At 38.1% G+C, this 72,089-nt stretch overlaps 1 protein-coding gene and 1 non-coding gene across 2 annotated transcripts; both read left to right on the forward strand.

Annotated features, from left to right (window-relative positions):
• Positions 1-13,001: 13,001 nt before the first annotated feature.
• Positions 13,002-40,930, forward strand: LOC148574719 (uncharacterized). Its single transcript, XM_088505942.1, has 2 exons — positions 13,002-14,855; positions 40,706-40,930. Exons 1-2 carry the CDS (start codon positions 13,002-13,004, stop codon positions 40,928-40,930), a joined length of 2,079 nt encoding a protein of 692 aa, XP_088362068.1.
• On the forward strand, positions 33,632-33,735 carry LOC148574720 (small nucleolar RNA R71). Its single transcript, XR_015905968.1, has one exon. It is a non-coding gene; the product is annotated as a small nucleolar RNA R71 (small nucleolar RNA).
• Positions 40,931-72,089: the final 31,159 nt, after the last annotated feature.

Genomic DNA, 72,089 nt, shown 5'->3' on the forward strand with positions numbered 1-72,089 from the left:
GTTTCATGCATTTTCTTAGTAAATAAGCAAGTTTTGGGTAAATATACACTTACATCTTAATTCAAGCAAACATTATGAACTTTATGTGATTTCATGAGAATTTTGTATGAATTGAATGATAATATGGATGATGCATGATCTCATTACTTGAAACAAAGCTTTGATGCACCTTGTTTGTTTGATTTCAGGACAAAGGAAGCAAAGAAGAGCCACGTTAGGAGCCACGTTAGTCTCACTAACGTGACCACTAACGTGAAAAGGGAGCAAGCTTGCAACGTTAGTGGTAAAGTTACCACTAATAATGCCCTCAAATGCCATCATAGCCCACACTAGTTGCCACGTTAGTTACACTAACGTGGGAACTAACGTGGAAGAAAGGGGAGCTCCAACGTTAGTGGTGAAAGTGAGCACCACTAATGCCACACTAAGCCACGTTAAGAGCCACTTTAATCCAATTAATGTGGAGTCTAACGTGAGGTAAAGAAGAGGTCGCAAGCGTTAGTGACACTCACCTTTGTCACTAACGCTAGGCCAAGCTTATATTGCTTACGTTAGTGGTCACGTTAAGACCACTAGCGTGAAGGGTAACGTGGAGCAATGAATTATAGGCCAACGTTAGTGACACTCACCTTTGTCACTAACGTTGGAGATGGCAAGCATACCCACATTAGTTACACTAACGTGGAGAACTAACGTGGGAAAGAGGGGCACTTTGAAACGTTAGTGACAAAGGTGATTGTCACTAACGCTCTCGAAGCTTGAGTATGCCCATGTTAAGGGCCATGTTAGTTACACTAACGTGGACCATTAACGTGGAAGAAAGGGACAAAGAGCAACGTTATTGGTAAAGGTGAGTACCAATAACGTTTGCGAAGGGTTACGAGGCCACGTTAGTGGTCACGTTAGTACCACTAACGTTGAAGTTAACGTGGATCAACCAGTTTAGAACGTTAGTGACAAAGTTATCATCACTAACGCTTTCTAACCCAATTTTACACTTAACGTTAATGCCACTAACGTCCTAACTAACTTCCCATCATGCCTAACTCACACTTTCTTTGCAGGCAAAGCTGAGCCCACTAGAGACTGTAACTGCTTCAATTGAAGATCAAATGCCCATATCCAAGACTTGAAGAGCTAACTAGAAGATCTGAAGAGTAGTATATATAGGGATAGTTTTGAATTGAAAAAGAGATCGGGAATTTGAGAACTATACTCTGTATATTTTACTTTCTCTGCAACTTCTAGTTTAATTTTCAGAATGCACTTTACATTTTTGCTTTCTATTTCCAGAGCTATGAACAACTAAACCCCTTTTCATTGGGTTAGGGAGCTCTGTTGTAATTTGATGGATCAATAATAGTTTTCATTATTCGTCCTCTTTCTTTTCTCTTGATTTTACTAGAAAGCTTTCGTTCTTCATCCAATTGGTTAGCTATCTTGGAAGAGAAGCTCTCCATAATTGGATCTCCTCAGAACCTTGAAAGAGGAATGAGAAGATCATGCTAGAATTGCTTTCTCATGCTGGACCAAATTGGGGTTTGGATGGATATAGTGACATATAATCCTACCAATACTTTGATTTGGGAATGCATGTGGTATAATCAATGACCAAACTTCATCTCTTCCCATGAGCAATTAAATCAAGGAATTTGGCAATTGTTCAAGCTTAGAGAGATTGGATTTCCAAGGAATTGGAATCCAATCACTTAAGATTGCCAAGGAGATCAATGAATGCATTGATTAAGGAAGAGATGAAAATGAACTTGATCCGAAGAATGCAACATCTCCTAAGCCTAATGAATCCCCCATTTCTGATCTTACCCATTCTCTTTATTTTCTGCCATTTACTTTCCTGCTCATCTTCCCAAATCCCCATTTAAGATTCTGCAATTTACGTTATGCCATTTACATTCCGCCATTTATTTCCAGTATTTACATTTTCTGTTATTTACTTTCCCACCATTTAATTTTCTGTAATTCCTCAACTCAATTTCTGCTTTGCTCAACTAGAACATTCCTCTAACTAAAGTTGCTTGACCAATCAATCCCTGTGGGATTCAACCTCACTCTATTGTGAGTTTTTACTTGACGACAATTCGGTATACTTGCCGAGAGAAATTTGTTGAGAGACAAGTTTCCGTGCATCAATAGTTTGCATTTAGATAGTTTAGTTGCATTGAATAAATGTCATACCCTTTGCTTCATTCTTGGTTTAGCATGAGGACATGCTAAGGTTTAAGTGTGGGGAGGTTGATAAACCCCTTTTTAGGATTTATCTTGTGTTGAATTTAGAGCATTTTGATAACCTTTCCTCACATTTATTCAATGAAATAGCATTATTTTGTGATTGTCTCCTTATTTATGCTTAGATGTAAAACCATGATTTTTAGACCTTTAATTTGATGAGTTTTATCTTCCTTTGATTCCACTAGATGCCTTGATATGTTTGCTAGTGATTTCAAATTGAAAAGGGCTAGGAAAGGATCAAAGGAGTGAAAGAAAAGCATACAAAGTGGAGAAATCATGAAAAGCCAAAGATTTGGGGAAAGCCCATAGAAACACGCGCACACGGTGCACTTCCGTGCGGATTGCGAAAAACTCCAGGGTGCGTACGCGCGCTGTGCGCGTACGCGCCAAAGGCCACACGTGATTCCTTTAGTCAAACACGTGCCTGGCGATTTTGGAGGGTTTCTGGCCCCGATTTGGAGCTGAGTTTTTGGCGAAAAAAGGCTAAATAGACCAAGGAATGAAGGGGAAGGCATCATTCACTAATCACACAACACACTTTAGGCTTAGTTTTAGTTAGCTTTAGAGAGAGAAGCTCTCACTTCTCTCTAGGATTAGGAGTAGGATTAGGTTTAGGTCAATAATCTTAGATCTAGGTTTTAATTCATGCTCTCTTCTTCTTCTACTCTTGAATTCTTTGTTGTTACATTCATCATTCTTCTATTGTTTGTTATAATTTCTTCTACTTTGCTTGTAGATCTACTTTTATTCATTCTATTTTCTTTCAATTCAAATTGAGGTAATTCATGATAGTTGTGTTTCTTTTGATTGTTGTTATTAATTCCTTGCAATAATTGTTGTTAGATTCCATTGTTGTTGCCAATTTACTTTGCTTTCCTTTTATGCCTTCCAAGTGTTTGATAAAATGCTTGGTTGGATTTTAGTATAGATTTTATTCCTCTTAGCCTAGGTGGAGTAATTAGTGACGCTTGAGTTATCTAATTCCTTTGTTGATTGATAATTAGAAGTTGCTAATTGATTTGGGTACCACTAAAGCTAGTCTCTCCCTTGGGAGTTTGCTAGGACTTGTGGAATTAAGTTGATTCATCCACTTAACTTTTCTCCATGGTTAGAGGTTAACTAAGTGGTAGCAATGGAGAATTTGTGGTCACAATTGAGGAGGATAACTAGGATAGGACTTCTAGTTCTAATATCTTGCCAAGAGCTTTGTTAGTTGTTAGTTTATTTTCTTTGCCATTTATATTTCTTGTCTAAAAACTCAAAAACCCCAAACATACCTCATAATCAATAACAAGACACTTTATCGCAATTCCTAGGGAGAACGACCCGAGGTTCCAATACTTCGGTTTATAGATTTTAGGGGTTTGTTTTAGTGACAAACAATCTTTTGTATGAAAGGATTATCGTTTGGTTTAGAAATTATACTTTACAATGAGAATTCATTTGTGAAATTCTAGACCGTCGAAAATCTATTTCATCAGGCCCCGGAAGATTAGGCGAGACAACATAGAGGAGATTAAGCGAATTTGAAGTTGAGATTCTAACTACGCATAGCCAACTGAAGAGTTGTGTATATAAAAGAAGAAGAGACCTGGATAGATTGAATGAGAAAGTTACATACTTTCAACAAGTTACTTCAACGGACTAGAGCCGGTGAGCAATCAAAACTAAAGAATTAAAACCAAGAAGTGTGAAACCGTTTGAAGTATTAAGACAGACTAAGGGTCGGTGCTATATCAGACACCTTTTATGCTGTACCTCTTGAACCCGCACGACATACCCACATTCCACAACGCCCGGAATATACCTCTAAGGTAAACCATGTTTTATGGTCTGAGTTAATCTAAAAATCAAGACGGGGATTTGACGTATTAAGTAACTTTGGTCGAGGTTGGCAATACCAGTGTCAAGCAACTAGGCAGAAAAACAGTGTTATTAATAAAGGCTGCTTGGAATCAGGCTGAGATTGTTGAACGCACTTGTGACCTTGAACCCGAAGTGAAAAGAGACTACCCACACATCTTTTCAAGTAACTAGATCTGAATTTTGAGGGCAAATTTCTTAATTAGGTGGGTAGGATGTAAAACCCGCAAAATTAATAAGTAATTAGCCATTAAATTAATAATTAATTAAAGAAATTAGAAAATAGAATTTTATAGTTTAATGAGGCAGAGCTAATTAAAATAAGAATTTTGACACTAATTTTAAAGAATTTGGCTCAAGGTTGGGTCGAACGGGCCAAACCGGTTGAACCGGGCCCATATTGGGCCCAAGCCCAACCTATGTATCATCAGCCTCACCCTTTGTTTCAGCAACAAAGATTCTAAAAGAGAGAGAGAGTGCAGAAACGGTGTGAATGAGGGGGGAAGAGAACCCTCATGTAACATTATTCACTCCCCACTTGTTTGGTTCATAACTTTTGATCTGGAGCTCCAATTGACGAGCCGTTTGTGGCCACACGTTGGGCTCGTCGAGCTCTTCAATTATATCCAAATAAAGTGGTATGTATTTCTCTAATTCGTGCCCAGTTTTTCATTCAATTCTGTTTTCACGTTTTGGTTATGAGTGTGGAGTGATTTTGATGATTTTGGTAGTTTAGGTACAATCTAACATGGGATGATTATTGTATTTTATCCCAATCATCAATGGGTAAGGTAAGGAAACTCTAAACCCTTCTGATTTGCCCAATTTTGTGTGCCCTTGTGCCAAATCGTTAAATTGTATGAACTAGTTAAATTTATGTTGAATTAGAGTTGAATTTGTCAATTTGGAGCTCTTGGAACAAACTTTTGGTAGCTAGAATCATTGGGTGTGGATTGGAGTCTTTGAAGCTTGAATTGTGGTGATTTTGAGCTTAGGGAGGAATCGGCCAAGGTATGGTTTCGATTTCTCGTAATAATATATAATGTCTCGTGAAAACATATGCTAGATGACCATAAGATAGGTTGAAGCATGTATGTATGTTAAAAAGGTAGTAATCCTAATAAAAAGATTGATGATTGATGAGTTTGATTATGAATGTGAATTGTTGAAATGTTTGATGAATTATAGAGGGTGATTGTGTTGAGTAATGAGGTTGATGGAAATGTGTGATATGTTGATGAATGATGATTAAGTTGAATGATGATTTTGCTTGTGTTTGATGATGATAATGTATTATGTTGAATATATGTTGTTGATGTGTGTTGTGGTGAGAGTTTGATTACGATGATGAGTTGTTGAAGTTGGTTGGAAATTGGTGTTAGAATTGACTAAAATGATGGATGGATCTTATGTTGAATTGATTGAATTGGTAGAGTAACTATAATATGAAAGTGGATATGTGTATGGTGGAGAATTGATGTAGTTTTGGTAAGAGTTTGGAAGCTTTGGAATGGAAAGTTTTGAAAGCTTTGAGGTTTGGCACTTTTATGAAAATTTGATTTTTAATAAACTTTGGATCCATAACTTATGCCTCGGATTTTGAATTTGAATGAAACATATTTCAAAATAAAGATAATTTCAAGAGCTTTAAAATAGTATTAAGTTTGGAAAAATCTGAATTTTGTAGAGGAAGTTATGGACGTCGAAAATTAGGTGCAAAAATCTGTTTTCTGCATACTTAACATTTTTCTGGAAATGGGATTGGATGCGTACGCGGCGCATAGCTGCGTACGCGGCATGGTTCAATTTTATTTGCGTGCGTACGCATGAGGACGTGTGCGTACGCACTCACTGAGAAGTTTGCAAGCGAGCGTACGCACACATATGTATGCATACACACTCTCCCCTGTTTTGCACCAAAACTATGTTTTTCACGATTTGACCTTTTCGGCAAGCTTGTAAACCTCCGAAACTATTATTTTGATGAAAATTTACTATTTTTGAACTGTTGAGCAATCCTCTGATTCTAAAAACTCTGATTAAAATTTATTAGTAAGGTTTTGAGTCACGAAGTAAGTGTTAGCGAGTGGAAGAAGATAGAAATGGGCATCGGAGGAGTTAAGAAGGGGGGATGCCTAATTTGATGAGGTGAAAAAAGTAATGAATAAGATATAATGAGAATTATGGTGATATTATGAGTTGATAATGAAGGAGTTTGATTGAGAGGATGATGAATGATTATGTTTGAAATATATGTGACTCCAAGTAAGATGCAGTGGTGTTATCCACTTGCTCTGGGTAAGAGTCAGTAAACCGGGTAAGATGCAGTGGTATTATCCACTTTTTCCGGGAGAGTTCGAGGCTTCGGGTAAGACGCAAGGGTTGTGTTCTGTCGCCGCTTGCTCCGGATCGAGAACTGTAACATCACCTCAGTAAGAGGCAGTGGTAAGGTTGTCCCCTGCTCTAGGTACGCGGGTAAGGTGCAAGGGTTGCGACGTTATCCTACTTGCTCCGTGTTTGGTGTTCTGTCCAAGGTTAGCTACCGGACATGTCGGGTTTGGCTTTATAACCCACAGATGAGACTCATCAGCCGTAGGACAGGCATGCATCATGTGCATAGGTTTGATTTGCTTGTTTGTGCATTAATTGGGAGTGCCTATGTGAATTAGTATGCCTAATTGTTATACTTGCTACTTGCATTACTTGTACTCTAATTGTGTTTGCCTTTGCTTATATTGTTTGTCTGTGCATTGGTGAATTTTGGAGGGTTGGAGGAGGTAGAAGGTGAATTGTAGAGTTAGAGTTTTATGAGACAGCAAGTAGATTGTAAATTAAGTTAGGATTGGCTTAGAACCTTAAGGACCTTAGATATCTATCCTTGTCTATGGATTTCCGTCTTAAGTCTTTAAGTTTTATAATATGAGTGTCGGAGTTCTAGGATTGCCTCTGGCGTTCCCGGGACCTTATATCTTATTTATGTGGGTACCATTACCATGCTGAGAACCTTTGGATCTCATACCATATATATGTTGTTGTTTCAGATGCAGGTCGAGAGACACCTCGGAAAGCGTCTGAAGATCTGTCTACAAGCGAAGTGTTATATTTGGGACTCTGTATTTTGGGCTTCTGCTTTATATTTTGTAGTATATTCTCCTCTGTATGTATAACTTTATTTTATTCCTCATAGAGGTCGATGTGGAGAAGCAGGTTGTTGTTTTATCTATTTTGGGATATTTTGGGATATGTATATCTATGTATTTATACTTCGGCCAGCCTTAGCTTCACAGGTTGAGTTGGAGATTCGGTATTTTTGTAACTATTTACATTTTACTCTTTATATTTATGTATTATCCTTTCCTATTTTACTCGGTTTACGTTCACACAAGCGCTGTGCTTTTATTTTTGCGACTTATTGTTTAAGCTTTCTTTCAAGGCTCCTCGAATATATATTCATTTCACCTATATTATATATATATGATTTTATTTTAGAGGTCATAATACCTCGCCACCTCAGTTTTATGACTATAGCATAAAATTCTGTGTGGTAGGGTGTTACAACCTAGGTATGAAGAGGTTAGGATTGAGAACTTGTATGCTAGGCTTGTGGACATAGACGCTGGGCTCCAGTTTTCTCCCTTTTGGGCATGGTTTGCTACTTTGGGCACGGTGTTTGCTATCCTTAAATCATACTTGTGTTTTCCTTGTAAAAAGCTTTATTTTTTGCTTGTTTTTGAGCCAAAAACTCTTGAAGCACAAAAATACTATCCCAACTCCAAATATTTAATTATTTTTGAAATTCCATTAAGAAAACATAAGAAATTTGATTAAAACCTAAGAAAATAAATGAAAAAGAAACCTAAAAATCGCTTAAGATGATGTGTCATCAACCATTCTTCACCTCTTCTCTTAATTAATTGACTAAGGAATTGACGATTAATCAGGTTAAGAGAAATTAAATTACCAAGGAATTGGATTTAGTTATCAATGATTTACTGTGAAAAGAATTTTGCATCAGTTAAAATAAGAAAGGATGAGCATTGTTCTTCCAAGAATAAAACATCTCCGAGGTCTTCAACATCTTCATTCATTGATTTTCTTCCAACTTCACAAAGCATTCTCTTTTTCTCTTCACGTTCTTGCTTCTACTTCAAGATCTAAAATCCTCTTGTCAAAGTTTAATTAATCTAATTAGATATTTGATTAGACGTTGCTTGCCTAAATCCATTAGTCCTCATGGAAATAATATCCACTTACCGTGGTATTACTTGAATAATTTGGTGCACTTGTCAATATTTGAGCACATTGATTTTTTGCTCATCAGTTTCTGTTGGACAGGTCGTGAACCCGGGTAAACAGCGAGCTTATGGCTTATGAGGTTAGGGTGAATTCTAGGCAAACCAGAAGCTTTCTAGGCAAAGAGGTCAGAATTGTTCCGTAGGAGCTTAACGAGTTCTTCCTTTGCCCACTTCTCTAGATTAGCCCCTATGTTTGTTGTCTTTTTGACCTCATCCCCAATCTGGACTTTTTGAATCTTTCCTTCAGGTTAGGGGCTGAGTCTTGAACTCAGACACTTTTGAGTTCTATGGTGTTGACCTATTTTCCTTTCGTATACCCTCCTAGGTTCAGAATTCCATTATAGCACCTTCTTACCAGTTTCTGGTCCCCCTTACAGTGGCTATCCCTTCAGGAGTAAGGAACTTGATACAAAGGTGAAGGGTGAATACTACTACAGCAAGTCGATTTAGTGTTGCCCGACCTATTAGGGCATTGTAAGCTGATGCTACGTCGACCACTATGTAGTCTATATTTAAGGTTTTTTATTTTGGGCCCTTCCCAAAGGTGGTATAGAAAGAAATAAATCCTAGAGGTCAGATAGGAGTATCTCCCAGACTAAAGAAAGTATCTAGGTATGCTCTTAAATCCTTTTCCTCTAGGCCCAACTTATGAAAAGCTGGTTTGAACAAGATGTCAGCCGAGCTTCCTTGATATACCAAAGTTCGGTGGAGGTTTTCATTGGCAAGTATCACTGTGATCACAACAGGGTCGTCGTGTCCAGGTGCTACCCCTTGGGCATCCTCTTTTGCGAAAGTGATGACGGGAAGGTCGGGCGTTTCAGCTTCTTCAATAACCTGGTTGAATTCTTTCATTGCTGGAGAATTTTGTTATTCCTCCTGCTACAAATCCTCCAGCAATCATATTGATGTGCCTCTCAGGGGTTCGTGGTGGTCGATCTCGGTGAACCCTGTCTTCTTCATATCTTTTTCTCTTGCCCTGATCATCTGACCAGTCTGCTAAATACCTATCTAACCGACCTTCCCTAACCAATTTCTTGATCACATTTTTTAAATCATAGCAATTATTGGTAGAATGGTCGTAAGTTTTATGGTATTCGTAGTATTCTGACCGATTTCCAACTTTTTTGTCTTTAATTGGATTGGGAGGTGAAATATTTTTTGTGTGACAGATCTATCTGTAGAAGTCAGCAACGGACACTCGTAACCGAGTGTAGTTGTGATATCTTCGAGTTTTTTCCGAATTGTATTCTTCTTTTTTCTTTGATTCCTTATCTTTGTCTCGAGCATGGTATTGTTTAGGTTGTCTCAGAGTAGGTTCCCTTAACTGAGCTATTTGTTCTATATTGATGTACTTCTCGTCTCGCTCTTGCACTTTGTACAAAGAAGTCGGGTGCCTCTTTGATATGGATTGGGAGAAGGGTCATTCTCTGAGGCCGTTGACTAATCTCATGATGACTGCTTCGGTAGGTAGGTTCTGAATATTCAAGCACGCTTTGTTAAATCTTTTCATATAGACTCGTAGAGATTTTCCAACTTCCTGCTTTACTCCCAAGAGGCATCGACCATGCTTGACCTTATCCTTTTGGATGAAAAATCGGGTAAGGAAGCTTCTCGTCAAGTTGTGAAAGCACATGACTGACCTAAGTGGTAAACTATCAAACCATTTCATGGCCGCCTTGGTTAACGTAGTCTGGAAGGCTTTCTATCGAGTTGCATCCGACATGTCTACCAAATACATGCGGCTTTTGAAATTGCTCAGATGATGTCTTGGATCGGTAGTTGATTCATGTTGGGGATCTTAAAGTTTCTAGGAACTTTAGCCCGCATGATTTCTTCTATGAATGGATCCTCGCTCGTCAGAGGCATTTTTTCTCGATTGGCTCGGGCTCTCCTACCCTTGGGGTTGGATTCCAGTTTCAAGAGTTTTTCTTTTAATTCCCTCTCCCGTCGTACCTTCCTTCTCAGGGCTCTTTCGGATTCTCATTGTCACTCTAGCTCCTGCTCGAGTTGTTCCAACCGACCTTGATATCCGTGGACAAGTCCCATGATTTCTATGGGATCTCTTGGCCCGAACCCTTCAGGTTGGTGAACTTTTGAGCTTATCCTGTGTCTTTCTAGGTTCGACGGTGCGCATCTCTAGCAACACCTTTCTCTTTATTGACTCTGGGAGGTATGACTAATGCTTGTTCATCGTTATATTGCTCTTCTTCTAGGGATTCAGAATCAGAAGCCGTGTGTCCATATTCCGGAATGTCGTCTGCCATCGTACAGTCATGATTCTCAAGTCTCCGGCAACGGCGTCAATGTTCCGAGAGTTACCTAAAACAGATGAATTTGAGCCTGAACGTGAAGTCCAAACTCCTTTTAAGGGTAGCATCCGACATCTTCTAATGTCGCGGTGCCGCCATTCGAGTTCCTCATGAGAAGGTGGGGGTGGTACCTACAAGGGATTCCGATGCTTAAGTTAGCAAGGGTTTTCTGTATGTTTTTAGTAGATTGGAGTTCGAAGAATAACTGGGGGTGTCATGGTACTTATAAGTGTAGATGTGGAGTCAATAACCACTTTTTGAGTAGTCCCAACCTTGATGGTGAATTAGTTATGCCCTTTTGGTAGGGAGGTTGTTGAGATCTTCCTTTTAGATGAATAGGAGCGATAGTAGGAGTTGGTTACTTATTTAGATAGGTTGGGTTGGACTAATGTTGTTATCTCCGACTTCTATAAAATCGGGTAGGTGTTGGTCTGGATAATATCTGTAGATTGGGCTTATTCATTTTAGACCTGGTTAGATATTAGACTAGGGTATAAACAATTATTATTTTATTTTTTTTTAATGTTTCTAATATATGTGTATTGTTCTTTCTTTGCATTTGATTTTGTCAATATTATGATTAATTTAATGAGAAATAAAAGTTCCTTGATTTAATAAATAATCTACTTTCGTTTTGAATTTTTATTTACATACGTCAACGTTGGCATTCATGATGTTTTGGTTTGTTGTTAGTTTTATTTTCTAAATTATGTAATTCTAATAAAGTAATTTGTCCTTTGTATTAATTTCTAAATAATTTGATTTTACTAATTAATTTTGTTAATTCATTTAATATATATATTTTAATACTTCATTTCAATATGCCATCGTTTGTTATCCTCCTATAACCTATTAAGTTAATAAATTAATGCATCAAAGTTGACTGGCCATCGAACCAACTTTTCAATATTTTGTTCTGTAATGAGGTTTTTTTTTTTTTCCCCATTTCTTACTGTTGGTGGTTTAAATCTTTTGTTAGTTTTTATCAATAGCATTTTTTTTTTTGCACAAGATAGAAATCTTTAAATAATGTAGGTAATAAAATTTTGGTTATTTAAATCGCACTTGCTCAGTTATATATTTCATACAAGTTATCTGTTTAGCTATATAGTTTGTGTTCCTTTGGCCATATATTGTTTGGCTATTCTGATATAAACTTTGTACTTCTCATGGATGACATATTCAAGAAAAGCAAGGTTAAGAAGGATGGAAATCTTGAAAAAGAAAAGTGGTACGACGTAGGCTGTTATGTTCCTTTCATTCTGATTATGTATTTGATTTTTAGGATTTTTTTAATATAAAATAAAAAATAAATAATTCCTGAAACAAGAGATTTGAACTTTATTTTTTCAAATGCGATTTTGTTCACACTCTGGGTCGAGCTATCCGACCTGAGATGTTCAGTGACAAAGCGACCGACCTCTTCAGGTCAGGCTATCCGACTTCTTCTCAAAGAGGTCGGCCAAATCGACAGGAAAGCCCAATAAAGGGCCCAAATAGAGGAACACGACCCAAATCCAAAGGCAATCCAAGCCTATAGAGATAAAGGCGGTTCCCTTGAAGATAAGCTGACTTCACCCAAAATAAGATAAGATAAGATAAGATAACTAACTTATCTTATCAGAAAGGTCAGCCCACACTACTATAAATACACTGGAGCACCCAGGTATAACTCATACTCTGATTCTACTAAAAACCTGCTTAATACCCATACTAACTTAAGTATCAGAGTCTCTTGCAAGTACCCCCCACCCTCCGGTGACGAAGGATCAGCAGTGCAGTCAGTCCCACAAATCGGACTCGACAGCTCCGGCCACCACCCACCAGCCGGACACGTCATCTCCGACCAGTACAGAAGATCTCGTCCGAGATCGACCTACAGTTTCAGGTAACCCTCGGAACATTGGCGTCGTTGCCGGGGAACTTGGAAGTCATCCCATCACCATAGCGGACGACCATGACAACGAACACGACTCAGATCCAGAAGATAGAACACCGCACAAAAACGCGGGCAATACACTGAAAGATACCCCAGAATCTAACGGGGACAAAAACTCATCAAATCCGGGAGTGATTGAAGCGCTTCAAGATCGTTTAAAAGCAACTGGAAAAAGAAACCCAGCGCCAACGAGAAGTTGAGAAGGATCTACAAAGAGAGGTAAGGCGACGTCGAGAATTAGAAGATAAACTTCTAAAACTCGAAACAGATCTCAACACCAAAACTACTCGGTTCACCCCTGAGGATAAGGCCCGCAAAGAGCAAGATCCGTTCACTAGGGAAATCATGAAAACTAAAATTTCTAAGGACTTCAAACTCCCGGATATGGCTTTGTATGATGGCACTACAGATCCCAACCATTACCTCAGCAACTTCAGAAGCAGAATGTACCTCACCGATGCCTCCGACGCCGTTCGCTGCAAAGCTTTTCCAACAACTCTCACGAAGACAGCAATCAGATGGTTTGACAACCTACCTCCAAAGTCCATCTCAAGCTTTGACGACTTAGCCAAAAAATTCCTTGCCAGATTCTCCATCCAAAAAAACAAGGCTAAGCACGCCCCCAGTCTACTAGAGATCAAGCAAGGAGATCGAGAAAGTCTTCGCAACTACATGGAAAGATTCAACAAAACATGCCTAGATATACAAAACTTGCCAACAGAGGCCGCCATCATGGGCCTCATCAATGGCCAACGAGAGGGACCTTTTAGCCAATCTATATCAAAGAAATACCCCACATCTCTAGATGAAGTGCAGGAACGAGCAGAAAAATACATCAACATGGAAGAAAATTCTCAACTAGGAGAAACCTCAAAATCCGGGTTTGCCTACCGAGATAAAGACAAAGAATCCAAAAAGAAGGAAGATCGACAAGGGGAAAAAATTAAAAAATACCATAATTACACCCCTCTTAGGGTGTCCCTGGTGGATGTTTACAAGGAAGTCTGCCACACAGAAAAAATACCCCCAGCTCGACCACTCAAAAGCAAAAGAGGAGGAGGAAACCGAAACAAATACTGTGAATACCATCGCGTCCGTGGGCATTCCACTATTCAATGCTTCGATCTAAAAAATGTAATAGAAAAGTTAGTGAGAGAAGGAAAACTAGATCGGTATCTGGCCAATCGAGACGAGGAGCAAAGAAAAAGGCGGAGAGACGAGGAGGTCGGACGAACCGAACGATCACCTCGTACGCCAGAAAGACATGTCCATATGATACACGGAGGATTTGCAGGAGGAGGAATCTCCAAATCATCCCGCAAAAGACATCTCAAAGAAGTATATCATGTCGAAGGGAAGGAGGAAGCACCCGACATCCCCGCAATCACGTTCACCAAAGAAGACGCATTCGGTATCATCCCAGGACACGACGATCCCATGGTCATCACCATCATACTGGTAAACGCCAATCTCCACCGCACACTAATAGACCAAGGAAGCTCTGCCGACATCTTATTTAAAACTGCCTTTGACAAACTCGGCTTAGAAGAAAAAGAGCTTAGAGCATACCCGAACAGCCTGTTCGGACTGGGAGATACCCCAGTACAACCACTGGGATATGTATCACTACATACAACCTTCGAAAAAGGGAACCAATCCAGAACACTCAAGATAGACTACATTGTGGTCGACGTAAGTTCAGCCTACAATGCCTTAATAGGTCGGACGACACTAAATCAACTCGGCGCAATAGTCTCAACTCCACATCTATGCATGAAATTCCCAACTACAGAAGGGATAGCTACGATAAAGGCAGATCAAAAGATGGCACGCCGCTGTTACAACGAAAGTCTAAACCTCATAAGCAGAGGAGAAGAGTTCCATACAATTGAGCTTGGTGGAGTTCAGAGACGAGAAGAACTCCGTCCACAGCCCGAAGGTGAAGTAGAGAAAGTTCATATCGGAGACACCTCAGACAAAACAACTAATATTGGCACGATCCTAAAAGGAGACGCAAAAGAATTACTAGTACAGTTCTTACGAGATAATGTCGATCTCTTCGCATGGAAAGCTGCAGACATGCCTTGCATAGACCCCAAGCTAATGTGTCACAAGTTGGCGGTCTATCCAGGATCTCGGCCGATACAGCAGAGACGAAGAAAACTTGGGCCAGAACGATCCCAAGCTGGGGAAGAACAGGTACAGGCACTACTGGAGGCAGGATTCATAAGAGAAGTCAAGTACCCACTATGGCTAGCTAATGTCGTATTGGTGAAAAAATCAAATGGAAAGTGGCAAATGTGCACCGATTACACCAATCTCAACAAAGACTGCCCTAAAGATCCTTATCCACTCCCAAGTATTGATGCTCTGGTGGACGCCTCATCCGGATATAAATTCCTCTCGTTTATGGATGCATATTCCGAATACAATCAAATCCCCATATATCCACCAGATTAAGAAAAGACCTCGTTTTTAACACCAAGAGCAAATTACTGCTACATTGTGATGCCTTTTGGTCTCAAGAATGCGGGAGCTACTTATCAGCGGCTAATGAATAAAGTCTTTTCCGATCATATCAGAAAAATCATGGAAGTCTACGTGGACGATATGTTAGTAAAGACACAAAGTGAAGAGACCTTATTGTCCGACCTGGCCCAAGTTTTCGACACTATAAGGAAGCATGGCATGCGACTCAATCCGGTAAAATGCACCTTTGCAGTAGAAGCTGGCAAATTCTTAGGCTTTATGCTCACACAAAGAGTAATTGAGGCAAATTCGGATAAATGCCAAGCTATACTCAACATGAAGAGCCCAACTTGTGTCAGAGAGGTACAACAACTCAACCGAAGATTGGCAGCCTTATCCAAATTCTTAGCGGGATCAACGATAAGATCTCTCCCCTTCTATGCTACTTTAAGGAAAGGAAAGAAGTTCGAATGGACAATAGAGTGCGAGTAAGCCTTCTAATATTTCAAAAGTTTCCTGGGACGACCACCTATCCTAACTTGACCACGAGAGGGAGAGCCACTCGTATTATACCTTGCGGTAGGAAGTCGGGCAGTAGCCTCAGCACTGGTTCGAGAGGACGAGGAAGGGCAACAACCTGTATACTTCATTAGTAAAGCGCTGCAGGGATCCGAGCTGAACTACCAAAAAATAGAAAAGTTTGCCTATACTCTCATACTGACATCTCGACGACTTCGCCCGTACTTCCAGGCTCACACCATTAAGGTTCGGACCAACCAGCTCATAAAAGGGATATTGCAAAAAACAGATCTAGCAGACAGAATTTTACAATGGGTAGTCGAATTATCCGAGTTTGACCTCCAATATGAAGCTCAGACAGCCATCAAATCACAGTACTTAGCCGACTTCATTGCAGAATTCACAGATACTCTGGAAACTCCCACAGAATGGAATCTCTACGCGGACGGTTCCTCAAATAAGACTCGAAGCGGCGCAGGTGTGATAATAGAAAGCAACCAAGGAACACAAGTTGAGCTTTCCCTCAAATTCGGGTTCCCGGCCTCAAACAACCAGGCAAAATATGAAGCGTTACTAGCTGGTTTGAAGCTGGCTAAGGAGGTGGGAGCTCAAAGACTCAACATCTTCAGCGATTCACAAGTAGTTACCTCACAAATAACAGGGAGCTACCAGGCCAAAGATCCCACCATGAAAAAGTATTTGGATAAAACCAAGGAACAGCTCGGACAATTCGGGGAATATAAGATCTGTCACATACCCCGCGAACAAAATGCCCGAGCTGACTGATGAGAGGAACTTTTGCATGGTCTAGAAATTTGCGGATAAATCCTCATTGCAAGTATAGTTTCTAAACCTTCAAAAGTCCTTTCACACAAACGTTTTGGTTGTCACAAGTAACAAACCCCTTTTAAATTGATAACCGAGTATTTAAACCTCGGGTCGTCTTCTCAAGGAATTGTAGGGAGGTATGTTCTTATTATTGGTTATGAGTTTTGTAAATTGGGGGTTTAGGAGTTTGGGCAATGGGCACATATATATTTAAATGACAAATAAAATAAATAAATAACTGTAAAATAAACATTTTGGCATGGTATGAGAAATTGGAAGTCCAGACTTAGTTATCCTTATCAATAATAATGAAAGTTGAATCTTAATTCCACTTAGTTAACTTTTACTAAAGCAAAGGAAGGTCAAGGGACAAATTGGTTTGATCTTCGAATCCTATTTATTTCCTAAGAAAAGATTGGGATTATTGAAGTTCAATTCAATTGGCAAGATAACAATTATCAATTATGCTGTTGAATTGGATAATTCCTGAGTTACTGATTTCTTAACCAAAACCAAAAGGGAAAAAGTAAATCTACTGGAATAAAAATGTCTTCAGAAGGGAATAACAATAATGTAAACAAAAGAAAGCAATAGTAAACTGAAATACCTCAAATAACATTAATCCAAAATAATAATCTGTAACATGGAAGAGTTCATAAATTAAATTAGAAAAATAAATAAAAGGAACATTGAACCTGGGAAGAAGTTGAAATAATAAAGTTGAAATAATAATACATCCTAATTCCTTTAAGAGGAATTCTAATCCTAGATCCTAAGAGAGAGGAGAGAACCTCCCCCTTTAAAAACTACATGAAAAGTGAATTCTGGAAATGTGTTTTTGAATGGATGCATTCCCCCACTTTATAGTCTCTAATCTGCGCTTTCTGGGCCGAAAACTGGGTCAGAAACAGCCCAGAAATCGCTGGAGGAGAAATCTATCACGCTGGTTTTTCGTCACTACGACATGGCCGCATGGAGCACGCAGTCGCGTTGCCTAGAGTCAGAGAAACTATGGATTATTATATATCAAATCGAAGCCCCGAACGTTAGCTTTCCAACGCAACTGGAACCGCATCGTTTGGACCTCTGCAGCTAAAGTTATAGCCGTTTGAGTGCGAAGAGCTCATGTTGGACAGCTTAGCAGTTTCTCCAACTTCTTGTATTCCTTTCATTTTTGCATGCTTCCTTTCCATCCTCCAAGCCATTCCTGTCCTATAATCTCTGAAAACACTTAACACACATATCAAGGCATCTAATGGTAATAAGAGAGGATTAATAATAAGCAAATATAAGATCAAAGAAGCATATTTTCGATCATAGCACAAAATCAGGAAGGAAATATAAAACCATGCAAATATTATGAATAAGTGGGTAAAGAGTTGATAAAATCCACTCAATTGAGCACAAGATAAACCATGAAATAGTGGTTTATCAACCTCCCCACACTTAAACATTAGCATGTCCTCATGCTAAGTTCAAGAGAAGCTATAAAGATGAAGAGGAATGATAGAATGTATGAAATGCAAGCCTATCTGTATGAATGCAACTACATGCAAAATGTTTCTACCTACTTGGTTGAAAGTAAATAAATTCTCCAAGACAAAATATAAATCAGATTTCACTAATTCAAATTATACAATAGAAGACAAGTAAACTTGTAAGAAGATAGCTAATAAAAGCAGGGAACATAGAATTAAGCACTGAACCCTCACAGGAAGTGTATATGCACTCTAATCTCTCAAGTGTATAGGGTTAATCACTCTACTCTTCTCTAGTCATGCTTTCTAAACTTTGTTCTTCATCTAACCAATCAACAATTATTTAGCATACCAATGCAAACATCATGAGGTCTTTTCAGGGTTGTAATGGGGCTGAGGTAAAGGTAAGGATATATGTATGGCCAAGTGAGCTTTATAAAGTGAATCCTTGATTAGTCTAAGATCTCACCTAACATATACACACTTTATACAATTTTAAAATACTTTACCTAATTACCCAAATTTTTCCCACTTTTGTATTACATGCTCATGTATCAAACTTATTTTTGAATTTTGTCCCATGTGCATTGATTCTTTTTATTTTGCATTTGGGATAATATTATTTTTCTTCTCTTTTCTTTTCTTCTTCTTCTTTTTTTTTTGTATCCCCTTATTTAATTACTTAATTTTTTTTCAATATACATGGTAATTTAATTATTTTGATTTCACATGAGCACGTTTCCCAAATTTTCAAATAACTTATTCAATTTAATTCCCTACTTTTTTTTTTCATATCATCCATGTTCCCATAAAATTCCCCACACTTAAATTATACACAATATCTATCTTAAGCTAAACAAGGATTCAACTTGGGATTTTTATTTTGTTTTTCTGCTTAAGGCTAGTAATGTGGTTATGAAAATAGAAGGGGTTAAAAAGTTCAAAGTGGCTAACAAGGATGACATAAAAGGGTAGGCTTATTTGGGATAAGTGAGCAAAAATCAAATAATGGCCTCAATCATATGCAAGCATGTAAATACACTAAATAATGGACATATAGAATGGAACAAAGCAAAGATTGCAATTATAGAGAAGAAAACACACAAGAATAAAATACTATGGTTAAATAATGTAACCATGTAAATAAGCTCAAATCTCACAGGTTGTGTGTTCTTTAGCTCAAAAACCATGTTCCAAATACAACTTCCAAACAAGTTTTAATAGAAATTTTTTTCAATTTAAATTAGTGAAATTTTTCAAAGATAGGGTCTTAAAAGAATTTTATTACTTTAACCAAGTAGTAACTAAATGCATAAAATCAAACAAATATGCAAATGCAATAACTAATTTAACAAAGAAAATTTAAACATTGGTGTTGAAACAGAAAGGTACTAACCCATGGAGATCGGTATCGACCTCCCCACACTTAAAGATTGCACCGTCATCGGTGCATGCTGAGATGTGCAGGTAGACGAGTTGCTCCAACTGATGCTTTTCTTCAAGATTTTGCAGATGGACTTGTCTATCTCCCATGTAAACGTCTTCCGCTTTCCTTTCGGGTGGCCATCCTGAAAGAAAAAAGGGAAGAAGAGTAACCCAGAAATAAAGATAGAAAAATAAATACAGTATGGGTGGGTTAATGCCAAATAATAAGGGTCTCAATTACATGGTAGCTACAACATACAAGTGAGAAAATAATAGAAGCCATGGCATGCCAGTGGTACAAAATGTACAACAATGGGAAGAGAGTGGGGAAGGAGAGATAATATAAATTTATGTCAATGCAAAAGTAATATAGATATAAAAGATTGGCATTGATTTAAATAATGTTACCCAATCAGAATAAAACAAGTCATAAGCACCAAGATAATACCAGAAAAGATATAACAGTTGAATAAGAACATTTGAACACCAATGGTAAAATAATAAATTTAGAAAAATAAAAATATTCAATGAATGAAAGTATGCAAATAAATAAAATAAAATAAAAGATAAGAAGAATGAGAAGGGAAAGAAAAAAGTAAGAAAGAAAGAAGAAAGAAGAAAAGATAGAAGAAATTAGGATTAGAGAAGAAAAGATAAGAAAATTGGCACTAATCTGGATAGGTTGTGTGACGCTGGCGACGCGGTCGCGCGGTGCGCAATAAGGTCAGGCGACGCGGACGCGTCGGGCACGCGATCGCGTGACTTGATCTGTGCTAGTGGCGCGAGTGCAGCCTCGCGGTCGCACAACTCTCTGCTTGAAACTTGGTATTGCCAAAATTCAGGGTGACGCAGTCGCGTGGTCGACGCGATCGCGTGGGTGGCCTTATTTCCAATATGACGCGGACGCGTGGGTGACGCGTTCGCGTGGAAGGGCTTGTGCTGCTAGCACGGGTCCAGCCCAATTCCAACTCAAATTTCGGCCATACACCCTTGTTACGTTGATTTACAGGGCCACGCGGTCGCGTGGGTGACGCGGTCGTGTGGGAGCCATTTTTCCCACATGACGCGGACGCGTCAGCGACGCTGCCGCGTCGCGTGCGTGCTTCTCTTTTTTTTTTTTTAATACAATATGCAGAATGCAATGCTTAATGTGAATGCTATGAAAACTTCCAGGTTCAATGAAAATTAAAATAAAATAAAAACAAACAACATGAAATAAATTTGAAAAAGAAACGATCATACCATGGTGGGTTGTCTCCCACCTAGCACTTTTAGTTAGAGTCCTTAAGTTGGACATTTGGTGAGCTTCCTGTTATGGTGGCTTGTGCTTGTATTCATCCAGGAATCCCCACCAGTGCTTGTACTTCCAGTAACCTCCGGGGTCCCAAACTAGGCATGTAAAGCCCTTAAGAAGCTTCAAACAGATTCTTAAGCTCCCGGGGTGACAAATGTCAGAGTAGATTTCAGGATCCCAAACCTTGCTTTTACACCCATTTTTGTTGGGATCTGTACTTTTCCAGCCGGGTGATAAGTAATTTGAATTCTCACTGCAGCTACCAAACAGCTTCCTAGACCCATTCAATTGAGCTCTACACCAACCATTGCGTTTAAAGCTTCCAACCATAATGAACCTTGCAGGACAATTCGTACTACTGACCATCTTCCTCTTACTCTTAATGTCACAAAGAGCTCTGAGTTGACCATCCGTCTCCAGTAGCCCATATTCAAGTGGGATTAGAAAGCTAAGGGATATGAATTTTACCCACTTGAATGTTGTGAAGGATGATGGCAACTTAGGGGGAGGGGTTTCCAACAACTTTGGCAAGGTAATTTCAAGCTCCACTCCCTTGTGCTCTTTGACATCTTCTACCTCTTAATCAACCTCTACAAAGTCTTCAACCATGGTTTGCCTTGGAGGTTGTACGCTCTTCTCAACGTCAACATCAAACACCGTGGAAGGAGGCTCTGTGACTGGACTTTCCAATGGAGGTACAGCATCTCTTAAGTCTGCAACCACTTCTTCCTTTACAACTATTATGGCTTCCTCCACTTGTTCCAATACAAAGCTATGTTCCTCATTGTCCACCAAAGTTTCTAGTGTCTCCTTCATGGTTTGCTCTTCTTTTGATTCTCCACATGTAGCCATGGGAGTTCCTTGAGTGTTCAGATATTGGGAAGCTATTTTATTCACTAACTCGCCGAAGGTGGCCGCAAAATTTTGCACACTCTCATTCATCCTTTCTTGCCTTTGAAGAATAACACGAAGTCTGTTATTCATTGGAGGTTGGGGTGGATATGAGGATTCATTGGTTGGGAGAGAGGGTTCATAATAGGAAGGTGGTTCATCTTGATAATAATATGGAGATGGTGAATATTGAGGTGGTGGTTCATGAGAGTAGTTGTATTGGAAAGGTGGTGGTTCTGTGTATGGTTCATTTGGCTCATAAGATGGTTGGTATGGTGGATGTGGGTTTGGGTCATATGGAGGTGAATGGTGGAAAGGGGCTTGTGAGTTTGGTGGTTCAAAGATATGTTGGGGAGGTGGTTCATAAGCACAAGGTGGGGCTTGTTGGTAATTACAAGGGGTCCACCATATCTACCAGCTTGGTATGCATTGTAGAGTGGTCCTTGCCCATGATATCTTGGAGGGTGTTGTTGCCTAAAGGGTTTATGAGATTCTCTTGGCTCCATCCATCTTTGATTGCTTAGACCTTGATGCATATTCCTGTTATAGCTTCCACTCCTTTCAACAGATTTAGAACCAAACTCAAAGCGAGAGGGGTGAGAACTCATAATAGTAAATAAAAATTAAAAACAAAAATAAAAATAAATTTAAATTAAAAGGTTATTTAAATTTTGAATTTGAAAATTAAATTTTGAAATTTTGAATTTAAAATTTTGAAATTTTGAATTTTAAAATTTTTTTTTGAAATTTTAATTTTTAAAATTTGAAATTTGAAAATTTTTAAATTTGAATTTTGAAATTTGATTTTTGAAATAAGATAAGATAAGATAAAAATTTTAAAATAAAAAACCAATAACCTCTTAATTTATGAAAAAGAAAAAAATAAAAAATAAAAATAAAAATAAAAACAAATCAAAAAGCAGATATTTACAATAACCAATAATAAGGCACACGTTTGCAATTTCCTGGCAATGGCGCCATTTTGATGAGAGGAACTTTTGCGTGGTCTAGAAATTTGCGGATAAATCCTCGTTGCAAGTATAGTTTCTAAACCTTCAAAAGTTCTTTCACACAAACGTTTTGGTTGTCACAAGTAACAAACCCCTTTTAAATAGATAACCGAGTATTTAAACATCGGGTCGTCTTCTCAAGGAATTGCAGGGAGGTATGTTCTTATTCTTAGTTATGAGTTTTGTAAATTGGGGGTTTAGGAGTTTGGGCAATGGGCACAGATATATTTAAATGACAAATAAAATAAATAAATAACTGTAAAATAAACTTTTTGGCATGGTATGAGAAATTGGAAGTCCAGACTTAGTTATCCTTATCAATAATAATGAAAGTTGAATCTTAATTTCACTTAGTTAACCTTTACTAAAGCAAAGGAAGGTTAAGGGACAAATTGGTTTGATCTTCGAATCCTATTTATTTCCTAAGAAAAGATTGGGATTATTGAAGTTCAATTCAATTGGCAAGATAACAATTATCAATTATGCTATTGAATTGGCTAACTCCTGAGTTACTGATTTCTTAACCAAAACCAAAAGGAAAAAAGTAAATCTACTGGAATAAAAATGTCTTCAGATGGGAATAACAATAATGTAAACAAAAGAAAGCAATAGTAAACTGAAATACCTCAAATAACATTAATCCAAAATAATAATCTGTAACATGGAAGAGTTCATAAATTAAATTAGAAAAATAAATAAAAGGAACATTGAACCTGGGAAGAAGTTGAAATAATAAAGTTGAAATAATAATACATCCTAATTCCTTTAAGAGGAATTCTAATCCTAGATCCTAAGATAGAGGAGAGAACCTCCCCCTTTAAAAACTATATGAAAAGTGAATTTTGGAAGCGTGTTTTTGAATGGATGCATTCTCCCACTTTATAGTCTCTAATCTGTGCTTTCTGGGCCGAAAACTGGGTCAGAAACAGCCCAGAAATTGCTGGAGGAGAAATCTGCCACGCTGGTTTTTCGTCACTACGACACGGCCGCATGGAGCACGCAGTCGCGTTGCCTAGAGTCAGAGCAACTATGGATTATTATATATCAAATCGAAGCCCCGAACGTTAGCTTTCCAACGCAACTGAAACCGCATCGTTTGGACCTCTGCAGCTAAAGTTATAGCCGTTTGAGTGCGAAGAGGTCAGGCTGGACAGCTTAGCAGTTTCTCCAACTTCTTGTATTCCTTCCATTTTTGCATGCTTCCTTTCCATCCTCCAAGCCATTCCTATCCTATAATCTCTGAAAACACTTAACACACATATCAAGGCATCTAATGGTAATAAGAGAGGATTAATAATAAGCAAATATAAGATCAAAGAAGCATATTTTCGATCATAGCACAAAATCAGGAAGAAAATATAAAACTATGCAAATATTATGAATAAGTGGGTAAAGAGTTGATAAAATCCACTCAATTGAGCACAAGATAAACCATGAAATAGTGGTTTATCACTGACGCACTCTCAAAATTAGCCAGCACCAAACTAGGGGGCAACAATAGAAGCCTCATCCAAGAAACGCTACAGAACCTGTCAATCTCAGAAGAGAAAAAAGTTCTAGCCATAACAGGTCAGGATCAAGGATGGATGACCTCCATAATTAACTACCTCAAAACGGAAACACTCCCCACAGATGAAAAGGAGGCAAAGAGGTTAAAATGGGTGTCTCAATACTACACTATCATAAACAACACCCTATATAAAAGAGGGATTTCAATACCACTATTAAAATGTGTGCCGACCTCCAACATAAGGAAAGTTTTAGAGGAAGTACACAGTGGCATTTGTGGTAATCATCTCGGAGCACAAGCTCTCACCAAAAAAGTACTCCGGGCGGGATTTTATTAGCGAACTCTACAAAAGGAAGCTACAGAGTTTGTAAGGACATGCCGACCATGACAGAAACATGCCAACTTTCACATCGCCCCGCCTGAAGAGCTTATCAGCGTAACTTCACCTTGGCCATTTGCAAAATGGGTACTCGACCTTCTCGGACCCTTTCCTCAGGGATCGGGACAAGTTAAATTCCTCATAGTAGGGGTAGACTACTTTACAAAGTGGATCGAGGCAAAACCCCTAGCTAATGCTACTGCTCAAAGAAGTCGAAAATTCCTATATAGAAACATTGTCACAAGGTTCGGGGTCCCATACTCCATCACCACAGACAATGGCACCTAATTCACAGATGCAGGCTTCAGAAAATTAGCAGCCGATTTGAACATAAAGCACCAGTTCACCTCCGTCGAACATCCCCAAGCCAATGGACAAGCTGAAGCTGCCAACAAAGTCATATTAGCCGGGTTAAAACGGAGATTACAGGATGCAAAGGAAGCTTGGGCTGAGGAACTCCCACAAGTCCTATGGGCATATCGGACAACGCCACATTCCACTACAAAGGAATCACCCTTCCGACTAGCATACGGAGTGGAGGCAATGATCCCGGTAGAAATTGAGGAAGGGTCACCTAGAGTAGTACACTACAATGAAGAAGCCAACTCCCAACGGCGAAGGGAAGAACTCGACCTACTCTCGGAAGTCCAGGAAAGAGCTCGGATCAGGGAAGAAGCACTAAAACGTCGAATGGCTTCGAGATATAATCAAAAGGTAGTGCCGCGAGGTTTCGCGGAAAATGACCTCACTCTAATCCGAAATGATATCGGAACAACTCGACTTGGAGAAGGAAAGCTGGCAGCAAACTGGAAAGGACCCTACCGAGTCACAGAAGTACTTGGGAAGGGCTACTACAGACTGTCCGAACTCGATGGACGAGAGCTTCCCAGATCGTGGCACGCCTGCAACCTTAGAAGGTACTATAGTTAAGAATGATAAAGGATCTTGGTATAAGGTACACTCTTTTTCCTGAAAAGGTTTTTTAATGAGGTACCAAGCTAAGACCTACAAACTATCCGACTTATAGGGATGAAAAACTCCCGCATGTATATATTTGCACTTTTTCTTTGAATAAAATATATTTTAGATATTCTACAAATTCTCAAGACGCATTAATCTAAAGCATTCATCGTCCGATTATAAAGCAACAGATCGGCAAAAAGTGAAAAACAGATTCACAGCACGATCACGATAAAGACCAATAGAGATGAAAGCGCGATTCATCTAAAGGTCGACCAAATAAAGATAGAAACCACCTTCTACAAATCGGCAAAAATGAAAGCAGAATAATGCAAGAAGTTATCGAAAGTGATCCGGAAAAAGAACCTGACGAGGTCTTATGGATTGCTAAATAATAACTTAAAGACTGGCCGACGTTAAGAAGTCGGACCAAGTCAACCCAAGTTATAAGTAAACCCTGGAAAGAGGTCTGGCCAACCCTATTAAAGAGGATTACTTTAACTTAGAAGGGCCCGACATGACAAAGTCGGCCCAAAACATAAAGTTATAGAAGTAATCCATGAAAGAGACCTGAACAAGGTCCCAGAAAGAGGAATACAAAAATAACTTAGAAGGGCCCAACATGACAAAGTCGGCCCAAAACATAAAGTTATAGAAGTAATCCCTGAAAGAGACCTGAACAAGGTCCAAGAAAGAGGATTACAAAAATAACTTAGAAGGCCCCGACATGACAAAGTCAGCCCAAAACATAAAGTTATAGAAGTAATCCCTGAAAGAGACCTGAACAAGGTCTAAGAAAGAGGATTACAAAAATAACTTAGAAGGGCCCGACATGACAAAGTCGGCCCAAAACATAAAGTTATAAAAGTAATCCCTGAAAGAGACCTGACAAGGGTCCAAAAAAGAGGATTACAAAATAACTTAGAAGAGATCGACATGAAGAAGTCGGTCTCCTACAACAAACAAGTTATAAAAGTAATCCCTGAAAGAGACCTGACAAGGGTCCAAGAAAGAGGATTACAAAAAAAACTTGGAAAAGACGATGCAAAGAAGTCGGTCTCCCACAAACAAGTTATAAAAGTAGTCCCTGAAAGAGACCTGACAAAGGTCCAAAAAAGAGGACTACAAAAATAACTGGAAGGAGGACCAACATAAAGAAATCGGTTAGGGATTGCTAGAAATAAATATAAGTAAGAGCGAGAAAACCGAAATACAAGTTGGATCCACACATCCACGACCTCAAAGGATCCAAGCTACAAGCAATAAGTACAAAGCAATCCAAAGAGGCCGAGCAGCAAGGCTCCAGCATTCTCAAAACCCAGAAAGGTGCCAAGACAAGTGCAAACAAGCATGATATAAAATACGATATTATAACAAGCTTCAGGGTCAGGCCCAAAAGCTTGAAAGCTACTTGTTGTTTTTTCAAAATAAAAAGTTACTAAACAAGCAACCAGAAGGAGTATCAACAATCAGCAAAATATTCAAACTACAAAATAAAGAGTTTAAAAGCCCACAAGCTGGGCTATCTACACAAACATCCAAGAAAAATAAGCTAAGATCGGGAGCCTTCTCGGCAGCATCAGTACGGGGAGAAGGAGGGCGAGTCTGAATAGGTACAGCATCCACAGTACCATCATCCCGATTCAAGATCTGACAGTCCAGATCAGAAACGGATTGACCGACCTCAACTAGGGGAACTGTGGAAGTTGACACTTTGGCCGGAAGCACAGGGGGAGGTTCGACATCGTCATCATCCTGGTCATCAGGGACAATCTTACCATCCCTCACAATATTGTCCAAGCTAAAAAGAGTAAGATCGGCCTCGGGAGCAATAATTCGAACCTGCTCCTTCAGGTTCTCGTAAGCAGCATTCACACTGCCAACAAGATGACCCTGGAGCTCAAAGTAATCAGCTCGGGCATTCTCCAACTCCTCCTTCAAATGCACTTCCTTCTCGATAGGATGTGACATAGCTGTCTTTATGCCTCAATGCCGTATCCTCGGCCAACCGCACAGAAGCCGCCAGAGCAAGGGAACTCGCCTTCTCATTCTTCAGATCCTTCTCCAGTTTGGCCACCTTCACCTCAAGCTCCTCCTTCAAGCCCTTCATCCGATCGAATTCCTATTTTACCTCCTCCAAAAAAGCTTTGGTGGCATGGAGAGGAAGATTTTGAGCAGTTTGGTATAGGGCAGCTCCTATATGTGCCATTTTTACACTACTCCGAGTTATAAAATCCAAATGATGAAGGAGTGATACATCATCCATAGGGAGGACACCGTAGGGACCGATCTGCTGATCTACGAACTCAACCGTGTCAAAATCAGGGGCATCAAGGTTGAAAGGCTCAATTGTTTTTTGTTTCTTGTTAGGAGTAGCACCAGAAGTAGTAGCAGAAGACTGTGGAGGGTTGGCCAGGCAAACCCGAGGAGTGGGAATCACCTTCCTCGGCCCAGGAGAACTCGGCACGGGCGGCTTCACCTGAACTTGAGAAGATCCCTCTCCCGTCATCTTGGCCGAGATATTTTGAGCAGCAGCAGCCTTCTTCGCCTTTTTGAAGGCCTTCATGGAATCATTATTTTTTGACATCTCTGAAAAAACAAAATCAACCACAGTAATGGGTCATGGTGCACGAAATTGTGATCTCCAGGCTCGAACAAATCCTGGTAATGGCTCCAAAGCTTGGTGCTCTGATCTTAATTCATAATTGTCACAACTTCGATACAACTAACCAGCAAGTGCACTGGGTCGTCCAAGTAATACCTTACGTGAGTAAGGGTCGAATCCCACGGAGATTGTTGGTATGAAGCAAGCTATGGTCACCTTGTAAATCTCAGTCAGGCGGATTTAAACATGATATTTTATTAGATTCAAATAAACAATAAAAGGGATAGAGATACTTATGTAAATCATTGGTAGGAATTTCAGATAAGCGAATGGAGATACTTTTCGTTCCTCTGAACCTCTGCTTTCCTGCTATCTTCATCCAATCAGTCTTACTCCTTTCCATGGCTGGCTTTATGTGATACATCACCACTGTCAATGGCTACTTTCGGTCATCTCTCGGGAAAATGATCCAATGCCCTGTCACGGCACGGCTAATCGTCTGGAGGCATCACCCTTGTCAATGGCTTCATCTTATCCTCTCAGTGAATAATCTGCTCACGCACCCTGTCACGGCACGGCTATTCATCTGTCGGTTCTCGATCATGCCGGAATAGGATTTACTATCCTTTTGCGTCTGTCACTAACGCCCTGCAATCGCGAGTTCGGAGCTCGTCACAGTCATTCAATCATTGAATCCTACTCGGAATACCACAGACAATGTTTAGACCTTCCAGATTCTCTTGAATGCCGCCATCCTTCTAGCTTACGCCACGAAGATTCTGGTTAGGAGATCTAAGAGATATTCATTCTAGCTTAATTCATGTAGAACAGAAGTGTTTGTCAGGCACGCGTTCATAAGGGAGAAGGATGATGAGTGTCACACATAATCATCACCTTCATCACGTTCTTGGGTGCGAATGGATATCTTAGAAGCGAAATAAGAAGAATTGAATAGAAAACAGTAGTACTTTGCATTAATCTTTGAGGAACAGCAGAGCTCCACACCTTAATCTATGGAGTATAGAAACTCTACCGTTAAAAATACATAAGTGAAAGGTCCAGGCATGGCCGAGAGGCCAGCCCCTCTGATCTAAGAACCAGGCGTCCAAAGATGCCTAATACAATAGTAAGAGGTCCTATTTATAATAAACTAGCTACTAGGGTTTTACATGAGTAAGTATTTGATGTATAAATCCACTTCCGGGGCCCACTTGGTGTGTGTTTGGGCTGAGCTTAAGTGTTGCACGTGCAGAGGCCATTTGTGGAGTTGAACGCCAGTTTCTGTGCCAGTTTGGGCGTTCAACTCTGGTTTTGGATCCTTTTCTGGCGCTGGACGCCAGATTTGGGCAGAAGGCTGGCGTTGAACGCCAGTTTACGTCGTCAATTCTTGGCCAAAGTATGGACTATTATATATTTCTGGAAAGCCCTGGATGTCTACTTTCCAACGCAATTGGAAGCACGCCATTTCGAGTTCTGTAGCGCTAGAAAATCCACTTTGAGTGCAGGGAGGTCAGAATCCAACAGCATCAGCAGTCCTTTTTCAACCTCTGAATCTGATTTCTGCTCAAGTCCCTCAATTTCAGCCAGAAAATACCTGAAATCATAGAAAAACACACAAACTCATAGTAAATTCCAGAAATATGAATTTAACATAAAAACTAAGGAAAACATCCCTAAAAGTAACTAGATCCTACTAAAAATATACTAAAAACAGTGTCAAAAAGCGTATAAATTGTCCGCTCATCACAACACCAAACTTAAATTGTTGCTTGTCCCCAAGCAACTGAAAATCAAATAGGATAAAAAGAAGAGAATATACTATAAATTCCAAACTATCAATGAAACAGAGCTTCAATCATATGAGCGGGACTTATAGCTTTTTGCCTCTTGAATAGTTTTGGCATCTCACTTTATCCACTGAGGTTCAGAATGATTGGCATCTATAGGAACTTCAGATTTCGAATAGTGTTATTGACTCTCCTAGTTCAGTATGATGATTCTTGAACACAGCTTCTTTATGAGTCTTGGCCATGGCCCTAAGCACTTTGTTTTCCAGTATTACCACCGGATACATAAATGCCACAGACACACAATTGGGTGAACCTTTTCAGATTGTGACTCAGCTTTGCTAAAGTCCCCAATTGGAGGTGTCCAGGGTTCTTAAGCACACTCTTCTTTTGCTTTGGACCTTGACTTTAACCGCTCAGTCTCAAGTTTTCACTTGACACCTACACGCCACAAGCACATGGTTAGGGACAGCTTGGGTTAGCCGCTAAGACCAGGATTTTATTCCTTTAGGCCCTCCTATCCACTGATGCTCAAAGCCTTGGGATCCTTTTTATTTGCCCTTGCCTTTTGGTTTTAAGGGTTATTGGCTTTTTCTGCTTGCTTTTTCTTTTTCTTTCTATTTTTTTTTTCGCCTACCCCTTTTTTTTTTCTCTTTTTTTTTTTTTTCTACAAGCTTTGTTCTTTGCTGCTTTTTCTTGCTTCAAGAATCATTTTTATGATTTTTCAGATTATCAAATAACATGTCTCCTATTCATCATTCTTTCAAGAGCCAACATATTTAACATTCTTAAACAACAACTTCAAAAGACTTATGCACTGTTCAAGCATACATTCAGAAAACAAGAAGCATTGTCACCACATCAATATAATTAAGCTAAGTTCAAGGATAAATTCGAAACTCATGTACTTCTTGTTCTTTTGAATTAAAACATTTTTCATTTAAGAGAGGTGATGGATTCATAGGACATTCATATCTTTAAGACAAAGTTACTAACTACTAATGATCATGTAATGAAGACACAAACATAGATAAGCACATAACATAGAAAACGAACGAAAAGCAGAAGAATTAAGAACAAGGAATGAGTCTACCTTAGTGATGTCCTTGAGCTCTTCTATGTCTCTTCCTTGCCTTGGCTGCTCCTCCTTCATTGCTTTTAGATCTTCTCTGATTTCATGAAGGATGATGGAGTGCTCTTGATGTTCCACCCTTAGTTGCTTCCAATAATTGTGTGGAATAAAATGTATCCCCTGAGGTATCTCAGGGATCTCTTGATTTGCAGTCAAATGTTCTACCACTGAGCTATAGACCCTTGATGGAAGCTTTTGTCTTCCCTTTCCTCTTTCTAGAGGTTTCTCTGGCCTTAGTTGCCATCAATGGTTATGGAAAAAACAAAAAAGCTATGCTTTTACCACACCAAACTTAGAATGTTGCTCGCCCTCGAGCAAAAGAAGAAAGAATAGAAGAAGAAGAAGAGGATATGGAGGAGATGGATGGAGGTGTGTATTCGGCCATATGGGTGGGATTGGGTGGGAGAGAGATGTTGAATTTTGAAGGTAGTGGTTGTATGTGAGTGGTAAATGGAAAAAAAGAAGGGATGATCATGAATGGAAAGAGAGATGATGAGGTAGGTGGGGATCCTGTGGGGTCCACAGATCCTGAGATGATCCTGTGGGGTCCACAGATCTTGAGGTGTCAAGGCATTTACATCCCTGCACCAATTTGGGCATGTAAAATGCCCTTGCACACAACTCTGGGCGTTCAGCGCCAGGTTGGTGCCCATTTTGGGCGTTCAACGCCTCTTTGCTGCCATTTCTGGCGTTGAACGCCAGAACCATGCTTGTTCTGGGCGTTCAGCGCCAGGATGCTCCCATTCTGGGCGTTCAGCGCCAGAACTATGCTTTGTTCTGGCGTTTGAACGCCAGACAGATGCTCCTCCAGGGTGTGATTTTTCTTCTGCTGTTTTTGATTCCGTTTTCAATTTTTCTATTTATTTTGTGACTCCACATGATCATGAACCTAAGAAAACATGAAAAACAATAAAAATAAGAATTAGATACACATTGGGTTGCCTCCCAACAAGCGCTTCTTTAATGTCAATAGCTTGACAGTGGGCTCTCATGGAGCCTCACAGATGTGCAGAGCTTTGTTGAAACTCTCCAACACCAAACTTAGAGTTTGGATATGGGAGTTCAACACCAAACTTAGAGTTTGGTTGTGGCCTCCCAACACCAAACTTAGAGTTTGACTGTGGGGGCTCTGGTTGACTCTGCTTTGAGAGAAGCTTTTCAAGCTTCCTCTCCATGGTTGCAGAGGGAGATCCTTGAGTTTTGAATACAAGGGAGTTCTCATTCCATTGAAGGACTATTTCACCTCTGTCAACATCAATCACAGCTCTTGCTGTGGCCAGGAAAGGTCTTCCTAGGATGATGGATTCATCCTCTTCCTTTCCAGTATCCAGGACTATGAAATCAGTAGGTATGTAAAGGCCCTCAACCTTTACTAATACATCTTCTACTTGTCCATAAGCCTGTCTTCTTGAGCTATCTGCCATCTCTAATGAGATTTTAGCAGCTTGCACCCCATAGATTCCCAGTTTCTCTATTACAGAGAGGGGCATGAGGTTTATTCCTGAACCAAGGTCACATAGGGCCTTAAAGATCATAGTGCCCATGGTACAGGGTATTATGAACTTTCCAGGATCCTGTCTCTTCTGAGGCAATGTCAGTTGATCCAGATCTCTTAGTTCATTGATGAACAAGGGAGGTTCAACTTCCCAAGTATCAATGCCAAATAATTTGGCATTCAGCTTCATGATTGCACCAAGAAACTTGGCAGTTTGCTCTTCAGTAACATCCTCATTCTCTTCAGAAGAGGAATACTCATCAGAGCTCATGAAGGGCATAAGGAGGGTTAATGGAATCTCTATGGTCTCTAGATGAGTCTCAGATTCCTTTGGTTCCTCAGAGGGAAGCTCCTTATTGATCACTGGACGTCCCAGGAGGTCTTCCTCCTTGGGATTCACGTCCTCTCCTCTCCTCACAGGTTCGGCCATGGCGCTTATGTCAATGGCCTTGCACTCTCCTTTTGGGTTCTCTTCTGTATTGCTTGGGAGAGTACTAGGAGGGATTTCAGTGATCCTTTTACTCAGCTGGCCCACTTGTGCTTCCAGATTTCTAATGGAAGACCTTGTTTCATTCATGAAACTTACAGTGGCCTTAGATAGATCAGAGACTAGATTTGCTAAATTAGAAGCATTTTGTTCAGAGTTCTCTGTCTGTTGCTGAGTTGATGATGGAAAAGGTTTGCTATTGCTAAACCTGTTTCTTCCACCATTATTAAAGCCTTGTTGGGGCTTTTGATCCTTCCATGAGAAATTTGGATGATTTCTCCATGTTGAGTTATAGGTGTTTCCATAAGGTTCACCTAAGTAGTTCACCTCTGCTATTGCAGGGTTCTCAGGATCATAGGCTTCTTCTTCAGAAGATGCCTCTTGAGTACTGTTGGATGCAGCTTGCATTCCATGCAGACTCTGAGAGATCATATTGACTTGCTGAGTCAATATTTTATTCTGAGCCAATATGGCATTCAGAGTATCAACTTCAAGAACTCCCTTCTTCATAGGCGTCCCATTACTCACAGGATTCCTTTCAGAAGTGTACATGAACTGGTTATTAGCAACCATGTCAATGAGTTCTTGAGCTTCTGCAGGCGTTTTCTTTAGGTGAATGGATCCACCTGCAGAAGTGTCCAGTGACATCTTTGATAGCTCAGATAAACCATCATAGAATATATCCAGGATGGTCCATTCTGAGAGCATGTCAGAAGGACACTTTTTGGTCAACTGTTTGTATCTTTCCCAAGCTTCATAGAGGGATTCACCTTCTTTCTGTCTGAAGGTTTGAACATCAGCTCTAAGCTTGCTCAGCTTTTGAGGAGGAAAGTACTTGGCTAAGAAAGCCGTGACCAGCTTATCCCAAGAGTTCAGGCTGTCTTTAGGTTGAGAATCCAACCATAATCTAGCTCTGTCTCTTACAGCAAAAGGGAAAAGCATGAGCCTGTAGACTTCAGGATCTACTCCATTAGTCTTAACAGTATCACATATCTGCAAGAATTCAGTTAAGAACTGAAAAGGATCTTCAGATGGAAGTCCATGAAACTTGCAGTTCTGCTGCATCAGAGAAACTAATTGAGGTTTCAGCTCAAAATTGTTTGCTCCAATGGCAGAAATGGAGATGCTTCTTCCATGTAAATTGGAATTAGGTGCAGTGAAGTCACCAAGCATCTTCCTTATATTATTATTATTTTCGGCTCCCATCTCCTTTTCCTGTTTGAAAATTTCTGAAAGGTTATCTCTGGATTGTTGTATTTTAGCTTCTCTTAATTTTTTTTCTTCAGAGTCCTTTCAGGTTCTGGATCTGCTTTAACAAGAATATTCTTGTCCTTGCTCCTGCTCATATGACAAAGAAGATGGCACAGAAAAAATAGTAATAATAATATGGATCCTTTATACCACAGTATAGGGATCCTTGTGTTAGTAGAAGAAAAGAAGGGAAGAAAATCTGAACTCAGAGAGAGAGGGGGTTCGGATTTTTGGAGAGTTGAAGGAAAGATGTTAGTATATCAATAAACAAATAGAAGAAGATGAGAGGGGGAAGTGAATTTTCGAAAACAATTTTTGAAAAGGAGTTAGTGGTTTTTGAAAATAGTTTTTGAAAAATGTTTAGTATTTTTTTCGAAATTTTTTTTTTATAAAAAATAAAAATAATTAGTTAATAAAAAAGAAATTTTTGAAAAAGAGGGAAGATATTTTCGAAAATTAGAGAGAGAGAGTTAGTTAGGTAGTTTTGAAAAAGTTAAGAAACAAATAAAAAGTTAGTTAGTTAGTTGAAACAAATTTGAAAAGATAAGTTGGGAAGTTAGAGAAGATATTTTGAAATCAAATTTTGAAAAAGATAAGATAAGAAGATATTTTTTTTTGAAAAGATATGATAGAAATTAGTTTTGAAAAAGATTTGATTTTTAAAATCACAATTAATGACTTGATTCATAAGAAATCACAAGATATGATTCTAGAACTTAAAGTTTGAATCTTTCTTAACAAGCAAGTAACAAACTTCAAATTTTTGAATCAAAACATTAATTGATTATGTTATTTTCGAAAATTTGATATAAAAATAAGAAAAAAATTTTTGAAAAATAATTTTTTAATTTTCGAAAATAACTAAGAATTTTGAAAAATATTTGATTTTTGAAAAAGATTTTGAAAAAGATAAGATTTTCAAATTGAAAATTTGATTTGACTCATAAGAAATAACTTGATTTAAAAAAAATTTTGAAAAAATCAACCCAAATTTTCGAATTTGATGAGAGAAAAAAGGAAAGATATTTTTTTTTTATTTTTGAATTTTTATGATGCAAGAGGAAAACACTAAAAAGATGCAATGCATGAAATTTTTAGATCAAAACATGTGATGCATGCAAGAATGCTATGAATGTCAAGATGAACACCAAGAACACTTTGAAGATCATGATGAACATCAAGACACAATTTTGAAAAATTTTTAATGCAAAGAAAACATGCAAGACACCAAACTCAGAATTCTTTAATGCTTACGCACTAAGAATTCAAGAATGCATATGATAAACATGAAAAGACACAAAACAAAAAATCATCAAGATCAAACAAGAAGACTTACCAAGAACAACTTGAAGATCATGAAGAACACTATGAATGCATGATATTTTCGAAAAATGCTAGATGCATATGCAAGTGACACCAAACTTATGATATGACTCAAGACTCAAACAAGAAACACAAAATATTTTTGATTTTTATGATTTTCTAATTTTTTTGGATTTTTATTTTATATTTTTCAAAAAATTCTTTTGAAAAAGAAAATAAGGATTCCAAAATTTTTAATATGAATTCCAGGAATCTTGCCATGTTAGTCTTAAAGCTCCAATCAAAGGGTCAGGCATGGCTTAATAGCCAGCCAAGCTTTAATCAAAATATGAGTGTAATTCAGACATGACAAGCCTAACATGCTCTATCCAAAAGAATTAGACATGGCTTTACAGCCAGCCATGCTTCAACATGCTTCATGAAACACTAGAATTCATTCTTAAAAATTCTGAAAGGAAAATATATTTTTGAAAACATTTTTATTTTAAATTTTTTTTTTTCGAAAACAAAGGAAGAATTTTTGAAAATATTTTTGAAAAATTTTTGAAAATAAAATAAAAAGAAAATTACCTAATCTGAGCAACAAGATGAACCGTTAGTTGTCCAAACTCGAACAATCCCCGGCAACGGCGCCAAAAACTTGGTGCACGAAATTGTGATCTCCAGGCTCGAACAAATCCTGGTAATGGCTCCAAAGCTTGGTGCTCTGATCTTAATTCATAATTGTCACAACTTCGATACAACTAACCAGCAAGTGCACTGGGTCGTCCAAGTAATACCTTACGTGAGTAAGGGTCGAATCCCACGGAGATTGTTGGTATGAAGCAAGCTATGGTCACCTTGTAAATCTCAGTCAGGCGGATTTAAACATGATATTTTATTAGATTCAAATAAACAATAAAAGGGATAGAGATACTTATGTAAATCATGGGTAGGAATTTCAGATAAGCGAATGGAGATACTTTTCGTTCCTCTGAACCTCTGCTTTCCTGCTATCTTCATCCAATCAGTCTTACTCCTTTCCATGGCTGGCTTTATGTGATACATCACCACTGTCAATGGCTACTTTCGGTCATCTCTCGGGAAAATGATCCAATGCCCTGTCACGGCACGGCTAATCGTCTGGAGGCATCACCCTTGTCAATGGCTTCATCTTATCCTCTCAGTGAATAATCTGCTCACGCACCCTGTCACGGCACGGCTATTCATCTGTCGGTTCTCGATCATGCCGGAATAGGATTTACTATCCTTTTGCGTCTGTCACTAACGCCCTGCAATCGCGAGTTCGGAGCTCGTCACAGTCATTCAATCATTGAATCCTACTCAGAATACCACAGACAAGGTTTAGACCTTCCAGATTCTCTTGAATGCCGCCATCCTTCTAGCTTACGCCACGAAGATTCTGGTTAGGAGATCTAAGAGATATTCATTCTAGCTTAATTCATGTAGAACAGAAGTGTTTGTCAGGCACGCGTTCATAAGGGAGAAGGATGATGAGTGTCACACATAATCATCACCTTCATCACGTTCTTGGGTGCGAATGGATATCTTAGAAGCGAAATAAGAAGAATTGAATAGAAAACAGTAGTACTTTGCATTAATCTTTGAGGAACAGCAGAGCTCCACACCTTAATCTATGGAGTGTAGAAACTCTACCGTTAAAAATACATAAGTGAAAGGTCCAGGCATGGCCGAGAGGCCAGCCCCTCTGATCTAAGAACCAGGCGTCCAAAGATGCCTAATACAATAGTAAGAGGTCCTATTTATAATAAACTAGCTACTAGGGTTTTACATGAGTAAGTATTTGATGTATAAATCCACTTCCGGGGCCCACTTGGTGTGTGTTTGGGCTGAGCTTAAGTGTTGCACGTGCAGAGGCCATTTGTGGAGTTGAACGCCAGTTTCTGTGCCAGTTTGGGCGTTCAACTCTGGTTTTGGATCCTTTTCTGGCGCTGGACGCCAGATTTGGGCAGAAGGCTGGCGTTGAACGCCAGTTTACGTCGTCAATTCTTGGCCAAAGTATGGACTATTATATATTTCTGGAAAGCCCTGGATGTCTACTTTCCAACGCAATTGGAAGCACGCCATTTCGAGTTCTGTAGCGCCAGAAAATCCACTTTGAGTGCAGGGAGGTCAGAATCCAACAGCATCAGCAGTCCTTTTTCAACCTCTGAATCTGATTTCTGCTCAAGTCCCTCAATTTCAGACAGAAAATACCTGAAATCACAGAAAAACACACAAACTCATAGTAAAGTCCAGAAATGTGAATTTAACATAAAAACTAAGGAAAACATCCCTAAAAGTAACTAGATCCTACTAAAAATATACTAAAAACAGTGTCAAAAAGCGTATAAATTGTCCGCTCATCAGGTCACAATCATAAAAAGAGGAAGCAAAACTAAGAAACAAGTACAGAAACAAGTCAGACAGTACCCAAAACAGTTCGAACCAGGGACGGGTCATTCAAAAACCTTTTTGTATCAAGATGGGGTGGTTCCCCCCATAAATTTTCAAGAACAATAACAAAAGCCCGCTCAACCTCGTCAAGCATCTCCCATGTATAACGAGACACTCTCACATCCTTCTGCCACTCTAGAGGAAAAGCAGGCTCGTCATTCTCATCAAGAAAAAAGGGGCGGACCCCCTCAACAGCACGGACTCTAAAGAAATAATTCTTAAAATCGTTAAAAGATTCATCGTACATGGCAAAAACTTTATGCCCCTGGGCAGACCTAAAAGAAACCCAGGAAGCCTTCTTTTTGGAAGAAGCTCCAGGCTTGGCAGAAACAAAAAAATAAAGGAAAAGAGTCTGAGAAGGTATTACGCCTAGCTCTCGGCAAAGCAGCTGAAAGATCTTGATAAAAACCCAGGAATTCGGATGAAGCTGGGATGGGGCAATGTTACACGACCACAACAAATCGGTCTCGAAAGCAGTAAAAGGAAACGTAATGTCCAACTGGCTGAAGAAATATTCATAGGCATAAAAGAAGGGACGCTCCCCCTCAACCGAAGTAGGAAAACAAACCCTCTCGTCAGAGTCGGGCGCTACAAGCTCATAATCCCTCTCCCGGGCACTGCTACCACAAATCCTATGACGTTTCCTCATCTCTACACAAAAATCATCGTCCACCACAGAGACACACATTAAGACAAGGGAGTCCAGCCAATCAGACATCCCCTCGGGAACTTTAGAAGACATCTCCATAATGTTATTGCGAGAAGACATGAGGCCAACTAATCCTACAATAAGAAAAGAAGATTGGATTACTAAAAAACATCTCGGACGAGGGGCAAAACAACTCGACTAATATGATACAGAAGAGCAAACAGAAAAGGAAAACCCCAAGACTCAAACCAAAGTCCTGGGGCATCCTTCGGAGGCAGTAACAAAGCAAGGTTTCAGGAAAAATCTACAGCTTACATCCCAGCATCTCTCAAACAAGAAAAGAAGATTTCAGATAACGAACATTTTCATAGGAGAAAGACAAAACACAAAAAGTCATCAAAGCCACTATCTTTTTACAGTCTATCAGCAAAAAGCATCGCCAACATCAAACACGTCAAGCGGAAATCGTCAAAGGCACAACCTTCTTTCAGAATCAAACAAAACCATCATCAAAAGCACAAACAGAAACGGTGTTAACATGCAAAAGCCCTAAAAGCATCAAGCAACAGGAAAGGCGAAAAGGTTCATACAAAAAGGCGAAGAAACTCCCAGAACACACAGTACAACAGCAATCAGGCATAGCAAAAGAAGAAAGATCCAAACTTTCTCCAAACAAAATCAAAACTTTCTCAAAATCAGACATGAAAAAGTGACATGGAAAAGAGAAAGGAAGAAAAACCAACCTGAGCGAAGAAGCCTCGAAGGAGATTGAAGACGGAGAGACAGAATCACCCAGAAAAATTGCCAAATGATACCGCAACTCAAGAAATACAAAAGGCGAAAACAGAAAAGCGAGAGAGTAAAAGAGAAGTTACAAAGAGAAATGAAGAAGAGAAACTGTTTCTGTGAGCAAATTTCAAAATAAAAGCCAAGGGAACGGGGCAATTAAAACCAATTAATGAAGGTATTAAACCCTCGCACGTTCCCAAGAACAGAACACTACTATAAAAGCGCGCGCTTTCAGAGGAAAACGTTCCACATTCAAAAATTCTACAAAAAGAAAGAAGTTGACAAATGCTCGAATTCGGCTTCACCAGAGAAGGATCGAAGTCTAAGACTCGACCTCAAAAAGAAAGACCGAGCTCGAGCAGGTGCACTGTTCACACCCTGGGTCGAGCTATCCGACCCGAGATGTTCAGTGACAAAGCGACCGACCTCTTCAGGTCAGGCTATCCGACCTCTTCTCAAAGAGGTCGGCCAAATCGATAGGAAAGCCCAATAAATGGCCCAAATAGAGGAACATGACCCAAATCCAAAGGCAATCCAAGCCTATAGAGATAAAGGCGGTTCCCTTGAAGATAAGCTGACTTCACCCAAAATAAGATAAGATAACGAACTAATCTTATTAGAAAGGTCAGCCCACACTACTATAAATATACTGGAGCACCCAGGTATAACTCATACTCTGATTCTACTAAAAACCTGCTTAATACCCATGCTAACTTAAGCATCAGAGTTTCTTGCAGGTACCCCCCACCCTCCAGTGACGAAGGATCAGCAGTGCAGTCAGTCCCACAAATCAGACGCGACAGCTCCGGCCGCCACCCACCAGCCGGACACGTCATCTCCGACTAGTACAGAAGATCTCGTCCGAGATCGACCTACAATTTCAGGTAACCCTCGGAACAGATTTTTTTTGTAATTAAAGCAAGTTCGTCGCACCCCCGGCGAACTCTAGGGTGAATTTGGCGCACTATTTAAACCTGGTGGGGCCATTTTCATTTGTCCCTTTCTTTTCTAATCTCTCCTCCAAAATTACTATGTTCCTCATTTCTGTTTTTTGAACACCCATAAATTTCGTTGTGGACGACATTCTCAGTTTTAGGTCAGTAAATAATATGTTAGTTAGAGTTACTTTTTTGTTAGCTTAGTTAGAGTTACTGTTTACATGTTAGATAAAGTTACTAGTTAGAGATTGCATGTTAGTTAGAGTTACAGATTTACTGTTTATATGCTAGTTAGACTTACTGTTAACTGTTTACATATTAGTTAGATTTTTTATGTTATTGGTTTCAAGTACAGTTGCTGTTTTGTGAATAGGATGAGTGGACGTCATATGCTGACCCAAAGCTGATTGGTCTAGTTCCACTGGCGATAGCTGAGGTGGAGGCCTCCGCGACAATTGTTTGTCCCCTGCTTTTCTTTGCTATCGTCGAGTGCCATCAGGTGGACGAGGTGGTACGTCAGTTCGGGGGCGTGCAACACATTCCAACCAGGCCACTGAACATTGACGAGATGCACAGGCTGGATGGTCGGTTCGGATGAGGCGAGTGGTTCCCGCAGCTGCTTGGTGGCTGGCATGAGTTGTGGGATGATCGGGCCGACCATCGTCTACATATACACCGTCATATAGACTTGCATCCTTCCCTCCCGTATATGACTTGGTACCTGCAGTGGGCACATACAGAGTTGTTCAGTCTGGGTGACCAACACCTAGGGACGGCTGGGGTTGTGCCAAAGGACCTGCCCATTCACCATCCACTTGCTCCAGATCTACATGAGCCAAATGATGGTCACCTTCTGAAGATGAGGCCAGCTGTCGAAGGAGGGAGAGGTAAGGGGCGGGGGAGAGCTAGAGGGAGAGGTAGACGCAGTGCAGGGCGAGAGAGGTAGGGTGGTGGTGTGGTTCACTGCGATAAAGACCCCGTCAGCCCGCAAGTTCACCAGGCCGAGGATGATGGCCAGACGTTTGGGTCTGTTTCAAAACCCGTACCTAGAGACTACTTATCCCTGAGACCCCCTGGGTCACATCACTCGGAGGCTGAGACTAGTCATCAGGAGTAGAGACCGAAGGCTAGTCTTCATTTTGATATCGGGACTCAGTTTCAGTTGCCATTCAGCCCATTATCGCTCGGACCCTAGCCTGACTACCAGCCCATATTGGATACCCAGGACATGATTGATGTGACAATGATGGTGCCTGACTGGATGACGGGTCTGATGCAGGGAGGTGATAGCGGGTTGGCGGATGTCTCGACAATGCCACAGTAGACCTAGCCATTCTCTCAGTCTGCATACTTGCCACACCACTTGAATGATCAGTCTAGTGGGTCATTGTCCACTGCAGATTATGCACAGCTGAGGGACCAGATGAGCACTCCAGTGCTTGGTCCTGATCCTCCACTTGGTCGAGGTCAGCGCGATGTCAGACCACCTGCGTGTGGTGGCAGGTGAGGTCGGGGCTAGTGGATTCTGTGTCTTTATGATTATTGTATGCATTCGGAATGTACGAAAAGTAAGTTTCTTGTAAAAAAATATATATCTAGTAAATGATGACAGCATTTGACTTTTATAATATTTAATATCATTGCGTTAACTTTCAAATTCAAACAAGTCTGTCGTAAACAACTTTTCTAACGAACTATAATACTGTAGAGAAATATTACAATCATATATTTAGACAAAAACAACACCTATAACTAACGTCAACTTGACGATACCCCTCCACCGTCAAGAGTGGTACAAGTCCTACGCGTGTGACCGCTTTGGCAACACAATTCGCACCTCTTCTCCCCGTTATGCTCAACGTAATCCATGTTGTTACGAATCCTAGAGCTGACGGGGCGACCTCTCTTTACTCTCATCATCCTAGGCTTGGGACGAATACGGGGCCCGTCATATAATGGCCAATCATCCTCGTGCCCTATCGGTCGAAACTCTTATCTATAAACATTGAAGACCAACTCCATGCGATACACAGGATGTACAAACCGCTTCCAATCAAGTCTTGCATGAGAGCAAGCTGCAAGGACGTGACGACAAGGAAGATGAAGAGCCTAAAAATACCTACAGTCACACTTACCCTCATCAAGTAGCACTTGGTAATTCTGTTGTCTGGACCCAAGAATTGTCGCTAATTCTTAAACTGTGAAGTTTGTCCTTGATCGATCAAATTGATAAACATTCATAGTGTTCACGTGCTTCGAGTTGAATTCTATGGCCTTCATCAACGTCTGTGAGAATTCAACACTGACTTGAAGTTGGGCAAGGGCCACGGAACCCTTCCTAGTAAAAAGTTCACCCAAACAGAAATAACTTGACTTAATAAGAGCCGTGATTGGCAAATTGTGATAACCCTTCATAACAACATTAATGCACTTGGAGATATTTATCGTCATGTGACCAAATCGATGACCCTCATCAGCATACTATGTCCACTATGACTGAGGCATTTCTTCAAGCCAATTTGTGATTGCTACATTTTCGCCCCTCAATCGGCCAAAATAATGAGCGAACTCACGCTGAGACTTCGAATACGCTGCATTAATCAGAACCTTCTTTAAGTCTTTATTCTTAAAGTGAGTCATAAAGTTTGCTGCAATGTGTCTTGTACAAAATACCTGGAAGGCGTGAGGTAGTTTCCATAAACTTGCATCGGCGTTCAGTGCACCATCAATGAATTTGTGTCTGTCTGAAATCACTAAGACCCGGGGTTGTGGTGTCACATGCTGCCATAGATACGAAAGAAAGAACGACCACGCCTCCTTCATCTCACCCTCAACAACGGCAAATGCAATAGGCAAAATGTTAGCGTTGCCATCTTGAGCTATGGCCATCAGCAAGGTCCCACCATATTTACCATATAAGTGGGTGCCATTGATAAACCACTATTTTATAGTTTATATTGTGTTTAATTGTGTGGTTTTGTCATGATCCTTACCCACTTATTCATCAATCCAGCATGCATTTAGATTTCCTTCCTAAATTCAGTACATGTTTGAAAATTGCTTCCTAGAGACTTTAATTATTTAATTTTAATTCTTCTTTATTCCATTCGATGCCGTGATCTGTGTGTCAAGTGTTTCAGGCTTTATAGGGCATGAATGAGATGGAGATTGGAGAGGAAGCTAGCAAAAATGGAAGGAACGCAAGAATTTGAGGAGATAACCAGCGAGAAGTGACGCGGTCGCATCGCTCACGCGACCGCGCGAAGGAGCGCAAATCGCAGTGACGCGGCCGCATGGCTTGCGCGGCCGCGCGGATTGGAAAGCGCAAGCGACGCGTCCGCATGGATGACGCGATCGCGTGACATGCGCGATCTGCATAATCTGCAGAATTCGATGGGGGCGATTTTGGACCTTATTTCGGCCCAGTTTTCGGCCCGGAACAGCAAACTAGAGTCAGAGAATATGCAGAAACAACACACACATTCATTCATTGAGTAGTTTTGGAGATCTAGTTTTTCACTCTCTTAGGTTTTTCTCTCTAGTTTTTAGAATTTTGATTTTCAATTGGTCTTAGCATTGGAACATTGAGAAGAGTTATTTCCTCATCAAGACTTCATCATTCTAGTTTGTTCTCTTAACTTGGTTTTATTCTTCCATGTTCTTTGTTATGTTCAATTTTGTCATTCAGATACTTTTATGATTATTTAATGCAAGGATTATTTCTTTTTAATTCAATTTCAATTCCAATAATCATGTCTTCTTTTAATTCCCTTTCATGTGCTATGGATTCTTTATTTACAATGCATGAGTAGTTTTATTACTTGATGGGGAGTTGATTAAAAGGAACTCTTGAGTTGGAAGGATTGAAGGAAAAATTTATAGTTGGGTTAAATGTTGGATTGCTATCCTGTCACCAACGCCAATCCATTTGAACTAAGTGGGTTGTAACTCGTGAACAGATCTGGCATTCCAACTTGTTTGACTTTCCCTTACCTAGTAAAGGATAACCAAACAGAGTAACCGTTAATTATAAATCAATCTTAAAAATCACTCCATCAATGATAGAGATTCTAACCAATCAATTCCCAGTCAAGGCTTTTATTTATATTATTTAAAATTCCTCAATTTAAATTCCAATTTACTTAGCTCAACTTCTTGGAACATCTGATTAATAAAACAACACACTTTTCTGCAACTCGTTGGGAGACGACCTGAGACTTAAAACTCCCAGTAATTTTAATTTAAACTCTCTATGACATATTTTTAAATTGATAGGCAGATTTTCGGTGAGTTAAGAACTATACTTGCAACGTAACCATTTTAATAAATTTTTAATTCACCAGCTTCTGCTTCCCATCAGCCATCAATGGAAATAAGTGGCTTGCAATGCTTGAAAGCCTCAACACACGGTGGAAACGTCCAAAAAAACCCGATGAAACATGACACTGTTGGCGGAACCAGGCCAAGGCTGTGCCACTAATTGCACCCAACTACCTAAAGACACATTTTCAGTTAGCTTATTGCACATGTCTGAATTGTTTAATAGCGAATAACCATAATGAAATAGATCTTACCAGGCAAGTACATCTGCATAGCGAATAACCAACAAGGAAGCTCGTTGTATGACTCCTCCTAATTGCCATATATTCTAGCAATGACTCTATTTTGCAAGCGAAACCTTTCTATAGGACGCCTTGTAACCAAAGTAATTCTCCACACCTCCTTGCAGAACCCTGATGCCGATTGTTGGATCGACTTTGACCATCGTGAAAATGTGTTGCGCAATCACCTTCAAATCCAACCTACGATAGTCTTGCCTTATCGATGTTTGCATGCAAGTATGAGGACCAGTGTATCTTCTAACATCCCACTTTTCTTACTTTCAGCGATATGATATGAGTATGCTCCAATTACAACCGGGCCCGAACTGGATATACTATGCATTATACCTCAACTGGTCACTCTCTACTATTTTGTACTCCGCGGCCCTCCTGATGCTGTATTGCTTAACTGCCAACATGACTTCTTCCTTGTTCTTAAATTGTTGTCCAACCTCGAACTCGTTGCTTGGATCCTCTTCAGGGCCTCCCTGAGTAAACGACCAATCGGAAGTCATTGCATTGAGATTCAACCTCGTGAAATAATCCAGCCAGTCATATGGTAAAAAAATGGTAGGCTGTGTCAGAGCAATTTGTGTGTCACCGTAGTAGTTCATCTCTTCTTCCTCGTCACCATCGTCAGGAATTTCGGGTGGTTCTTCATCAGCATCGTCTCTGTCATCGGGGTTAACTTCATACTGATCTATCATCAGATCCCTGATGGCAGAACCCTCATGACTTTCAACACCGTCATCCATTAAGTCAATGACAAACGGATTTCTACTAGTTTAGAATTTCACAAAAGTAATCGCGTTGTAAGTATAGTTTCTAAACCAACAAAGAATCCCTTCGTACAAAAGTTTTGGTTGTCACAAGTAACAAACCCCTAATAAAATTGATAACCAAAGTATTCAAACATCGGGTCGTCTCTCAAGGAATTGCAAGGAAGTATGATTTATTATTGGTTTTGAAATTGTATCTTTTTGGGGCTTTTGAAATAGGGAACAAGGAAATAAATTGGCAAGGAAGTAAATTAATAACTAGAAAAACTTTTGGCAAGGTATGAGAACTGGAAATCCCATCCTAGTTATCCTTATCTGTGTGATGAGAATTGTTATTGTTCCCACTTAGTTAACCCTTACTAAATAAAGGAAAGTCAAGTGGACTAATCAATTTGATTCCTCAAGTCCTAGTTAACTCCTATGGAAAGACTAGCTTTAGAGGGATCCAAATAAATCAGCAATTTCCAATTTTCAATCAACAGCTGAGTTTGACAACTCAAGTGTCACCAATTACTCAACCAAAGCCAAAAGGGGAAAATCCAAATTATTTATATTATAAATAGAAGAAAGCAACCATAAATCTGAAATACCTCGAATTATATTAAATAGAAAATCAAATTAAACATAGGAATCCATAAACCAAATTGAAAAATAAACAAACTAAAGTAATAGGATAATTAAAAGTAGAAGAGAAATTAAACTAAAGGAATATTGAACCTGGAATAAAGAAAATGAAGAAATCCTAATCCTAAAACTTAAGAGAGAGGAGAGAGCCTCTCTCTGTAAAACTACATCTAAAATCTAAAAATTGTTTGTTATGAATGAATGATTGATGATTCTTTGATTCCATCATTCTCCAGCCTCTATTCTGTGTTTCTAGACTTGGATTTGGGCCGAACAGGAGCCCAGAAATCGCTGGGGGTGACTTCTGCAACTTTCTGCACTTGGCGTCTGTCACGCATACGCGTAGGTCACGCGTGCGCGTCATTTGGAGATTTTCCTTATCACGTGTACGCGTCAGTCACGCGTACGCGTCGCTCGTGCTCTGCGCTAGGCACGCGTCCGCGTCATCCATGCGTGCGCGTCGCTGTCAGTTTCTTCAAAACTTCATTTTTGCGCGTTCCTTCCACTTTTGCATGTTTCCTTTCTGTCCTATAAGCCATTCTTGCCCTATAAAGCCTGAAAATACTCAACACACGGATTACGGCATCGAATGGTAATAAAGGATAATTAAAATTAACTCTTTTAAGGCCTAAGAAACATGTTTTCACATATATCACAGAATAAGGAAGGAATTGTAAAACCATGCAAATTATATGAATAAGTGAGCAAAGACTTGATAAAAACCACTCAATTGAGCACAAGATAAATCATAAAATAGTGGTTTATCAGTCAACATTATGAATTTCAACATTAGACCCCTCTTGACTACCTTCAGGTGGCATATTTAGATCCACCGTTGTCCTTCTGATAGTTTGTCTAACAGCTCCACTCAACGGACTATCATCGACAGTATCTGCAGACGATCCTTGGCCACCCAACTCAACGAGGAACATGAATAATTCCAACAGATGAACATTTGTCCATCGGTTATACCACGACCTTATAAGCCGTACGTCCTCGTCGTCACATAACCGATACCTAATTCAAAACAACAGAAATATTTCTCACCATGGTCTAATACATATACTAGCAACAGAGACAAGACAACTGTAATATACCTTTTATAAAACAAACTGCCATCTAGTTCTGTCGGATATCTATAGTAAATTTTCTTCACAATTTTTGCCTCTTGCTGTCCAACGGAATGCAATATCAAATTATTCAACGCTGTTAAAATGTTCACTTCCGGTGTCATATAGGTAATTATCGGTTGTCCCGATCTAAAAACAATAGAACCTTCTTCATCATACACTATTTCACCATCGTAATGAATAGATAACAATAGATTCCTTGACATTGTAGAAAAAAATATCAACAATGATAATGAAAATCGACAATGAAATTATGGTTCTCTACTCCGCTGCATGCTTTTTATTTTGGACATCTAACCTAGAGTTCGCCAGGGTGCGACAAACTTGCCTTAATTACCAAAAAAAAATCATATTCTAAAAAATAAAGCTCAAAAATCTTGTTTGAAGAATTAAATAAATTTTTTATTTTATTTAAGAAAAAAATCCTGATTTTTAAGTTAACTTATTTTGAAAATTGAAGTTGTATTACTAATGAGTTTGTTGTCAGCGATTTTGCATTTTATTTTACTTTCTATTTCATTACTAAATTGAACTTTTCTTATTGTTGAGATTAAACTTTCAATTTAATAAAGATTTGACTCATGCTTCAACCTCCACTAACAATCGGTTGAGATTGGTGCCTGTATTCAGATTGAGAATGATATCTACCTGTATGTGTACATTATTATCTGGGGTTAAAAATAATTAGTTTTTCGTCTTATGGTATTATTAAACAGAAGTTGTATTTTTTTTTATGCTAGAGTTATTTTTTATTTCCATCTTTTACATGTGTTTTTTTTTTTTTTTGGTTTTTTTTCTGTTATATTATTTATTCTTAATAAATTAAGCTAATTATCTCACTGGATTAAACTCATATTATAAAGTTTAATAGGTTCCTTTGTGAATTAATATTTTCATTTATGGGATGTTTTTAATATGTCGTAGTTTTCTGTTTCAGTATCGTTGCTTATTTATTTGTAATTATGTTTTACTTATTTTTCATGAAAATATCTTTCGTTGAATTTGTTGTATTTAAGTTTGTAGTCATCGTTTTATGTTAGAGAATATTTTATTGTCCGTGTAACTAAAATTATTATTTAACTTCATTGTATTTGATATCTTTGTCGTTGATTTTACCTTTGTTATATAGAAAAAGTATAGGGAAATAATGTATATATTGAACCACATGAATAATAGTTTAAAAAAAAAGGGTAAATTATATTTTTTGTTCTTAAAGTTTGATAAAAATTTTAAAAATAATTAAATTTTTTGAAAATTTAGCCGTCAAAAGTATATTTGATACAAATCGAAAATTTTTGAGACAAAATTGAAACAACATAAAATTTAGGGGTATTTTTTAAACTTTTGTCAAACTTTAGGGACAAAAAGTACTATTTATCCTTAAATAAAAAAATAAAATTAAAATTAAAATTCATATTTTTAATTAATTAAATAATCATTATAAGATTTTAAAATTTAAAAAATTAAGATTAGCACTTAAACACATTCACACTACGAATTGGAGCTAACGGCACGCGAATCGGAGTACCGTAGCTCGAGTTATGGCTACCCGAAGTTAGCGGTAAATAGTAACACTCTCTTCTACTCTCTTCTCACTTGTAGCTGCTATAATAGTGTGTTAGAGTGTTATATTTAAATTTTCTATCACATTCTAAATTTTTGGATCCCATTTTGGGCAATTCAATTATTTAATTAAATGGTTAATTAATCGCGGTTCTTACATTCTCCCCACCAACTAAGAAATTTTGTCCTCAAAATTTAGTGATTACCTGAGAATAGCTCGGGATAATCCTTCCGCATCTTGGACTCCAATTCCCAAGTATACTCTTCCACTCCTGCTCTCTTCCAAGCAACTTTGACCAACTGAACTTCCTTTCCTCGTAGTTTCTTCACTCTAGTGTCGTCAATTCGCACCGGTGTTACTTGAAACGTCAAGTTCTCCTTTAGCTCAACCGACTCAAGCTCTAACACATGAGCCGCATCCGATGTGTACTTGCGAAATTGTGACACGTGGAATACGTCATGCAAGTTAGACAAATGCGGCGGCAAAGCTACTTGATATGCCACCGACTCAAACCGCCTCAGAATCTCGAACGGTCCAATGATTCTCGGATTCAACTTCTTTGTGTTAATTGCTCTTCCAATCCCAATTGTCGCACTCAATCGCGTACGCATGCAGTGCCTCACGTACGCGACTCTCACCAGACTCAGAAAAATTTCAAAATTGCAGAATTCAGTTTTTGGCACCAAACTTCAAACAGTCATAACTTCCTCTACAGAAATCCATTTTCATCAAAATTTATATCAATGTAAAGATCTTTATATGAACTTTTATTTAAGATAAATTTCAACAATTTTTGAAAATTGAGGCCCAAGTTACGATCTGTCAAAGTTCACCAAAAACTGGTTTTTACCAAAAGTTAACAAGGTTCTCAACTTCTAAAATTCACAACCAAAACTAAATATCCTACACCTAAAACAGTTCCAATGGGCCTAGATGATGTCTATATACCTTCCAATTTATTCCACAACCTATTGACATGCAATTTCACCAATTTCATCCAAAAAAATTCATTTACCTTCCTCTAATTCACAATTAATCTACACAATGCATTATATCACCATTTTCAACATTTATTAATATCAATAAGTTTCACAACCATTATCAACACTCAAAATCATCAATTTTAACCTCTATTTTAACAATTAACAACAACTTCAGAGTTCAATACCATAATTTATCAAAATCAACAACACCATTATACATTATCAAATTCAAAAATTTCCAACAATTAATCCAATCCTATCCTAAAGTCCACTAGCCTATGTGTCCAGATATATTATATATTACATAGAGAAAACTGAATCATACCTTGGCCAATTCCCAATATGTGCAAAATACCAAATTTGAGTCCACACTAACCTTCCAATCACCAACAATCAATCCAAAGCTCCAATAATTCACAATTTAAGCTAGACATACATAATTTATTATAAATCAATACCTAAGGTTCATCAAATTTACAAATTTACAAGGTAAAGAGTTTTCTTACCTTCTCCGATGGTATTTGGAGCACAAACCACCAATAGCCCAACCTTAAATACCACCTAATCAATCAAAACACAAAAATTCACTCAAAACTCAAGCCTAAAATTTCGAATTTCTTAGAGTAGAAGAAAGGAGAGAAAATTTCAAGTTCCTACCTACAAAAGTTAGATAGAACTAACGGGCTCGGCGAGAACTTCCCGTAGCCGCAAACGGCATGCGAATCGGAGCACCGTAGCTCGAGTTATGGCCATCAGAAGTTATGGTGAATAGTAACACTCTATTCTCCTCTCTTCTCCCTTGCAGCTGCTATGGTAGTGTTTTAGGGTGGTATGATGCTGAATGGGTTCATTTAAGGGGTTATATATATTGAGCTTGTGCCCAACTTGGGCCAGGTCCAATCCGTTAGCCTTTTTGGTTCGTTGGGCCCAATTTTGGGCCAAACCTTTAAAATTAGTGCCCGATTTTCAATTCTAAATGTTTTCTAAGGTATTCTACTATTTTTATTATTCTCGCACAGTACTGGACAGACTTAAGTCGGTACTACCGGTTAATTGCCGGTTAATTTACTGGTTCGCGTTTTTACGCGGTTTTTCGCAAAAAATTACATTTCCAACTCAGAAAAATTTATTAAGTCCAAAAATTATATTTAAATTTTCTAATTCACATTCTAAATTTTTGGATCCTATTTTGGGCAATTTTTACAAATACTCAATCCGTATCAACAATTTATCATCAAAGGTACTAAGCAATTAACATACTCATGAAGTCACACCTATCCTATGATCATCTAGCCTAAGTTTTCACGAGACATTATATTTTATATACGAGAAAGCAAAATCATACCTTGGCCAATTTCCCGATAAACCCGGAACACCTCAAGCGTTCCCTACACCACAAGCTATCAATCACAGCCCCTCACCAACAAATCCTAGCTTTCAAATTTGATCTCCGGCTTCGGATTTACATCTTAAGCATTCTCCGCACCACAAGCTATCAACCACAACCCCTCACCAATGAATTTCAGCTTTCAAAATTGATCTTCAAAAGAGTTATAATTTCACAAGTTTGACCTACAATTCAGTTTTACACCAACAATATTCAATCTAATCCACATATATCACTATAATTAATCCTTAAACTAAAAATCTCAAAAATCCACAAAAGAGTTAGGGTTTTTACCTTGCCTACAGCTCAAGCGAGCTAAACCCAACAAAACCCGCAAGCTAATTTGAACCTAAACACCGAAATCACATAATTTTTTCAACATCTTTGTTCATAAATTTTGAATTTTAGGGAGGAGGAAACTGAACTAAAAAGTGGATTCCATACTCAATTAATGACTGGGCTTTGTAGAGCTCAACGCGCTGGTCGCGTGGCTACAAACGGTACGGCGATCGGGGCTCTGAATCAAAAGTTATTTGGATTTGAAGATTAAGTGAGGTTTTGTGTTTGGAAGGGTGTTCTTCCCTTGCATGTATGGTTTCAGCGTGTTTGCTGAATGAGGGAGATAGAATGAGCTAAAGCTCATTTAATTAGGTGGCCTTGTTGGGTCCTTGGGCCCAGTTCGCTCAGTTTGGTCCGTTTTACCCAATCTTGGGCCAAATTCTTTAAAATTAGCGACAAAATTCTTATTTTAATAAGTTCTATCTCAGTAAACTATAAAATTCTATTTTCTAATTATTTGGATTAATAATTAATTTATTCATAAATTATTTACTAATTGTCCGGGGTTTACACATTCTCCGAAAGTTTATTAGCAGTTCAAAATTTAGTCTTCAATATTAATATATCTTCCTAAATATACTAGAAATATAATAAGATTCCTCACTTAGTTCAATATTCAATGTAGCAAATTATTTAAAACCTGAAATAGAACTGTTCCAACACAATAAAATACCTCAAGGATAACTTCATGGGAGACCTCGGCGGTTTACACAAGGTTCGTTAATTTTGGTCGATATTCAATTATTTAGTATAGTAATATTTTATGGCTGTTTTTGTTAAAAATTATCTTCTGAATGTTGTTGTAGATTTTTATGTCAATTTACCTTAATGGCCATTGGTTTCTCATAGTGATTGATTTGCTTCATGAGACCGTGAGATATCTGGACTCGTTCAAACATTGCACATTGATGACAGAGCGTAAGTGTGTATTTGATGATGAGTTAAATTACCTTGAGAAGTTTTTATCCGACAATAACTTCCAAGAAACACCTTCATTTAACACCTTGATGATGTGTTAAAATGGTATGAATTGCATTTTGGAGAGAAGCTTCCTCCACATCATCCATGGCTTTATTACAACAATTATAATCCAAACATGGACAGGGATGACATGCCACGTGTAGGTGCTTAAATTTTAGAATGATGTTAGTATTAGCAAAATTTTTTACTTTTGATACACAAAAAAAGTATTATGTATAATTTTGTGTGTATACTTTGATAAATAATTAATATTCACATTATTTTCATAGTGTTTGGACCTTTTATTTCGGTCAATTAAAAAGATGAAATTTTTTGGTAAAGAACTGGCCGTTGCTGCTTACATCTTCAAAAACAATTTAGATCCAGAGTAAGTAATATTAGTTTATTAATCATTTTAATTGCTAATTTGTCACGTAATTATTTTTTAACATTTTATAATACCATAGTATAATACTCTAATTTTATGATTTTAGAGAAGTTGTTGTTCCAAACGATCATTGTCATGGCACATGCAAGACTCTTCTGACTATTTTGCCAGGCAAGCCAATAATTGGTGATGTAAGAATTATTTCTGCAGTATTTATTTATTATGCTTGCAAAATTATAAAATTTAGATTAGTGCAGCATAACCATGATTGTCTATACTCTAAAGGACCTTATCTTAGTTTGTTCAATGCTCATGCAAGGGCCATTTGGGCCAAGAGGAAACAAATATGGCAACCAATGGTATTTGCCACCGACATTCTTCGAAAGTTTATTAGCAGATCAAAATTTAGTCTTCAATATTAATATATCTTCCTAGATATACTAGAAATATAATAAGATTCCTCACTTAGTTCAATATTCAATGTAGCAAATTATTTTAAGCCCGAAAAGAACTGTTCCAGCACAATAAAATACATCGAGAATAACTTCATGGGAGACCTCGATGGTTTACACAAGGTTCGTTAATTTTGGTCAACATTTAATTAATTAATATAGTAATATTTTATGGCTGTTTTTATTAAAAATTATCTTTTGAATGTTGTAGTAGATTTTGTACCAATTAACCTTAATGACCATTGGTTTCTCACAATGATTGATTTGCTTCATGAGACCGTAAGATATCTGGACCAAGGTTCTGAAAACCAATTCGAACCGGCCAGTCAAACCAGTTGAACCATGAACCGATGCTAAAAACGAATCGGTCAGATGCCAAAACCGCTATTGAACCATTGAACCGGCTGGAAACCGATCGGTTGAACTAAACCGTGACCCAGCAGGTTTTTTTAATTTTACAAAATACGCCGTCGTTTGGCTGTGTAGAGGAACCCCGAACCCTAACTCCAGGACTAACCAAAACGCGCCTCTGCCTCTCTCACACTCAGCCACTGTCCAGAGCTCCTCTAAACTCCTGCTCCTCCCTCACTCCCTCACTTCCGTCCAGCCACAACTTGCTACCATCGCCGTCGCAACTTCTAACTTCGAACAGTCACTGTTGCAACCTTCTAACTTCAAACAGCCTCCGCCTGCTCCCTCACTTCCCTTCCATCGCGCAGCAAACGTCGCAAACTTCCTTCCCTCCATCTCGTAGCCCGTTCGAATGTCAAAGCCTCCATCGCGTAGCCATTGTCCTGCCACGCCAGGTCTGTTCCACCACGTTCCAGTCCCTTCAGCGGTGTCAGCTCTATTCCATCGCGCAGCCCTTCCCTCGAAGGTATTTTTATTTTTGTAACTGTAATTGTGCCTTTAATTGTTAGTTAATCCGTGATTTGATTCTAATATTCTTGATTCCAACATTGCTACTGTTAATTTTTTTTATTGTGTATCACTGTGTCTAATTATCTGTGTTGAGATTAATGGGTTGTTGTAAGCCTACAATATTGTTATTGAAAACATTGCAAACATTTAAAACATTGCTGATAGGCAATATCATGTGCAAACATCGTACGAACCGATCAGTGTTGCTGGTCAGATCATTCCCTGGAATTTTCCTCTTCTCATGTTTGCTTGGAAGGTTGGACTGACATTGGCCTGTGGCAATATTATTGTTCTCAAAACCGCTGAGCAGATACCATTGTCTGATTTGTATGCAGCAAACTATTTCATGAGGTGGACATATTCTCTGTTAATAGAACCATGCTCATTTGCTGGTTTGGAAGATATAAAAAGGCATAGTTTAAACTAAAATAGCTTTGTCAATGGCCTATCATTTTCCTCTATGTATTCCTCATAATTGGATCGAGTCCTTTCAAGTTCTATTTGAGTGGATTGTTTTTCCTTATTTAAGCACAACTTTGTATGAACAATTTCAAGAGAGATAGAGTCTTAAGCTTTGGGTATTCACGATTGGTCATTATGCTTGCAGTGCGCAAGGTACCATCAGCTGATTCAGTTATTACAATCCTACCACCTTGTGAACCATAATTAACTCGTTTGGGATCTGGAATAACTGCATTTTCTAATTCGGTCTCCCCAAATATATACAGTGAACATTGTTCTAGATTGCATTTCACCAATTTAGCTCCCTTTCACCAATTAAGCTGATTCATTATATTGATATCTTTGTACTAAAATAAGTTTCTTCTGTAGTCAACTATAGATGCCAAGAATATACTGCATCCTGGTGCGTGCGTACACAATCCCCCACACTTTTCGTGCAACAGCAGTACGAGCAAGTGCACTGGGTCATCCAAATAATACCTGAGCGAGCCAGGGTCGATCCCACGAGGATTGTGGCTTGAAGCAAGCTTGTGGATGCCTTGCAGATCTTAGTCAGGCAGAATCAGAAGGTTTTATGTTATGAAGTAAGATGATCATGAAACTATGAAAGCAAAAGGGGTAAAACCAATTGGATTATGCACAAATAGAAATTATATGAAGGGAATTGAGTTGAGAGTTGGAGTTGCTTTGTCTTTCTGAAGTAACTTTGGTACTACTATCTTCTTTACTTGTGACTGATCTTATTCTATGGCAGGCTGTAAGTGATCAAAGCGATTGCTCGTGGTCATTGATCTCCTTTGCTACAGAATAAATGCCAGGTACCTTAGTCATTCAATCTAATGGAGGGTGAAGTGCTTAGCAAATCATTCTCCTGGTGATCCTACTCAAAACTCCACAGACAAGGTAGAATCTTTTGGATCAGAAAATGCTGCTTTCTTGGATCTAGCCTATGTCACGGAGACCTTAATCTCCCCGGAGATCAGCTGAACTGGTTTCATGAGAAGTCCCCAACGAAATCGTGGATTAACCGTCTGAGAGATGTAAATCCATAGCTGTTAGTTCATGCTTTCCGGCCGAGTATTCACATGAACCCAAGTAGACGCAGGTGTTTGTCAGGCAAGTTCATCTTGGCGTAATGAACAGATATGATTTGTCAGATCATCCTGTTCATCACGATGAAGATCGGGATATACATCTTAGAGATAGATCATACACGAATCAAAGAAGAAGAAATAGTACTTTTATTAATTCATAGGACTCAGCAAGGCTCCTCCCCTCAATCTAGGAGGTTTAGAAACTTATACTAAGGTGTACAACAATGGTGAAAATAAAAATAATGAGAAAAAGTGATAAAGATGATGATGATGCTAAAGTCCCTTAAATACTAAACTAGTAACTAGTAAGGGTACAACAGTATTTTTAGTGCTAAAATCTACTTCTAAGGCCCACTTGGTAAGTGTTTGGGCTGAGATTGATGAGATCCATGTGCTATGAGGTGTTCTGGATGTGAAACACCATCTAGGGAGTCATCTCTGGCCTTTTGGATATTGGGCTTTGCTTCCTTGGGCGTTGGACGCTAGAAAGGGCAGGAAACTGGTGTTGAACGCCAGTTTTGGGCCTTCTAATATGAATTAACATATAAACTATTATATATTGCTGGAAAGCTCTAGAAGTCAGATTTCCATAGCCATTAAGAACGCTCTTTTTGGACTTCTGTAGCTCTAGAAAATCTCTTTCGAATGCGAGCAGGTCAGATCTGGACAGCATATGTAGTACTTTTTCTGTCTCTGAATAAGACTTCTGCTCCGTCTCCTCAAATTCAATCAAAAAATACCTGAAAATGTACGAAAACACACAAACTCAAAGTGGAATCCAAAAATGTGAATTTAACACTAAAACCTGTAAAAACCTAATGAAAACTAAATGAAAACTACTAAAAACTATATGAAAATGTTGTCAAAAAGCATATAAAATATCCGCTCATCAGAACACCAAAGTTAAACTGTTGCTTGTCCCCAAGAAACTAAAAACACAGTAGGACAAAAAGAAAATTAAGATGAGCGGGACTTAGTAGCTTTTTGCTTCTGAATAGTTTTAGCATCTCACTATCCATTGAAACTCAGAGATGTTGGCATCTTTAGGAACTTAGAATCCAAATGATATTATTGAATTTCCTAGTTAAGCTTATTTTGATTCTTGAACACAGCTTTCTGAGTCTTGGCTGTGACCCTAAGCACTCTGTTTTCCAGTATTACCACCGGATACATTCATGCCACAGACACTTTACCTGGGTGAACCTTTTCAGATTGTGACTCAGCTTTGCTAGAGTTCTCAGATAGAGGTATCTAGAGTTCTTAAGCACACTCTTTTTGTTTTGGACCACAACTTTAACCGCTCAGTCTCAAGCTTTTCATTTGACACCTTCACGCCACAAGCACATGGTTAGGGATAACTTAGATTGAGCCGCTTAGGCCAGGATTTTATTCCTTTGGGCCTTCCTAACCACTGATGCTCAAAGCCTTGGGCCCTTTTACCCTTGCCTTTTGGTTTAAAGGGTTACTGGCTTTATCAATTTGCCCTCCTTTTCCTGCATTTTTGGGCAATAATGGATTTTTCTGCTTTTTAATTTTTTTTCTTTTTGCCATTTTTTCTTTCTTTTTTGCATGCATAATTTTTTTTCTTTTGCCACATGCTTTTTCTTTTGCTTTTTGCTGCTTTTTCTTACTTCAAGAATCAATTTTTAGATTTTTCAGATTATCAATAATATTTTTCCTTTTCCTTATTCTTTCAAGAGCCAACATTCTAAAATTTCAACTTCAAACATGCACTGTTTAATCATACACTCAGAAAACAAAAGCAAATGACACCACATCAAACTAATTAAACTAATCTTATTTTAAAATTAAAATTCATGCATCTCTCAATTCTTTTCAAAAAATAGTTTTTTATTTAAGCGAGGTGAGAGATATATGGAACATTTTTACAACTTTAAGACATCAATACAAATGATCATGCAACTAGAGCAAGAAAACAGAAAATAAAACAGACAAAAAATAGAAAAGTAACAGACAAGGAGATAAAGAGAACGAATCCACCTGGATGATGATGGCTACTACTCCTCCTTGAGGATCCAATGTAATGCTTGATCTCTTCTATGTCACTCCTTTGTCTCTGTTGAGGTGGCTGCACAGGTTTATGTCACTCCTTCGTCCTCGAGCAAATATGACCAATGGGGAAGAAGGTGGGGGTAGGTGGAGCTTCTGTGGGACCTCTTGATCTTGAAAGGCTAGGGAATTCCAGATTTTCTGCTTCTCTGCATTGGCGTTTGAATGCCCAGGAGCTGCTCTCTGGCTGGCGTTCAATGCCAGCAATGCTCCCCTCTTGGGGCGTTGAACGCCCAGGAGGGCTTCCTCGCTGGTGTTCAACTTTAACACTCCACTTGAAGTGTTCTGTTTTCACTACTGTGAAATCTATCTTTTGACTGATGCACATGATCATGACTCTGACAACTGAAAGGAAAAACAAGGAAAATAAATGGTTGAGTAAAGTTGGGTTGCCTCCCAATAAGTGCTTCTTTAATGTCTTTAGATGGAGTTCACTGTACTTAACTTAGTAGCAGTGTTGAGCCTCCTGGCTCTATATCTCCTTCAAAGTAATGCTTAACCCCCTGTCCATTGATAGTGAACCCGGTTTCTTTACCTTAAAGCTCTATATGCCCGTATGGTGATACCTTAGTAATCACAAACGGTCTTGTCCAACGGGATTTGAGTTTCCCAGGAAACAGTTTGAGCCTTGAGATGAAGAGCAGGACCTTCTGTCTTGGTTCAAAGACTCTGGTAGCTAACTTCCTATCATGCCACCTCTTTGCCTTTTCCTTATATATTTTTGCATTTTCAAATGCATCTAACCGGAATTCATCCAACTCATTCAGTTGGAGCAGCCGTTTCTCCCCTGCTGCTTTGGCATCAAGGTTGAAGAATCTAGTAGCCCAATAGGCTTTATGTTCTAGTTCCACTGGCAAATGACAGGACTTCCCATATACTAACTGATATGGTGAAGTTTCAATGGGGGTTTTTGAAAGCTGTTCTGTATGCCCACAGAGCATCATCAAGCTTTCTAGCCAAATCCTTTCTAGAGGCGCTTACTGTCCTCTCTAAGATTCGCTTCAGTTCTCGATTTGAGACTTCAGCTTGCCCATTGGTTTAGGGATGATATGGTGTTGCTATTTTATGGCGAACTCCGTATCGGCTTAAGACAGAATCCAGCTGTCTGTTGCAGAAATGAGTTTCTCCATCACTGATTAGTGTCCTGGGGACACCAAACCTGCTGAAAATGTTCTTCTGGAGGAACTTCATTAATACCTAAGTGTCATTAGTGGGGGTTGCTATTGCTTCAACCCATTTAGACACGTAATCTACTGCCACAAGGATGTAGGTGTTTAAGTATGAGGGCAGGAATGGTCCCATTAAATCTATGCCCCATACGTCAAACAACTCAATCTCTAGGATTCTTTGTTGAGGCATGCTGTGACCATGAGGAAGGTTGCCAGCCCGCTGGCTGCTTTCACAGTTACGGACAAACTCCCTAGCATCTTTAAGGAGAGTAGGCCAGTAAAAGCCACTTTGGAGTACTTTAGTGGCTGTTCGCTCACCTCCAAAGTGTCCTCCATAGTGATAGCTATGGCAATGCCATAAAATTCTCTGTGCCTCTTCTTCAGTCACACAGCGTCGAATTATTCCATCCGAGCATCTCTTAAAGAGATATGACTCATCCCACAGGTAATATTTTGCATCATGCATGAGTTTCCGGGCTTGCTGCTTGGAAAACTCTTTGGGAATGAACCGTATAGCCTTATAGTTTGCAATGTCTACAAACCAAGGTACTGTCCAGATGGCATAGAGCTGCTCATCTGGAAAGGATTCGAATATGTCAGTAGAGGGAGAAGAAGCCCCTACTACTGGCTCAATCTGGGACAAGTGGTCAGCTACCTGATTCTCTGTCCCTTTTCTGTCTCTAATTTCTATATCGAACTCTTGCAGGAGTAATACCCATCTTATAAGTCTATGTTTAGAATTCTACTTAGTAAGAAGATATTTTAGAGCAGCATGGTCAGTATAAATAATGACCTTAGATCCTACTAGGTAGGATCTAAACTTGTAAATGGCATAAACGAGTGTAAGTAGCTCCTTTTCTGTAGTAGTGTAGTTTTTCTGTGCATCATTTAATATGCGACTAGCATAGTAGATGACATGCAGAAGCTTGTCATGTCTCTGACCTAGGACTGCGCCAATTGCATGATCACTTGCATTACACATTAGCTCAAATGGCAGGTCCCAGTTGGGTGCAGAGATAATAAGAGCACTGACAAGCTTGGCCTTCAGAGTTTCAAAGGCATGCAGGAATTCTTGGTCAAAGATGAATGGAACATCAGTGGCCAAGAGATTGCACAGGGGTTTAGTAATTTTAGAAAAATCCTTTATGAATCGCCTGTAGAATCCTGCATGTCCTAGGAAGCTTCTGATAGCCTTAACACTAGTAGGTGGAGGCGAGCGTTCGATCACGTCCACCTTAGCTTGATCCACTTCTATTCCTTTGTTTGAGATTCAATGCCCAAGAACAATGCCCTCCGTTACCATGAAGTGGCATTTCTCCCAATTTAAAACTAGGTTTGTTTCTTGGCATCTTTTTAGGACCAGGGTTAAATGATCAAGACAGGAGTTAAATCAATCTCCATAGACAAAGAAGCCATCCATGAATACCTCAAGGAACTTCTCTACCATGTCAGAGAAGATGGATAACATGCATCTCTAAAATGTAGCAGGTGCATTACACAGGTCAAATGGCATTCGTCTATAGGCGAATACGCCCAAAGGACATGTGAATGCCGTCTTTCTTGATCTTGTAGATCTACTGCTATTTGATTGTATCCGGAATATCCATCCAGGAAATAATAAAAAGTATATCCTGCTAGTCTTTCTAGCATTTGGTCAATGAAAGGTAAAGGAAAGTGATCTTTCCTGGTGGCGTCATTGAGTTTTCTGTAATCAATGCACATACGCCACCCTGTAACTATCCTTTTTGGGATCAGTTCATTCTTGTCATTGTGAACCACTATCAATTTCACCCTTCTTAGGAACAACCTGGACAGGACTCACCTACGGGCTGTCAGAAATGGGATAAATAATCCCAGCCTCATAGAGTTTAGTGACCTCCTTCTGCACTACTTCCTTCATGGCTGGGTTCAAACGCCTCTGTGGTTGTACCACTGGTTTGGCATTATCCTCCAGCCAGATTTTATGCATGCATCGGGCAGGGCTAATGCCCTTAAGGTCACTGATAGACCACCCAAGGGTGGTCTTATGGGTTTTAAGGACCTGAACTAGTGCTTCTTCTTCCTGTGGCTCTAATGTAGAGCTTATGATCACAGGATAGGTATCTCCCTCTCCTAGAAATGCATATTTCAGGGAGGAGGGTAATGGCTTAAGCTCAAGCTTAGGAGGCTTCTCCTTTTCCTCAGAGGTTTCTAGAGGTTCCTCTGAATCAGGTTGAGTATTATCTAGGATATCATCAAGCCTGTCCTTGGAGCTTTCGGCCATATTGACTTCTTCCACCAGGGAATCAATGAAGTCAATGCTTAGACATTCCTCAGGAATGTCTGGATGCTGCATAGCTTTAACAGCATTCAGCACGAACTTCTCCTTATTGACTCTTAGGATTACTTCCCCTTTTTCAACATCAATGAGGGTTCGTCCTGTGACTAGAAAAGGTTTTCCTAGGATGAGAGATGCACTCTTGTGTCCCTCTATGTCCAATACCACAAAGTTAGTGGGAAAGGCAAAAGGTCTAACCTTGAGAATCATGTCCTCTATTACTCCTAATGGTATCTTAATAGACCCATCAGCAAGTTGAAGGCACATGCAGGTTGGTTTGACTTCATTAGTCAAGCAGAGCTTCTTTATTAGTGAAGCTGGTATTAGATTGATGCTTGCTCCAAGATCGCATAGAGCTGTCCTTGTACAAGCATCACCTAGAATGCATGGTATCATAAAGCTTCCAGTATCTTTAAGCTTCTCTGGCAAGCTGTTTTGAATGATTGCACTGCATTCCTCAGTGAGGAGGACTGTTTGTGTCTCTCTCTAATCCTTCTTATGACTTAAAATATCCTTCATGAACTTTACATAAGAAGGTATCTGTTCAAGAGCTTCTGCGAAAGGGATTTTTATTTCTAATGTTCTGAGATACTCCACAAAGCGGGAAAATTGTTTATCCCTTTCTTCTTGACAGAGTTTCTGAGGAAATGGCATTTTAGCCTTGTATTCCTCAACCTTGGTTGAAGGAGGCCGAATGCCATGTGAGTTGGAAGGGGGTTACTAGCTTGTTTAGGAGGGTTGTTATCAATGAATGACTGACCTCCCTTGCATGGGTGTTCAACACCCATGCTGCTGTCCCCTTGGGCATTTGGACGCCCAATCTGTCCCCTTTCTTGGCGTGCAATGCCAGTAGGTTTGCCTTCCTGGCCATTTGAACGCCTAGTCTCTGCCCATTCTTGGCTTTCAATGCCAGGAGCACTACCTTTCTGGTTGTCCTCTATGGGCTTTTTATTTTTATTATACTGAGGTTGGGTGTTTAAGGTTTTTCCACTCCTCAGTTGGAAAGCCTGGCATTCATCTATTATCTGCTTAGATAACTGTTGCCTTGTTTGAATTAACTGGGCTTCTATATTTCTGTTAGAAGCCTGAGTTTCTCTTAGAGCCCCTTGTAGTTCCAACATTTACTGGGTAAGGGCGTGCAGTTGCTGAGTCAATGGGCTATCCTGCTCTGAAGGGTTAGGTTCAGTAATTACTGCCTTAACCTCTCCTTTTATAGAGGTCTCAGGAGATTAGTACAGGTGCTGATTAGTGGCAACTATCTCAATGAGCTCTTGAGCCTCTCCTATGGTCTTTTTCATGTGTGTGGAACCACCAACAGAGTGGTCCAAAGACATTTTGTCTGTGTCTGAAAGCCCATAGTAGAAGATGTCTAACTATATCCATTCTGAAAATATTTTAGTGGGACATTTTCTTAGCATCCTCTTATACCTTTCCTAGGCATCATAGGGGGGAAGTAATGGTTTAAAAACTTGTCCACTAACTGTTTCCAAGTTTTTAAACTATCTTTAGGTTGGTTATCCAACCACCTTTTTGCTTGATCCTTTAAAGCAAAAGGAAATAGTAGTAACCTATAGACCTCTTGGTCTACTCCCTCACTGTGTACTGTGTCACAATTCTTAAGAAATCTGCAAGAAATTCTGTAGGTTCTTCCTGAGGAATCCCAGAATACTGGCAGTTCTACTGCAACAGAGTAATCAGTTGAGGGTTCAATTCAAAGCTACTAGCTCTGATTTGAGGTATGCTGATACTTCTTCCATAGAAGTAAGCAGTGGGAGTTGTATAAGATCCCAGAGTTCTCTTGAACTCTGCATTCCCATTGGATTCATGATTAAGAAAGGTAGAAGATGAAGAAGAAAGAAGATAGAGGTGAATTAAATTAAAATATTTTTGTTTTTATTTAATTGATTATTTAAATTAAATTTTTGAAAATTAAATGTTAAATTTTTTTGAAAATAGAAGAAGGAGAAGAAAGAGAAATTTTTTAAAATTAATATAGAAGAGTGTTAGTTAGGTAGTTTTGAAAAGGAAGAGAGAGAAAAAAAGATATTATTTTCGAAAATTAAGGGAGAGAAGAGTTAGTTAGGTGGTTTTGAAAAAGAAGAGAGAGAAAATGAAAGTTAGTTTTCGAAAATTTGAAAGAGAAGAGAGTTAGTTAGGTGGTTTTGAAAAAATAAGAGAGAGAAGATAAGATATTAATTAAGAAAAGATAAAAATAAAAATAAAAGATAAGATAAGAAAAAGCTTTGAAATCAAAATTTGAATTTAGAAAAAGATAAGATATGAAATTAAAAAGATTTGAAATTGATTTAAAAAAAAGATTTTTTAAAATTTAAATTTGAAAAAGATATAATTTTGAAAATTTGAAATTTGAAAAAGATAAAATAAGATTTTTAAATTTTGAAAACGATATGAAAAAGAATTGATTTTTTTTTTTTGAAAAAGATAAGACTTAAAAATTTGAATTTTTGAAAACTTGACAACTAAGATATGATAAAATTTTGAAATTCAAAATCTGAATTTTATTTGTTATTTTCGAAATTTATAAAAAAATTAGTTAGAAAAGATATTTTTTATTTTTGAAATTAATGAAGATAGAGAAAAATAAGTAAAAGATACTAAACTTAAAATTTTTAGATCTAGTGTACCAAATTTTCGAAAATTTAGAGGAAAAACACAATGGGACACCAAACTTAAAAATTTTAAGATTGAAACAGGTAAAGGACTCAAGAACACTTTGAATGTTAACAAGCACGCAAAGAAGAAGACTCAAAGAGTACAAGAACATAAAAAGAACACCAAACTTAAAATTTTTTAGTAAACTAAAATAAAATTTTCAAAAATTAAAGGAAACTAAAAAAAGAACACCAAACTTGAAAGTTGAAACAAGATTTAAACAAAGAAAAATTATTTTTTAAAAAGTTTTGAGAAAGGAAAATTGGCTCAAAGACAATTCAACCAAGAGCATATGTCTAGGTTTTAGCCAATTGAGCTAGAAATTTAACGTGCTTTTGAAAAGGTATTTAATATTTTCGAAAATTAGAGAAGAAAGAAATAAAAGACTCAACAAGAATACAAGACTCAATACCAAGAACAAAAATTAAACAAACAAAAGAAAAATATTTTTGAAGAAGATTTTAGAATTTTTCAAAAATTAAGAAGAAAACAAAAATTAAAAGACTCAAATAAAATAATGTAAATTGAACTTACCTAATCTAAGGAGCAAAACACTCCGACAGTTTGTTCAAACTCAACAATCCCCGGCAATGGTGCCAAAAATTTGGTGCGCGTGCGTACGCAATCCCCCACACTTTCCGTATAGCAGCAGTACCAGCAAGTGCACTGGGTCGTCCAAGTAATACCTGAGCGAGTCAGGGTCGATCCCACGAGGATTGTGGCTTGAAGCAAGCTTATGGATGCCTTGCAGGTCTTAGTCAGGCGGAATCAGAAGGTTTTATGTTATGAAGTAAGATGATCATGAAACTATGAAAGCAAAAGGGGTAAAACCAATTGGATTATGCACAAATAGGAATTATATGAAGGGAATTGAGTTGAGAGTCAGAGTTGCTTTGTCTTTCTGAAGTAACTCTAATACTGCTATCTTCTTTGCTTGTGACTGATCTTCTATGGCAGGCTGTAAGTGATCAAAGCCATTGCCCATAGTCATTGATCTCCTTTGCTACAGAATGAACGCCAGGTACCTTGGTCATTCAATCCAATGGAGGGTGAAGCTCTTAGCAAATCATTCTCCTGGCGATCCTACTCAAAACTCCACAGACAAGGTAGAATCTTTTGGATCAGAGAATGCTGCTTTCTTGGATCTAGCATATACCACGGAGACCTTAATCTCCCCAGAGATCGGCTGAATTGGTTTCACGAGAAGTCCCCAACGAAATCATGGATTAACCGTCTGAGAGATGTAAATCCATAGCTGTTGGTTCATGCTTTCCGGCCAAGTATTCACATGAACCCAAGTAAATACGGGTGTTTGTCTGGCACGTTCGTCATGGCGTAATGAACAGATCTGATTTATCAGATCATCCTGTTCATCACGATAAAGATCGGGATATACATCTTAGAGGTAGATTAGACACGGATCGAAGAAGAAGAAATAGTACTTTTATTAATTTATAGGACTTAGTATGGCTCCTCCCCTCAACCTAGGAGGTTTAAAAACTCATACTGAGGTGTACAACAATGGTGAAAACGAAAATAATGAGAAAAAGTGATAAAGATGATGATGATGCTAAAGTCCCTTAAATACTAAACTAGTGACTAGTAAGGGTACAACAGTTTTTTTAGTGCTAAAATCTACACTTGGTAAGAGTTTGGGCTGAGCTTGATGAGATTCCATGTGCTATGAGGTCTTCTAGATGTGAAACGCCAGCTAGGGAGTCATCTCTGGGCTTTTGGATATTGGGCTTTGCTTCCTTGGGCGCTGGACGCCAGAAAGGGCAGGAAGCTGGTGTTGGACGCCAATTTTCGGCCCTCTAATCCGAAACATATGGTCTATTATATATTTCTGGAAAGCTCTAGAAGTCATCTTTCTATTTCCGTTAAGAACACTCCATTTGGATTTTTGTAGCTCCAAAAAATCGCTTCCAAATGCGAGCAGGTCAGATTTGGACAGCATCTGTAGTACTTTCTCTGTCTCTATATCAGACTTCTGCTCCGTCTCCTCAAATTCAGTCAGAAAATACCTGAGAAGGTACAAAAACACACAAACTCAAAGTGCAATCCAAAAATGTGAATTTAACACTAAAACCAGTAAAAACCTAATGAAAACTAAATAAAGACTACTAAAAACTATATAAAAATGATGTCAAAAAGCGTATAAAATATCCGCTCATCACAGCCCATGTCCCTTATAGTCTCATGAAATTCTATAACAAATTTCATTGCAATTAAATTTTCAATTCAATGTTTAGTACTTGATTTTTAACCCCATCTCATTATTGTTGATGTGGGCTACATACAATTTTGTTTTATTTGTAAATATATACACTAATGTCCCTTGAGATAAATATATGATATTTAATATTTTTTGTAGTTTATATGACACTTATCTCCTTTGTAGTTTATATGACACTTCTTTCCTTTATTATTTGATTTTTAAGTTTGTATTTGAATGAGATTATCAAATTGTGGAATATGTAGTACTTTTAATTTGGATGATATTTTAAAATTTATATTAGACTATAATTATATTTTAGTGTTTTTTTATATTTTATTTATTATTTTATTATAAAACGGTTTTTTCGGTTAAATTATAGTTGAATCGGTTAAAATAATGAACCAGTAAACCAATAACCAAAACGGTTCGATGACCGGTTTGGTTCTCAGAACCTTGATCTGGACTTGTTTAAACATTGCACATTGCTGACAGAACGTAAGAGTGTATTTGATGATGTGTTAAATTACCTTGAGAAGTTCTTATCCGACAATAACTTCCAAGAAACACCTTCATTTAACACCTTGATGATGTGTTAAAATGGTATGAATTGTATTTTAGAGAGAAGTTTCCTGCATATCATCCATGGCTTTACTACAACAATTACAATCCCAACATGGACGGAGATGACATGCCACGTGTAAGTGTTTAAATTTTAGGATGTCATTCATATTAGCAAAATGTTTTACTTTTGATACACAAAAAATGTATTACGTATAATTTTGTGTGTATACTTTGATTAAATAATTAATATTCACATTATTTTTATAGTGTTTGGACCTTTTAGTTCAGTCAATTAAAGATAAGAATTTTTTTTATAAAGAACTGATCATTACTGCTTACATCTTTGGAAATAATGTGGATCCAGAGTAAGTAATATTAGTTTATTAATCATTTTAATTGCTAATTTGTCATGAAATTATTTTTTTAATCTTTTCTAATACCATAGTATAATACTCTAATTTTATTATTTTAGAGAAGTACTTATTCCAAACGATCATTGCCATGGCACTCGCAAGACTCTTCTAACTATTATGCACGGCAAGCTAATAATTGGTGATGTAAGAATTATTTCTGCAATATTTATTTATTATGCTTGCAAAATTAAAAAATTTAGATTAGTGCAGCATAACCATGATTGTCTGTACTCCATAGGTCCTTATCTTAGTTTGTTCGATGCTCATCAAAGCGCCATTTGGGCCAAGAGAAAACAAATATGGCAACCAATGGTATTTGCCACCGATATTCTCCGTAAATTTATTAGCAGTTCGAAATTTAGTCTTAAATATTAATATATCTTCCTAGATATACTAGAAATATAATAAGATTCCTGACTTAGTTCAATAGTCAATGTAGCAAATTATTTTTAGCCTGAAACAGAAATGTTCTAGCACAATAAAATACATCAAGGATATCTTCATGGGAGACTTCGACGGTTTACACAAGGTTCGTTAATTTTTGTCAACATTAAATTAATTAGTATAGTAATATTTCGTAGCTGTTTTTGTTAAAAATTATCTTCTGAATGTTGTTGTAGATTTTTGTGCCAATTTACCTTAATGACCTTTGGTTTTTCATAGTGATTGATTTGCTTCATGAGTCCGTGAGATATGTAGACTCGTTCAAACTATGCACATTGATGACAGAGCGTAAGAGTGTATTTGATGATGTGTTAAATTACCTTGAGAATTTCTTATCCAACAATAACTTCCGAGAAACACCTTCATTTAACACCTTGATGATTTGTTAAAATGGTATGATTTACATTTTAGAGAGAAGCTTCCTCCATATCATCCATGGCTTTACTACAACAATTACAATCCAAACATAGACGGAGATAACATACCACGTGTAAGTCCTTAAATTTTAGGATGATGTTAGTATTAGCAAAATTTTTTACTTTTGATACACAAAAAGTATTATGTATAATTTTGTGTGTGTACTTTGATTAAATAATTAATATTCACATTATCTTTATAGTGTTTGGACATTTTATTTCAGTCAATTAAAGAGATCAAATTTTTTGATAAAGAACTGGCCATTGCTACTTACATCTTTGGAAACAATTTGGAACCAAAGTAAATAATACTAGTTTATTAATTATTTTCATTGCTAATTTGTCACGTAAATATTTTTTTAACCTTTTCTAATACCACAGTTTAATACTCTAATTTTATGATTTTAGAGAAGTGCTTGTTCCAAATGATTATTGTCATGGCACACACAAGACACTTCTGACTATTATGCTCGGAAAGCCAATAATTGGTGATGTAAGAATTATTTCTACAGTATTTATTTATTATGCTTGCAAAATTATAAAATTTAGATTAGTGCAGCATAACCATGATTATCTGTAATCCAGAGGTCTTTACCTTAGTTTGTTCGATGCTTACCAAAGGGTTATTTGAGCTAAAAGAAAACAAATATGGCAATAAATGGTATTTGCTACCGACATTCTCTGTAAGTTTATTAGAATTTCGAAATTTATTCTTCAATATTAATATATCTTCCTAGATATACTAAAAATATAATAAGATTCTTCACTTTGTTCAATATTCAATGTAGCGAATTATTTTAACTCCGAAACAGAACTGTTCCAGCACAATAAAATACATCAAGGATAACTTCATGGGAGATCTCGGCGGTTTACACAAGGTTCACTAATTTTGGTCAACATTTAATTAATTAGTATAGTAATATTTCCTAGCTGATTTTGTAAAAATTATCTTCTGAATGTTGTTATAGATTTTTGGACCAATTTTTCTTAATGGTCATTGGTTTCTCATAGTGATTGTTTTGCTTCATGAGACCGTGATGTATCTGGACTCATTCAAACATTGCACATTGATGACAGAGCATAAGAGTGTATTTGATAAAGTGTTAAATTTTCTTGAGAAATTTTTATCCGAAAATAACTTCCAAGAAACACTTTCATATAACACCTTGATTATGTGTTAAAATGGTATGAATTGCATTTTGGAGAGAAGCTTCCTCCACATCATCCATGGCTTTAATACAACAATTACAATCCAAACATGGACGAGGATGAAATTCCACATGTAAGTGCTTAAATTTTAGGATGACATTAGTATTAGCAAAATCTTTTACTTTTGATACACAAAAAAAGTATTATGTATAATTTTGTGTGAATACTTTGATTAAATAATCAATATTCACATTATTTTTATAGTGTTTAGTCCTTTTATTTCGGTCAATTAAAGAGTTGAAATTTTTTGACAAAGAACTAGCCATTGCTGCTTACATCTTTGGAAACAATTTGGAACCAGAATAAGTAATGCTAGTTTATTAATAATTTTAATTGCTAATTTGTCACGTAATTATTTTTTTAACCTTTTCTAATACCACAGTATAATACTCTAATTTTATGATTTTAGACAAATGCTTGTTCCAAACGATCATTGTCATGGCACACGCCAGACTCTTCTGACTTTTATGCCCCGCAAGCCAATAATTGGTGATGTAAGAATGATTTCTGCAGTACTTATTTATTATACTTGCAAAACTATAAAATTTAGATTAGTGCAGCATAAACAGGATTGTCTGTGCTCCACAGGTCCTTATCTTAGTTTGTTCGATGCTCACCAAAGGGATATTTAGGCCAAGAGGAAATAAATACGGCAACCAATGGTATTTGTCACCAATATTCTCGATAAGTTTATTAGAAGTTTGAAATTTTGTCTTCAATATTAATATATCTTTCTAGATATACTAGAAATATAATAAGATTCCTCGCTGTGTTCAATATTCAATGTAGCAAATTATTTTAAGACCGAAACAGAACTGTTCCAGCACAATAAAATACATCAGGGATAACTTCATAGGAGACCTCGGCGTGTTACACAAGGTTCGTTAATCTTGGTCAACATTCAATTAATTAGTATAGAAATATTTCGTGGCTGTTTTTATTAAAAATTACCTTTTGAATATTGTTGTAGATTTTTGTGCTAATTTATCTTAATGGCCATTGATTTCACATAGTGATTGATTTGCTTCGTAAGACCGTGATGTATCTAGACTCGTTCAAACATTTCACATTGATGACAGAGGGTACAAGTATATTTGATGATGTGCTAAATTACCTTGAGAAGTTTTTATCCGACAATAACTTCCAAGAAACACCTTCATATAACACCTTGATAATGTGTTAAAATGGTATCAAATGTATTTTGAAGAGAAGCTTCCTCCACATCATCCATGGCTTTAATTCAACAATTACAATCCAAAAATGGACGGGGATGACATGCCACGTGTAACTACTTAAATTTTAGGATGACGTTAGTATTAGCAAATTTTTTTACTTTTGATACACAAAAAAAAAGTATTATGTATAATTTTGTGTGTATACTTTGATAAAATAATTAATATTCACATTATATTTATAGTGTTTGGACCTTTTATTTCAGTCAATTAAAGAGATAAAATTTTTTGTTAAAGAACTGGCCATTGCTTCTTACATATTTGGAAACAATTTGGAATCAGAGTAAGTAATACTAGTTTATTAATCATTTTAATTGCTAATTTGTCTCGTAATTATTTTTTTAACCTTTTATAATACCGCAATATAATACTCTAATTTTGTGATTTTAGAGAAATGCTTGTTCCAAATGATCATTGTCATGGCACACGCAAGACCCTTTTGACTATTATGCCTGGCAAGCCATTAATTGCTTATGTAAGAACTATTTCTGCAGTATTTATATTTTATGCTTCCAAAATTATAAAATTTATATTAGTGCAGCTTAACCATGATTTTCTGTGCTCCACAAGTCTATATCTTAGTTTGTTCGATGATGTCCAAAGGGCCATTTGGGCCAAGAGAAAACAAATATGGCAACCAATGGTATTTGCCTCCAACATTCTTTGTAAGTTTATTAGCAATTCAAAATTTAGTCGTCAATATTAATATATCTTCCTTGATATTCTAGAAATATAATAAGATTCCTCACTTTGTTCAACATTCAATGTAGAAAAGTATTTTAAACCTGAAACAGAATTGTTTCAGCACAATAAAATACATCAAGGATAATTTTATGGGAGACCACGGGAGTTTACACAAGGTTCGTTAATTTTGCTTAAAATTCAATTAATTAGTATAGTAAAATTTCATGACTGTTTTTGTTAAAAATTATCTTCTGAATGTTGTTGTAGATTTTTGTGCCAATTTACCTTAATGGCCATTGGTTTCTCATAGTGATTGATTTGTTTCATGAGACCGTGAGATATCTAGACTCGTTCAAATATTGCACATTGATGACAGAGCGTAAGAGTGTATTTGATGATGTGTTAAATTACCTTGAGACGTTTTTATCCGACAATAACTTCCAAGAAACACATTCATTTAACACCTGTTAAAATGGTATGAATTGCATTTTGGAGAGAGGCTTTCTCCACATCATCAGTGGCTTTACTACCATAATTACAATCCAAACATGGACGGGGATGACATGCCACGTGAAAGTGCTTAAATTTTAGGATGACATTAGTATTAGCAAAATTTTTTACTTTTGATACACAAAAAAAGTATTATGTATAATTTTGTGTGTATACT

The sequence above is a fragment of the Arachis ipaensis genome, chromosome B2 (assembly GCF_059453495.1).
Source record: "Arachis ipaensis isolate K30076 ecotype BB chromosome B2, ASM5945349v1, whole genome shotgun sequence".
Classification (NCBI taxonomy): domain Eukaryota; kingdom Viridiplantae; phylum Streptophyta; class Magnoliopsida; order Fabales; family Fabaceae; genus Arachis; species Arachis ipaensis.

Coding starts and splice junctions, on each gene's coding strand:
- LOC148574719 (XM_088505942.1), top strand. CDS start 13,002: ATGAAAACTAAAATTTCTAAGGACTTCAAACTCCCGGATATGGCTTTG. Junction 14,856..40,705: donor CCCAAGCTGGGGAAGAACAG/GTACAGGCACTA, acceptor TTTTGTGAATAG/GATGAGTGGACGTCATATGC.